Raw genomic sequence first — 72,089 nt, forward strand, 5'->3', positions numbered from 1 at the left:
TGATTCAAAGAAACCTATGTTGTGATTTTATTGTATTTCATCAATAAATGTAATATTTCGTTCAATGATTCCACTGTGTCTGTAGTATTCTCTCTACTAGTCCTTTTACAGTGATGCATTTACGTGTAGTAGCATAATGAAACATGTATCACATATTGTGTACTACAATATTTAATGATTGTATGAACAACTACACAGTGAAACTATCGGTAGCTTGTGTGTGGGCGATCTAAATGAATGTTCCTATGGTATTTCATGATAAATTAGTTATTTGACCCAATGATTCTGCAAGTGCAAGGTTTCTTTAAAGATATGAATGCACAATGTAATGTTTTCAACATTGGACAGCCTGTGTTACAAGTGATGACCGTTTTGAGTTTTGTGTCTAGAGTTTTGAAAAAGGACCACAAGGATCTGAAATTAGTGCCAAAGTGATTGTTAAAAACTGTAATGTTATAGCAGTAAACACCGAGGGGGATGGGTGAATTACATCCTCTATTTGACGGACACAGCAGGGAGTCCAGACTGAGACTACTGAGACACATTCATGTCTTTGTTTTAGTGAAGCCAGCATTTGCTGTTGTTATTTATTCCTGGCTGTGTTGTCATTGTTGGTATTTACCTCTCAGACATTATCTGTCTCATTAGGCCAGGGAAATGGCTGCTCTAGTCCCAGACAGAGAGTGTTTGTTTGTTTGTTTGTTTGTTTGTTTGTTTGTTTGTTTGTTTGTTTGTTTGTTTGTTTGTTTGTTTGTTTGTTTGTTTGTTTGTTTGTTTGTTTGTTTGTTTGTTTGTTTGTTTGTTTGTTTGTTTGTTTGTTTGTTTGTTTGTTTGTTTGTTTGTTTGTTTGTTTGTGTGTGTGTGTGTGTGTGTGTGTGTGTGTGTGTGTGTGTGTGTGTGTGTGTGTGTGTGTGTGTGTGTGTGTGTGTGTGTCTGATGGACTAAAAGATGTCTTTGTACTCTGTTTTTACTTTCCTTCTAAGAAACGGACTAAATAAACACACACCTCCCTCATATTATACAGTGATGGAAAGCCATTGTGTATGAAAAATATGGCAAGGTTTGTAGAAGGACCATTAAAAATAGGGGGAAACTTAGGTGCTGGTATTAAGCCGGTAGTAACCACTACAGAATGTCCGTCCAGAACAATGAGGGGTCAGAATGTAGAGGTAAGGGGGTTTAATTGACAAGAAGGAGTCACACACACACATACACACACACACAAACTTTTACAGATGCACAATCGAGAGCATCCTGTCGGGCTGTCTCACCACCTGGTACGGCAAATGCTCCGTCCACAACCATAAGGCTCTCCAGAGGGTAGTGAGGTCTGGACAACGCATCACCGGGGGCAAACTACCTGCCCTCCAGGACACCTACACCACTCGATGTCACAGGAAGGTCATAAAGATCATCAAGGACAACAACCACCCGAGCCACTGCCTGTTCACCCTGCTATCATTCAGAAGGAGAGGTCAGTACAGGTGCATCAAAGCAGGGACCGAGAGACTGAAAAACAGCTTCTATCTCAAGGCCATCAGACTGTTAAACAGCCACCACTAACATTGAGTGGCTGCTGCCAACATACTGACTCAACGCCAACCACTTTAATAATGGAAAAAATGATGTAAAAATGCATCACTAGCCACTTTAAACAATGCCACTTTACTCATACCCTACATTACTCATCTCATATGTATATACTGTACTCTATACCATCTACTGCATCTTGACTATGCCGTTCTGTACCATCACTCATTCATATATTTTTATGTACATATTCTTAATCCCTGTATATAAGGTAGTTGTTAGGTTAGATTACTTGTTGGTTATTACTGCTTTGTTGGAACTAGAAGCACAAGCATTTCGCTACACTCGCATTAACATCTGCTAACCATGTGTATGTGACAAATCAAATTTGATTTGATTTGACACACACACACCACTCTGACATCAATGAATAACTGTAGATAGTGGTTCTACAACGGTAGAAATAGACATATTATAATATGCAACAATATGTCAAATACCTCAACTCACTGGCTGGAGGCGGAACTTACAAAGAGCAATCATAACTGCCATAGATAAAAGACAGTACTGTGCAACCGTCTTCCTCGACCTGGCCAAGGCTTTCGACTCTGTCAATCATTGCATTCTTATCGGCAGACTCAATAGCATTGGTTTCTCAAATGTTACATAGGTTACTGTAGCCTACTGATGATGTTACATAGATTACTGTAGCCTACTGATGATGTTACATAGGTTACTGTAGTCTACTGATGATGTTACATAGATTACTGTAGCCTACTGACGACATTACATAAGTTACTGTAGCCTACTGATGATGTTACATAGGTTACTGTAGCCTACTGATGATGTTACATAGGTTACTGTAGCCTACTGACCACATTAGACGCGTAATTCAGAAATCAGGGAGAGATGTTAAATTACAGAAGAATGGATTCACTATGTCAATGTTAGTTAAGGATACTATAGTTATTAGGCACACCCACTGGCAAAGATTTCCAGCTGGCAGGCAGAAGCTGGAATACGTTTCTCAATCGCACTCCACACTGCCCTTTCCCACCTGGACAAAAAGTACACCTATGTGAGAATGCTGTTCATTGACTACAGCTCAGCGTTCATCACCATAGTGCCCACAAAGCTCATCACTAAGCTAAGGACCCTGGGACTAAACACCTCACTCTGCAACTGGATCCTGGATTTCCTGAATGGTCGCCCCCAGGTGGTAAGGGTAGGCAACAACATGTCTGCCACGCTGATCCTCAACCCTGGGGCCCCTCAGGGATGTATGCTTAGTCCCCTCCTGTACTCCCTGTTCACCCACGACTGCTTGGCCAAACACGACTCCAACACTATCATTAAGTTTACTGTTGACACAACAGCCTATAGGAGGTCACAACAGCCTATAGGAGGTCAGAGACGGCCTATAGGAGGTCAGAGACCTGGCAGTTTGGTGCCAGGACAATAACCTCTCCCTCAATGTGAGCAAGACAAAAGGAGCTAATTGTGGACTACAGGAAAATGCGGGCCCGAACAGGCCCCATTAACATCGATGGGGCTGTAGTAGAGCGGGTCGAGAGTTTCAAGTTCCTTGGTGTCTACATCACCAACAAACTATTATGGTCCAATCACACCAAGACAGTCGTGAAGAGGGCACGGCAACACCTTTTCCCCTTCAGGAGACTGAAAAGACTTGGCATGGGTCCCCAGATCCTCTTTCTACAGCTGCACCCTCGAGAGCATCCTGACCAGTTACATCACCGCCTGGTATGGAAACTGCTCGGCATCTGACCGTAAGGCGCTGCAGAGGGTAGTGCATATGGCCCAGCACATCACTGGGGCCAAGCTTCCTGCCATCCAGGACCTATATACTAGGCGGTGTCAGAGGAACGCCCAAAAAATAGTCAAAGACTCTAGTCATCCAAGTCATAGACTGTTTTTACTCTGCTTCTACTAGCTGTTTATTATCTATGCATAGTCACCTTACCCCTACCTACATGTATATAGCCTCGTTAATGTTATTTTATTGTGTAAATCTTTATATTTTTTACTTTAGTTTATTTGGTAAATAATTTCTTAACTCTTTCTTGAACCACATAGTTGGTTAAGGTCTTGTAAGTAAGCATTTCACAGTAAGGTCTACCTACACCTGTTGTATTCGTCGCATATGACCAATAATGTTTGATTTTATTGGACTTATTAACTACAAAAAGGTAAGACGTATTTTAATTCTAGTGCTACTCTGCACACACAAGCTTGGTATCTAGCTAGCGTTTGCTCTGGTCCAACATTAAACCAACTCGGAAGTTCAAAGACATTCAAAGTTCTTCCAAAGAAGCCGCACCTCCGTAGGTATAATTCTGTGGGTCTAATTCAGATGATACATGTCATAACAAGAGGCCCAGCGCATCAAGGCAAGCTTCCTCAATCCTCTCTCGCTCTCTCCTCACCCTCAAAATGTCACATCTCGCACCCTACACTGTGACTGGCAACACAGTGTGTGTGTTTGTCGTTCATTATGATTAAACCATGCCGTTACTGAAAAATACAATTTCATCGTAACGACTGTCCTATACAGATTAGATTGCTTACCCGCTCCACAACAAGAAGCTCTATCCAAACTGGTTGGTGAAGTAATTTAATGTCGAGCTGAATGTACAACAAAAAATATATATATATCAGAGGTTTAAAAATAAATAGAAAGGAACAATATGAACCGGTACTATATTTGGTAAGAACCAGTGAGGAACTTTATTTTACAGCCGCCACCAAACGTGTTGTACAGATTTTCAAACAATTGCAAAGGGCAGCAAGGGCAAGTAGTCACTGAGAGGGATGAAGTAAAGACTTGGGGTAATTCACCGAGGCAGGAGCAAGATGGGCAACCGGTCAAACAGAAGTCCTGTCTCTTTGTGCGTCTGGCCGCCCCTTCATAAAGGTGCTTGAGGTCACCAGACCAGGGTGTGTGGTGTCCCCCACAGAGATGTCAAGACGGTTCCCGACTGAGACGTCAGGAGGGTCCCCCACAGGGACGTCAGGAGGGTCCCCCACAGAGATGTCAGGAGGGTCCCCCACAGAGAATCAGGAGGGTCCCCCACAGAGAAGTCAGGAGGGTCCCACACAGAGACGTCAGGAGGGTCCCCCACAGAGAATCAGGAGGGTCCCCTACAGAGAAGTCAGGAGGGTCCCACACAGAGACGTCAGGAGGGTCCCCCACAGGGACGTCAGGAGGGTCCCCCACAGAGATGTCAGGAGGGTCCCCCACAGATTATCAAGAAATCCCCCACAGAGACGTCAGGAGGGTCTCCCACAGAGACGTCAGGAGGGTCCCACACAGAGACGTCAGGAGGGTCCCACACAGAGATGTCAGGAGGGTCCCCCACAGAGACGTCAGGAGGGTCCCCCACAGAGATGTCAGGAGGGTCTCCCACAGGGACATCAGGAGGGTCCCCCACAGAGACGTCAGGAGGGTCCTCCACAGAGATGTCAGGAGGGTCCCCCACAGAGATGTCAGGAGGGTCTCCCACAGGGACATCAGGAGGGTCCCCCACAGAGACGTCAGGAGGGTCCTCCACAGAGATGTCAGGAGGGTCCTCCACAGGGACATCAGGAGGGTCCCACACAGAGACGTCAGGAGGGTCCCACACAGAGACGTCAGGAGGGTCTCCCACAGAGACGTCAGGAGGGTCCCACACAGAGACGTCAGGAGGGTCTCCCACAGAGACGTCAGGAGGGTCCCACACAGAGACGTCAGGAGGGTCTCCCACAGAGAAGTCAGGAGGGTCCCACACCGAGACGTCAGGAGGGTCCCCCACAGAGAAGTCAGGAGGGTCCCCCACAGAGAAGTCAGGAGGGTCTCCTACAGAGACGTCAGGAGGGTCTCCCACAGAGACGTCAGGAGGGTCTCCCACAGAGACGTCAGGAGGGTCCCACGCAGAGACGTCAGGAGGGTCCCACACAGAGACGTCAGGAGGGTCCCACACAGAGACGTCAGGAGGGTTCCACACAGAGACGTCAGGAGGGTCCCACACAGAGACGTCAGGAGGGTTCCACACAGAGACGTCAGGAGGGTCCCACACAGAGACGTCAGGAGGGTCCTCCACAGGGACATCAGGAGTCCCCCAATTCTGGACCAAGCCACTGCATCAAAGACTGGAGGGGGCTCCCAGGGAGGAAGCAGCAGGCTGAACGTCACAGGTAGGAGGGAGACGTTTTTGAACTGCAGCAGGCTGGATGTCACAGGTCGGAGGGAGACATCTTTGGACAGCAGTAGGCTGGATGTAGAAGGTTGGACTAGGCAGATTACACCAGAAAGGGACCGGAGAGGTCTGAGTGGCAGGGCTGGACTTGTCGCCTTCAGCTGCAGGAAGGGCACCCGCATTATGGACCAACTGACATTCAGAGGTGTCGGCAGGAGTAGGAGTAGGGTGCTCTCTCAGGGAGAGCTCAGGCAGCTCCTCTGTCCATGGAGAAGGCTGTAGGTCTTCCTGCTCACAAATAAACAGGGAGGTGAGGATAGATCTTGGATACAGAATGGGGATCGGCAGAACCTCTGTCATTGGAGATGCCGATGGTACCACTGTGCACCAGTTGAGACTCCATGGCAGCAGCTGGTTGAAGCACAGCAGTTGGAGTGTATAGCTAAAGCTACATAGCAGGAGCGACTGTAGTAGGCGCCACTACTAACTTGAGCTCCATGGTCGGAGCAGGCTAGATCAGCACAACTGGGGCTGGAGCACAGTGGTGGGGTGCTCCCCCAGGGTGAGCTCTGGTAGCTCCTCTGGCTCTGGAGAAGGCTGTAGCACCGCTGGAAGGGGCATCACAGCAGGAGCCGGATCTGAGACCGGGGCTGTTGGTGAAGCTGATGTCGAAGGGCGCAACGACTCGAGCATCTTCTGACGTCTGGGGTTGCGGAGCTGGTCACGCTGGCACCACAGAACCTCATTCTGTCGCTTCTGATGTAGTATCTGTTGCATGATGATCTGTGAGATGATGTTGTTAATTGCTTGGCAGATTGGTTTCACAAGTCCCTGTTCTCCCCCTCTAAGACATATTTCAGATGTAAGAGGAGAGAACTGTTGAAGGACTGACTGAGATGCTCAGTGTCCAGGTAACTACTGGTGATGGTGGTCGGGTGGACTGTAGGAACCTTCCATCTTCATGACTGCTTCAATGAGCTCATCAATCTCGTCCTCTCTGGTTGTCACTGGCAATCCACGTTGATCCCGGTGATCCCTGGTCAAGGGTCGATGCTGATCCTGAGGATCTATGGTCGGGGTTTGACGCGGATCTTGCCGATCTCTGGTCATGGTTGGCCTGAGGTGGGGACCCGGTGAATTAGCAACCGATGAGAAGACTGAGGCTCTGTCCTCTATTCTGCTTCAATGAGCTCATTCAATTCATCATGCTGGCTGTGTAAACGCAGTGAGTCCTCTCAGGTTGTCACTGGTGGTCCACACTCAGGTAGATGCTGATCCCGGTGATCTCTGGTCAATGTTCTACATTGATCCTGAGGATCACTGGTCGAGGTTCGATGCTGATTTTGGAAATCTCTGGTTGAGGTTAGCCTGAGGTGGGAACCCGGTGAATTAGCAACCGATGAAAAGGCTGAGGCTCTTTCCTCTACTCTGCTGGTCAGCCTAGGTGGTGACTTGGATTGATGATGAGTTGTTGAAAGGGAAAAAGGACACTTTGACTGCAGTATGTCACGTCTCAAATGCTCAAGAGAACCCTCTAGCTGCTCTCCCTCGTAGCAGTGGTATGTGGACTCTTAGCCATTGCCGTAATTATCGATATATTGTGGCAGGTGAGCTGATCGGCACAGATGTACCTGTTAACTGGCATCCTTGGGCTGTAGCAATTACTGGATCTGGCTCCAAGGACCATTACATTTACATTTAAGTCATTTATTGACAACCAGTGGAACAGCCACTTGCATCTAAATCTTGTTGGGGGAAGAAGGGGGTGAGAAGGATTACTTACCCTGTTACCCTATCCTAGGTATTCCTTGAAGAGGTGGGGTTTCAGGTGTCTCCGGAAGGTGGTGATTGACTCCGCTGTCCTGGCGTCGTGAGGGAGTTTGTTCCACCATTGGGGGCCAGAGCAGCGAACAGTTTTGACTGGGCTGAGCGGGAACTGTACTTCCTCAGTGGTAGGGAGGCGAGCAGGCCAGAGGTGGATGAACGCAGTGCCCTTGTTTGGGTGTAGGGCCTGATCAGAGCCTGGAGGTACTGAGGTGCCGTTCCCCTCACAGCTCGAGCACCATGGTCTTGTAGCGGATGCGAGCTTCAACTGGAAGCCAGTGGAGAGAGCGGAGGAGCGGGGTGACGTGAGAGAACTTGGGAAGGTTGAACACCAGACGGGCTGCGGCGTTCTGGATGAGTTGTAGGGTTTAATGGCACAGGCAGGGAGCCCAGCCAACAGCGAGTTGCAGTAATCAAGACGGGAGATGACAAGTGCCTGGATTAGGACCTGCGCCGCTTCCTGTGTGAGGCAGGGTCGTACTCTGCGGATGTTGTAGAGCATGAACCTACAGGAACGGGACACCGCCTTGATGTTAGTTGAGAACGTCAGGGTGTTGTCCAGGATCACGCCAAGGTTCTTAGCGCTCTGGGAGGAGGACACAATGGAGTTGTCAACCGTGATGGCGAGATCATGGAACGGGCAGTCCTTCCCGGGAGGAAGAGGAGCTCCGTCTTGTTGAGGTTCAGCTTGAGGCGGTGATCCGTCATCCACACTGATATGTCTGCCAGACATGCAGAGATGCGATTCGCCACCTGGTCATCAGAAGGGGAAAGGAGAAGATTAATTGTGTGTCGTCTGCATAGCAATGATAGGAGAGACCATGTGAGGTTATGACAGAGCCAAGTGACTTGGTGTATAGCGAGAATAAGAGAGGGCCTAGAACAGAGCCCTGGGGGACACCAGTGGTGAGAGCGCGTGGTGAGGAGACAGATTCTCGCCACGCCACCTGGTAGGAGCGACCTGTCAGGTAGGACGCAATCCAAGCGTGGGCCGTGCCGGAGATGCCCAACTCGGAGAGGGTGGAGAGGAGGATCTGATGGTTCACAGTATCAAGGCAGCCGATAGGTCTAGAAGGATGAGAGCAGAGGAGAGAGAGTTAGCTTTAGCAGTGCGGAGCGCCTCCGTGATACAGAGAAGAGCAGTCTGTTGAATGACTAGTCTTGAAACCTGACTGATTTGGATCAAGAAGGTCATTCTGAGAGAGATAGCGGTAGAGCTGGCCAAGGACGGCACGCTCAAGAGTTTTGGAGAGAAAAGAGAGAAGGGATACTGGTCTGTAGTTGTTGACATCGGAGGGATCGAGTGTAGGTTTTTTCAGAAGGGGTGCAACTCTCACTTGAAGACGGGAGGGACGTAGCCAGTGGTCAGGGATGAGTTGATGAGCGACTAAGGGAGAAGGTCTCCGGAAATGGTCTGGAGAAGAGAGGAGGGGATAGGGTCAAGCGGGCAGGTTGTTGGGCGGCCGGCCGTCACAAGATGCGATTTCATCTGGAGAGAGGGGGAGAAAGAGGTCAGAGCATAGGGTAGGGCAGTGTGAGCAGAACCAGCGGTGTCGTTTGACTTAGCAAACGAGGATCGGATGTCATCGACCTTCTTTTCAAAATGGTTGACGAAGTCATCTGCAGAGAGGGAGGAGGGAGGAGGGGGGGGGGAGGATTCAGGAGGGAGGAGAAGGTGGTAAAGAGCTTCCTAGGGTTAGAGGCAGATGCTTGGAATTTAGAATGGTAGAAAGTGGCTTTAGCAGCAGAGACAGAGGAGGAAAATGTAGAGAGGAGGGAGTGAAAGGATGCCAGGTCCGCAGGGAGGCGAGTTTTCCTCCATTTCCGCTCGGCTGCCCGGAGCCCTGACCATGAAAAATATTGCTAGGTTTGTAGATTCGAAGGACCATTCAAATTAGGGGAAAACTTAGATGCTGGTATTAGGCCGGTAGTCAGTCCAGAAATATGAGGAGTCAGAATGTCCAGGTAAAGGGGTTTAATTGACAGGAAGAAATCACACACAACTGACACCACTCTGACATCAATGAATAACTGTAGATTGTGGTTCTACAATGGTAGAAAAAAAGGACATACATAATAATATTTAAAAGGGGTAGCTTGACTTAACTGAATGATAATGCAGCAAGCAAGCCAGTTAGGGAGAGGAAATCACACTTCACCACCACTAGTGACAGGGAAGGTAATTGCATGTAATTGCATAACTTGCATGTGCAAATATGATGAAGATGTCTGTCCAATGCAAATTCACAATTTTATTTAACTAGGCAAGTCAGTTAAGAACAAATTCTTATTTTCAATGATGGCCTAGGAACAGTGGGTGAACTGCCTTGTTCAGGGGCAGAACGACAGATTTTTTACCTTGTCCGCTTGGGGATTCGATCTTGCAACCTTTCGGTTACTAGTCCAACACTTTACCCTCTAGGCAACCTGCTACCCCTCAATTACACTGCTTCAGTGAATTAATGTTTTTTTTTTCCCCCGAATTTAGAGGGATCACTAACAGTCTGTCTTAGTGCTAAGGAAGTAGTTTGATTTGGCCTGTTTAACCAAGTCAGTGCACCTATTTCTCAATTGCCTAAATAGCTGCCAATCAGCTAACTAGACCGTTTCTAGCCTTGGCCCCAGGCTTGATTTCCTTTCAAAATGAGGCCTGAGTGTACAGGAGTGTACCATGGGTTAGTTTGGTTTTTGACTCTGAGTCTCTTGAAAGGGGCACGTTTAATGGTGAGTATCAGGGTTGATTATTTAGGCTCCAGGGCCCAATTTCCCAAAAGCATCATAAGGCTAAGTTCATCGTTAGAACCATATGATTCTAACAATGAACATAGCATTAAGATGCTTTCATCGTTAGAACCAAACTATTCTAACAATATACATAGCCTTGAGATGCTTTTGGGAACCGGGCCCACTAGTCTTGGTGGGTTAATGAGCTACATTACTTATTGGATAACACATCATGGCCGATGTGGCAGACACGGTAGTGACATCATGTTAGACCAGGTGGCAGGCAAGACTAATATTAGGCCGAATAAAATGAATCTTGTCTGTATGCTATTGGCAGGTTAATGTATTTTGTTTTCACTTCCCCATTTTATGACCCAAATTCATTTGTAATCTACATTTATGTGATAAATGTTGGCTCCTGTGAACTGTAACTAGCTAGCTAGCTTAGTGCTAACATTAATGGTTGACACATGTCAGATGTTGACACTTGCCTTCTATGCTCCAGAAACTGCTACTTCATCACCTTAGCATTCCACGAAATCTGCATTCTATCTGACACAAACTGGATCATGACAATTAACATCAGCTAATATATGTTGATTAGCTAGCTAGCTAATCATGAAAATTAATTTGTGTTCATAGAGCTCTGGTTGCTCTCCTCAGTGAAAGTTGCGCCCCAGTGTAAATGAGATAATTCCAGTTTTTTAAAAATACATTTGCAAACATTTCTAAAAACATATTTTTGCTTTGTCATTATTGGGTATTGTGTGTAGATTAATGAGGGGATTTTATTTATTTATTTCATTTTAGAATGATGTAATTTAACAAAATGTGGAAAAAGTCAAGGGGTCTGAATACTCTCCAAATGCACTGTACATCAGGCCTTTGAACACATTTGACATGCTGTAGGGTTTGCCATAAGGTTTTATAACATTGACAGTGCATACAAAATACCTACAGTGCCTTCAGAAAGCCTTCACCAACCCTTTACTTTTTACACATGTTGTTGTGTTACATCCTGAATTTAAAATGAATTCCATTTAGAGGTTGTGTCACTGATCTAAACACAATACCCCATAATGTCAAAGTGGAATTTTGTTTGTAGAAAATTTGAAACGCTTGCCATAACCCCTTTGTTTTGGCAAGCCTCAATAAGTTCAGGTGTAAGAATGTGCTTAACAAATCACATTATAAGTTGCATGGACTCATTATGTGTTCAATCATAGTGGTTAACATGATTTTTGACTGACTATCCCATCTCTGAACCCTACACATACAATTATTTGTAAGGTCCGTCAATCGAGTAGTGAATTTCAAGCACAGATTCACGGATTACAAAAAGAGAGCTAGAGATACATTTTCAATCTCTCTCTAGCTCAGGCCTTTATGGGGAGGCAGGATAGCCTAGTGGTTAGAGCGTTGGACTAGTAACTGAAAGGTTGCAAGTTCATATCCCTGAGTTGACAAGGTACAAATCTGTAAATCAAATTAGATGAAACAATCACAATGCTTAATTGTTCTATTTTGTTTCTTCATTGCTCCTTTGAGTTATCATTTGAGATGTGTGTAGACCTTTCAATCAAATCAAATCAATAAATCAATCAAATGTATTTATAAATCCCTTTTTACATCAGCAGAAGTCACAAAGTGCTTATACTGAAACCCAGCCTAAAACCACAAACAGCAAGCAATGCAGATGTAGAAGCATGGTAGCTAGGAAAAACTCCCCAGAAAGACAGGAACCTAGGAAGAAACTTAGAGAGGAACCAGGCTTTGAGGGGTGGCCAGTCCTCTTCTGGCTGTGCCGGCTGGAGTTGATAAGAGTACATGGCCATTAAGGCCATTGTTCTTCAAGATGTTCAAACGTTCATAGATGACCAGCAGGGTCAAATAATAACGACACTGGTTGTAGAGGGTGCAACAGGTCAGAACCTCAGGAGTAAATATCAGTTGGCTTTTCATATCCGAGCATTCAGAGGTCGATACAAGTTAAGATTGGTGATGCTTTTAGTCAGCTTTTTATCTCAGCTGGTTCTTTCTATTTGAAAGAAATGGTGCTCATACTGGTCATAGCCAGTCAGTTGACTGTAATTCCCACATACAGCCTCCAGTTGCCTTGATGGATGATCAGTCAACCTCACGTGACTTGGGAAATGGTAGTCAAGATTTTTATTTTTGGCAACTCATAGAAACAGTAGTTTGTGCTGTCTTATTATCTGTTTACACCAATAAGTCAATTTGGACCCGTGTTTGCTTAAATATGCAGCTCCCCTTATTGCTGGCTCAGTAACATGCATTTTTTAAATGTAACTTTAGTATCAGGAAATATTCTAAAAGTGTGGAATGCAGCTTTTGTGCTACCGCTGCTTAAGGGTGGGGATACTAGTGATCTTGATCATTATCAACCCATTTCCAGACTTCCTTGTCTTGCGAAAATACTAGAACCATTGGTCAACAAACAGCAACATTATTTTCTATCTATGAATGGTATTCTTAATGCTAAACAAACCAAATTCAGACCTAAACATAGCACCACTACAGCTACCATGCTTGTTGTAAATGTCTTAGAGGACAGAAAGAATTGTGCTGCCATGTTTGTAAACTTGTCAAAAGCTTTTTGTTAGTGTAGACCATGTTCTTCTGTTGAATATGTTGTCCTCCATAGAGTTGGGTACTGATGCTTGCCGATGGTTCATAGTTATCTCATTGACAAAACTCAGGCCATCAGGGTAGATGGCGTCAAATCTGAGTTCCTTGAGTTACATAAAGGGCTGCCAAGGTTGATACTCGGCCCACTACTGTTTACAATCTATATAAATAACATTGGTAATGCTGTAAAAAAAAATACATATATATTAATTTGTATGCTGATGATACCGTGTTGTACTCAATTGCTCCATCAGTTGGCAAAGCCTTTTCACATCTGGCTTGATGACAAACTGTGATTTAAAAAACATGTCACTGAGCTGGTGAAGAATTTGAAGTTGATTTATTTTACAGAAACAAATCATGTCTGACTTTTGTTAATAGGAAGGAAATTGTCCAGGCCACTTTTATGTCTATTTTAGATTTTGGGGATATTATCTATATGCATGCAGCAGAATCTACACTTAAACCACTATATGTTGTTTTCCATTTTGCCCTTAGGTTTATTACTGGTGATGGTTACAGAACTCACCATTGTGTCTTGTATCATAAAGTGAGTTGGGCCTCTTTGTATGTAAGGAGAGAATGGCATTTTCTTGTGGTCATTTACAAAGCACTCATGCAGAAACTTCCTATGTATCTATCATCATTTATTCTATTTAGATTTACAAATGACCAAACCCATGGATCATTTAGCTATTTGATATTACATTTTAGGAACCCTTTAGGTATCAAAAAAATATACACTGCAGTTCAGTAAACTTAAATTAGGTAACACAACGTGCCATTGGAACACAGGAGTGATGGTTGCTAATAATGAGTCTCTGTACGCCTACGTAGATATTCCATTAAAAAAATCAGCCATTTCCAGCTACAATAGTCATTTACAAAATTAACAATGTCTACACAGTATTTCTGATCAATATGATGCTATTTTTAATGGACAAAATATGTGCTTTCTTTCAAAAACAAGGACATTTCTAAGTGACCCCAAACTTTTGACCGGTAATGTATTAAAAAATGATTTGATAAAATATTGATTTGGCCTCTACTACTATAGCCCATAGAAACGCTTTGAATAACACATTCATAAATGGCATGAGACAGTAAAAAAAAATCATCATAAGGAATATGGTCTTCAAGTGTATGTCCTATATATATGATATATAAGAAAGCTCAGGAAATGTTGTTTTTGTAAAAAAAACTGGCACAAAACTACCTCCATACTTTCATTCATTTGTATGGGTTACCTTCAGATGAGTTCTGTTACACTTGTGGGGGTCGTAGAGCAAAACAGAGAACAGCATCATGTTCATGAGAGTCTCATCTTTCCATAGAGTTGTTCCATTAGTTTGCCAAACCTTTCGGATGCTCCAGACATTGTTGTCAGAGGACCGATTTCCATGTTGTCAGCGGTCTGATAAACAGCAGCTCGGCCTACTTCCACCGCAGATGCGGAAGGTTGACATAGGCGGATGAGGATGCAGCCCATGCAAACAAAGAGATATCTATAGCTTAAATTGACGGATTCTGTCTGGGAAGTAACTGTTCAGCAGTCTTATGGTTTGGGTAGAAGTTGTTCAGGAGTCTTTTGGTCCCAGACTTGGCGCTCCGGTACTGCTTGCCATGCGGTAGCAGAGAGAACAATCTGACTTGGGTGGCTGGAGTCTTTGACCATTTTTACGGGCCTTCCCCTGACACCTCCTGGTATAGAGGTCCTAGATGTCAGGGAGCTCGTCCTCAGTGATGTACTGGGCCGTACGCACTACCCTCTGTAGTGCCTTACAGTCGGATGTCAAGCAGTTGCCATACCAGTCAAGATGCTCTCAATAATGCAGCTGTATAACTTTTTGAGGTTTTTAGGGCACATGCCAAATCTTTTCAGCCTCCTGAGGGGGAAGAGGTGTTGTCGTGCCCTTTTCACGACTGTGTTGGTATGTTTGGACCATGATAGGTCCCAGTTTATTCTCCAGAAGGTCGGGATTTGGGCCTGGTTTGGGATGAGCAGTAGGTCCTTTGCCACCGACTCATTGAAGTAGAAATCCTCATCCAAATCGAGGTTAGTGATCGCTGTTCTGAAGTCCAGAAGCTTTTTTCGGTCAAAAAACACACACAAAATAGCACAATTGATCAAGAGTCCGTAAAATGGCTGCTATTCCCTCCAGCACCATTCTAGCTATTATATCTGGGTGTAGCAGCAGATGCTGATGTTCAGGTACTTTTCACTTTTTCCTCCTCTGCTCTCTACATCCTCCATGCATCACTTTCTCTCTAGTTTCATTATTTCCTCTCCTTCTCTTCTTCCTTTCTCTTTCTTTCCTCCCCCACCCCATCCCAGCTGCTTGAGCACATATGCTCTTGTCATTCATGTCTGTCATGTAGCTTTAACATGAGGCAACTATATGCATACATAAGGACCAAGGAGTCTGCATGAATTTGAGTGTCTGAGAGAGAGAGAGTGAGAGAGAGAGCCCATATAAGGGGGAGCTAGAGGCAGCATATTTCACAAAGCTCTACATAAACATGAAGGGTGTGTGTGTGTGTGGGTGGGGGGGGGGGGGGGTGTATGTCAATCTATCTTTGTGAGGGTCAGAGGGGAAGGCCCATGTCTAATCCTCTGGGATGGGATGTAGAAGATGACATTTTGAGACTGGAGATGTGTTCACTGATGCATATACAGTATATGACTGAGCTGAAAGAAGCCATGGAGCTGTGTATGTGTTCACTGGTGCATATATCACACAGGTTTCAATTCTGAAAGAGACATGTCTCGGGGATCCCTGTCAAATATTTAGAAAGAGTGAGTAAAAAAAGCCTGATAGCTGTGACTGGCAACAACTGTTTTAAGTAATGAATAGACTAAAGCAGTATAACATAAATAAAAGTATGAAAAAATTTAAACATAGCCATTTTTGTATAAAACAGTCATTACAAAATATACATTCATCAAATAATTTGCCATATTACAAATACATGCTTTTCTCAATTTGACAAACGGACGTAACATATCGACCAACCAACCTGTCGTTGCTCTTTGTTTTGAAGGTTCGATTATAATCACATCTCTATAAGATTCAGGTTTACAGTAATCAACAGATGGCGCTGTTTTTCAGAAATCATAACTCTCAACACGTAGATCCTTTCACCCGGAAATACGTACAAGCCGGAAGTTGGATAAATTACAGTTTGAAATCGTGGCGCTTGGCGTAAAATCCAGAGAAAAAATATATGAAAAACTCGATTCTCTGGGAGAGGGTTAGGTAATGAGAAACATGATAATATTGCCATTGTTGGGTTTTTCGTATGATCCGTTTTGTTAAGGTTAGCGCTGTATATAGATTAAGAGAAAAGCTTGATTACTAGTTAGGACAATTAATGGTTTAGCCGGTTGCTACAAAGTCAAGACCTTCAAAATGAGAGTAATTATCTAGCAACGCTAAAGTTAGCTCGGTTTGTTGATAAGTTAGCTAGCTGCATGTATCTGTTTGTCACTTTTAAAGTTGGTGCTAGTGTTTATCTCTGTTTTACTTACCAACGAATATGTTTGTTCTTCCTTCCTTCCCAGTTTGCCACTGTGTACAAGACAATATCAACGACACGATAGTTGCCATCAAGAAGGTAATAGCATGTCTCTAAAGTCTGAGGAATGTTTCAAAGTAATTGCCAGGAGCACCTGTTTTTCCTTTAAGGTTTTTGTGTAGGCCTAACACATGCCCATGTGGGTAAAACCTGGGAAGTATAACCACAGAACATTGAGCCAGATGTTTCACTGGATGTTTGCACCTGAAGCATCCGGTTGGCGATTCCACTCACCATGGTTATGAGAGGAAGCCCAGTGGCGGCAGTGGGAGGAGATGGATTTTGGCCGACATTTGGCAAATTTTCTCATTGATGAAACATTTGATCACAGTACAGTTTTCTGTTCCCAAAACTATATTATGTTATGAACATAGTGGACTAAGTTTTGTAGACTATTCTTTGCCAAAGTCCCTGTATTCCCAGGACTGCCTAACCTCACAAAGTTCCAACATCAAGTTTTCTGACGATGCGACACTAGTAGGCCTGATTACAAACAACGACAAGAAGACCTACATAGAGGGGGTAGGCACTCTGGCGGTGTGGTGCCAGGAAAAACCACCTTTCCCTAAACGTCAGCAAAACAAAGGAGCTGATTTTGGACTTCAGGAGGAACCAGGCTGGGCACACCCTCATCAACAGAGCCGCTGTAGAGACGGCAGAAGAATGTGCAAGAGCGGCCTGGCCCTGCAGGCCCTCCGTGTTCTACAGGAGCACCATCAAGAGCATACTGTCGGGCTGCATCACAGCCTGGTACGGCAACTCCACCACCGCTGACTGCAAGGCTCTACAGAGGGTGGCACGATCAGCTGAACCCATCAATGGGTGCACACAGCCTGCCCTCTAGGACACCTACAACACCAGGTGTTGCAGGAAGGCCAAGAAGATCATCAGAGACCTCAGCCCCCCGAGACACAGTATGTTCTCCCCACGTCTATCACTCAGACTCAGGTAGTATAGGAGCATCATGGCAAAAACTGTGAGACTGGCTAATAACTTCTACTCCCAGATCATCACACTGCTGAATAGCCACCATTGGGCAGCCTGCCCCCCCAGTTGTAAATATGTATATATTTGTATTATTGTTTTATACACTTCTCTTATGGACCTGCACTGTTAGAGCTCAGAGTTTAAGAATTTCACTGTACCCTGCAATTATATCTGCGACCCTGTGCATATGACTAATAAACTCATCTATCTAAAAATGTCATTGTTGAGAAGGAGTGTCTGTGGATCCCAGTACAGGAGCTTCAGAATGGTTTAGGTTAAAACTATGTATGGGAGTGGTTTCCCAGACACAGATTAAAACTAGTCCTGGACTAAAAAGCAAGCTGTGGAGAATCTCCATTGAAAAGGCTTAATCTTTTGTCTGGGAAACCACCCCATGAAATTTGATTCTGTATATTTGTCTCAAGTTTGTAGAGAGGTTAAACTGCTGTAGGAATTAAGTCACCCAAACATTATCGGGGTAAGAATCTAACTAAACTAACTAGTAATATTCATGCGTTCCTGGTTGAGCTTTGCATCAGTTTCATCATCTGTTGCATTAATGATAATTTAGAGCTCATTTGGATATTATTCCCAACCAAAGCATCCTTTATGAACTATACTAATTATCTTGATCACCATCACCTTTACTGTCAAATTATGTCATGTTCTCAAAGAAAGCACAATATCATATGTCCCTACACTTACATCAATGTGTGTCTATTTCTCAGCTCCTTGATGTATTTGGGCATAAATTCAACATTAGCTTGGTGTTTGACTTTATGGACACAGACCTGGAGGTAAAACTGAGCTGTAGGTTTTGGCCATATGGGCCAGTTTCCCGGACCCAGATTCAATCTAGTCCTGGACTAAAAAAAGCTTGCTCAGTGGAAAAACTCCACCAAATGGCTTTTTACTACAAGACTAGGATTAATCTCTGTCCAGGAAACTGGCCCCAGTAAATGCTGATGTTCACGGCTTTAGTCTAAAAGTGACCTTGGGCACTAGAGGCCACTAGAGGGATACTCCATCCAGTGCTTGGGATTCATGGGTTAATTCAAAGTACGAAGGTTCTATTAGATATGCAAGAGGGTCCCTTTATAGACTAGTACTCAGTTCATTCTGTTAGCTCTCTGTGATGTCCTCCTTGAGGCACAGATATGGGTTCAGTCATACCGAACATCAAAGACTGGCTGGTGCCCAGAGAGAACCAGAGAGAGGGAGCAGCCTGAGAGCTATGGTATTAGTTTGCTCTCTTAGGGGTTCTGTAGGGCCAGCTCTGGTCCTGGGGGATCTGTCTGTGTCTCTGCCTCTCTCTGCCCCTCTCGCTCTCTCTGCCCATCCCTATTTCTCTATCCTTGTCTCTCTCTCCCATTTGCTCTGGATTTATGAGTCTGTGTCTGCCAGATGGCTCCAGATGAGTGCCCAGTTTCACTGCCAATACATCAAACTCAGTTAGAGAGTAGGAAAACAGACCCCCTTAGAGCCTTAATTAAGGAGTGGTAGCTGCTCTTAAATAATCAATACCACCCTCTCCGTAGCTCTCAGGATGATATAATGGCAATTATCAAATCATAGACAGACAGATAAATAGCTCAGACACAGAAGACTGAAATACGAGGATTTGATAGCTTGTGTCTACATAGAGAAGTTGAGCTGAAATTCTCTTGTGCTTTCCTGAGAGGCGATTTGTTGTATGTGGACCTTCAGCCTTGGAGTTAAGAAACTGTAGACTATTGAGAGACTGGCTGACACCCCTGGTCTAACTCTCTCCTGTGTTCTAAGTGGTGATTAAAGATACCATTCTGGTGCTGACTCCAGCCAACATCAAAGGCTTCATAGTGATTACTACTGGGCCTGGAGTACATGCACCACACACTGTCATACAATACACACCTTCTCATAGGTGCTTGTATCAGGTAAAGTTAGGCGTGATAGACTCGTCTCCACTTCAGAAATTATATTTGTAATTGTATTTTATGTAAATTAACAAATGTATGTTTGTTATAAATCAATTACAATTGAAGTCGGAAGTTTACATACACTTAGGTTGGATTCATTAACCTGTTTTTAAACCACTCCACAAATGTCTTGTTAAAAAACTATAGTTTTGACGAGTCGGTTAGGACACCTACTTTGTGCATGTCACAAGTCATTTTTCCAACAATTGTTTACAGACAGATTATGTCACTTATAATTCACTGTATCACAATTCTAGTGGGTCAGAAGTTTACAAACGCTAAGTTGACTGTGCCTTTAAACAGCTTGGGAAATTCCAGAAAATCTCACTGGATGTTGGCCAGATGGGACGCTACATACCCTAGAGAGGTTAAACAGCTTGGAAAATTCCAGAAAATGAGGTCATGGCTTTAGAAGCTTCTGATAGGCTAATTGACATAATTTGAGTCAATTGGAGGTGTACCTGTGGATGTATTTCAAGGCCTACCTTCAAACTCAGTGCCTCTTTGCTTGACATCATGGGAAAATCAAAAGAAATCAGCCAAGACCCCAGAAAAAATATTGTATACTTCCACAAGTCTGGTTCATCCTTGGGAGCAATTTCCAAATGCCTGAAGGTACCACGTTCATCTGTACAAACAATAGTACGCAAGTATAAACACCATGGGACCACGCAGCTGTCATACCGCTCAGGAAGGAGACACGTTCTGTCTCCTAGAGATTAACGTACTTAGGTTTGGAAAGTGCAAATCAATCCCAGATCAACCGCAAAGGACCTTGTGAAGATGCTGGAGGAAACAGGTACAAGAGTATTTAGATCCACAGTAAAACTAGCCCTTTATCGACATGACCTGAAAGGCCGCTCAGCAAGGAAGAAGCCACTGCTCCAAACCTGCCATAAAAAGGCCAGACTACGGTTTGCAACTGCACATGGGGACAAAGATCATACTTTTTGGAGAAATGTCCTCTGGTCTGATGAAACAAAAATAGAACTCTAGCCATAATGACCATTGTTTTGTTTGGATTGAAAAGGGGGATGCTTGCAAGCCGAAGAACACCATCCCAACCGTGAAGAACACCATCCCAACCGTGAAGCATCATGTTGTGGGGGTGCTTTGCTGCAGGATGGACTGGTGCACTTCACAAAATAGATGACATCATGAGGAGGAAAATGATGTGAATGTATTGAGACATCTCAAGCCAAAGTCAGGAAGTTAAAGCTTGGTTGCAAATTGGCCTTCTAAATGAACACTGACCCCAAGAATACTTCCAAAGTTGTGGCAAAATGGCTTAAGGACAAGAAAGTGAAGGTGTTGGAGTGGACATCACAAAGCCCTGACCTCAATCCCATAGAAAATGTGTGGGCAGAACTGAAAAAGCATGTCCGAGCAAGGAGGCCTACAAACCTGACTCGGTTACACCAGCTCTGTCAGGAGTAATGGGCCAACATTCACCCAACTTATTGTGGGAAGCTTGTGGAAGGCTACCCTAAACGTTTTGCCCAAGTTAAAAAAATGTAAAGGCAATGCTACCAAATACTAATTGAGTGTATGTAAACTTCTGACCCACTGGGAATGTGATGAAAGAAATAAAAGCTGAAATAAATAACTCTCTATACTATTATTCTGACATTTCACATTCTTAAAATAAAGTGGGGATCCTAACTGACCTAAGACAGGGAATTTCTACTAGGATTAAATGTCAGGAATTGTGAAAAACTGAGTTTATATGTTTTTGGCTAAGGCGTATGTAAACTTCCGACTTCAACTGTATATTTCTCCATAGTAAACACTGTGTACGATCTGAAGCCCAATAACCTGCTGCTGGATGAGAATGGGCTGTTGAAGCTGTCTGATTTTTGTTTGTAGGGCTGCCGAGAGCTATAGTCAGTCTACACTCACCAGGTAGTCACCTGTAGGTGTCACTCTCAAACTCCATTTCAAAGTATTTTATTGTCCATTTATTTATTTAAATAGCATTTCATGTGTCACTCGCTGTGTTTGATACAATGTTTGCTCTCTCTCTCAGGTGGCGTCGTTCTCCAGAGTTGTTGTTCGGTGCCAGGATGTATGGGCGTCGACATGTGGGCCGTGGGCTGCGTCCTTGCGGAGCTTCTGCAGGTACACACACACCATAAGCTCAGTCCAATTTAAACATTGAGGCGAGACAAAACAAGTTTGCCTGTAGAATGGCACTGAAACTAGGCAGCTCAATTGAACTTTGTTCTGAAATGGTCTTGTCTCTGTGATTTTAAAAGAAATCTAGACTGAGCATTAAGGTTCAGACTACCATATTGCCAGACTCACACCTTTCTGTATACATAATTCTGCATCCCAAATGGCAAGCTATTCCCTGTATAGTGTACTACTTTTGACCAGGACACAAGGACTCTGTTCAAAAGTTGTACAAATGTAGGGAATGTGGTTGCCATTTGAGACTCATGTTCCCTGCTACTCTGTGGTATAACACCCTCTGTCTCTCTCTTGTTACCGTTCCTAGCAGGAAACTCCTGGCCTGTGAGTGTCTGTCTTTTCTGTGTCTGCATGTGTGGTTCATTTAAGACTAAGCAACGCCTTGAAAATATCTGGGTCCTAAATAATACATTGTGGATTTAAACAATGCCTTCATGTCTCTAACTCTGTGATACACAGTCCAACACACAAACGGGGTCCCTGGGTCCTGTGTGGGAGGGTGATCTGGCATACAGACATACAGCAGCCTGTCCCCCCTGCTGTTCAGTTCTGTGTCAGAACTACCTCCGGCTATAGGAACCCCTGAGCCCCCCCTCGGCCTCCCTTCTCTTTGGCTTTTCTCTGGAAGAGTTCTAAATATTCCTTATTTAGTGCACTAATTTTGACCAGCGCTTAAAGCAGTGCCCTAAAGGAGGCATTTAGGATGAAGTCAGTCTGTTTATTCACCCCCCCCCCTCCCGTCTCCTCTCAACAGCCTCTGAGGGTGAGGTACTTTACGAACAGCCCCAGCTGCCCCAGCACAACTCCTCATCTGAGCCTCTCAAAGAGAATCAAGAGGAAACGAGGGGGTCTGGAGACAAGGAATGAACAACACAGACACACACGCACATCTCAGCATTGGAATCAATAGCACAGACATTATTATTCCATCATACACCAGAGATAGAAGGTTAAATACCTCCTTGACATGTTTGTGTTTGACCATGATATTAATACCTCCTTGACATGTTTGTGTTTGACCATGATATTAATACCTCTTTGATATGTTTGTGTTTGACCATGATATTAATACCTCCTTGACATGTTTGTGTTTGACCATGATATTAATACCTCTTTGACATGTTTGTGTTTGACCATGATATTAATACCTCTTTGATATGTTTGTGTTTGACCATGATATTAATACCTCTTTGATATGTTTGTGTTTGACCATGATATTAATACCTCTTTGACATGTTTGTGTTTGACCATGATATTAATACCTCTTTGATATGTTTGTGTTTGACCATGATATTAATACCTCTTTGACATGTTTGTGTTTGACCATGATATTAATACCTCTTTGACATGTTTGTGTTTGACCATGATATTAATACCTCTTTGATATGTTTGTGTTTGACCATGATATTAATACCTCTTTGATATGTTTGTGTTTGACCATGATATTAATACCTCTTTGATATGTTTGTGTTTGACCATGATATTAATACCTCTTTGATATGTTTGTGTTTGACCATGATATTAATACCTCTTTGACATGTTTGTGTTTGACCATGATATTAATACCTCTTTGATATGTTTGTGTTTGACCATGATATTAATACCTCTTTGATATGTTTGTGTTTGACCATGATATTAATACCTCTTTGACATGTTTGTGTTTGACCATGATATTAATACCTCTTTGACATGTTTGTGTTTGACCATGATATTAATACCTCTTTGATATGTTTGTGTTTGACCATGATATTAATACCTCTTTGATATGTTTGTGTTTGACCATGATATTAATACCTCTTTGATATGTTTGTGTTTGACCATGATATTAATACCTCTTTGACATGTTTGTGTTTGACCATGATATTAATACCTCTTTGACATGTTTGTGTTTGACCATGATATTAATACCTCTTTGATATGTTTGTGTTTGACCATGATATTAATACCTCTTTGACATGTTTGTGTTTGACCATGATATTAATACCTCTTTGATATGTTTGTGTTTGACCATGATATTAATACCTCTTTGACATGTTTGTGTTTGACCATGATATTAATACCTCTTTGACATGTTTGTGTTTGACCATGATATTAATACCTCTTTGATATGTTTGTGTTTGACCATGATATTAATACCTCTTTGATATGTTTGTGTTTGACCATGATATTAATACCTCTTTGATATGTTTGTGTTTGACCATGATATTAATACCTCTTTGACATGTTTGTGTTTGACCATGATATTAATACCTCTTTGACATGTTTGTGTTTGACCATGATATTAATACCTCTTTGACATGTTTGTGTTTGACCATGATATTAATACCTCTTTGACATGTTTGTGTTTGACCATGATATTAATACCTCTTTGACATGTTTGTGTTTGACCATGATATTAATACCTCTTTGATATGTTTGTGTTTGACCATGATATTAATACCTCTTTGATATGTTTGTGTTTGACCATGATATTAATACCTCTTTGATATGTTTGTGTTTGACCATGATATTAATACCTCTTTGATATGTTTGTGTTTGACCATGATATTAATACCTCTTTGACATGTTTGTGTTTGACCATGATATTAATATATTAATACCTCTTTGACATGTTTGTGTTTGACCATGATATTAATACCTCTTTGACATGTTTGTGTTTGACCATGATATTAATACCTCTTTGATTTGTTTTGACCATGATATTAATACCTCTTTGATATTTTTGACCATGATATTAATGTTTGTGTTTGACCTCTTTGATATGTTTGTGTTTGACCATGATATTAATACCTCTTTGATATGTTTGTGTTTGACCATGATATTAATACCTCTTTGATATGTTTGTGTTTGACCATGATATTAATACCTCTTTGATATGTTTGTGTTTGACCATGATATTAATACCTCTTTGACATGTTTGTGTTTGACCATGATATTAATACCTCTTTGACATGTTTGTGTTTGACCATGATATTAATACCTCTTTGATATGTTTGTGTTTGACCATGATATTAATACCTCTTTGATATGTTTGTGTTTGACCATGATATTAATACCTCTTTGATATGTTTGTGTTTGACCATGATATTAATACCTCTTTGACATGTTTGTGTTTGACCATGATATTAATACCTCTTTGACATGTTTGTGTTTGACCATGATATTAATACCTCTTTGATATGTTTGTGTTTGACCATGATATTAATCTTTGACATGTTTGTGTTTGACCATGATCTTTGACATGTTTGTGTTTGACCTCTTTGACATGTTTGTGTTTGACCATGATATTAATACCTCTTTGACATGTTTGTGTTTGACCATGATATTAATACCTCTTTGACCATGATATTAATACCTCTTTGTGTTTGTGTTTGACCATGATATTAATACCTCTTTGATATGTTTGTGTTTGACCATGATATTAATACCTCTTTGATATGTTTGTGTTTGACCATGATATTAATACCTCTTTGATATGTTTGTGTTTGACCATGATATTAATACCTCTTTGATATGTTTGTGTTTGACCATGATATTAATACCTCTTTGATATGTTTGTGTTTGACCATGATATTAATACCTCTTTGATATGTTTGTGTTTGACCATGATATTAATATGTTTGTGTTTGACCATGATATTAATACTTTGATATGTTTGTGTTTGACCATGATATTAATACCTCTTTGACATGTTTGTGTTTGACCATGATATTAATACCTCTTTGATATGTTTGTGTTTGACCATGATATTAATACCTCTTTGATATGTTTGTGTTTGACCATGATATTAATACCTCTTTGATATGTTTGTGTTTGACCATGATATTAATACCTCTTTGATATGTTTGTGTTTGACCATGATATTAATACCTCTTTGATATGTTTGTGTTTGACCATGATATTAATACCTCTTTGATATGTTTGTGTTTGACCATGATATTAATACCTCTTTGACATGTTTGTGTTTGACCATGATATTAATACCTCTTTGACATGTTTGTGTTTGACCATGATATTAATACCTCTTTGATATGTTTGTGTTTGACCATGATATTAATACCTCTTTGATATGTTTGTGTTTGACCATGATATTAATACCTCTTTGATATGTTTGTGTTTGACCATGATATTAATACCTCTTTGATATGTTTGTGTTTGACCATGATATTAATACCTCTTTGACATGTTTGTGTTTGACCATGATATTAATACCTCTTTGATATGTTTGTGTTTGACCATGATATTAATACCTCTTTGACATGTTTGTGTTTGACCATGATATTAATACCTCTTTGATATACCTGATATTAATACCTCTGACATGTTTGTGTTTGACCATGATATTAATACATGTTTGTGTTTGACCATGATATTAATACCTCTTTGATATGTTTGTGTTTGACCATGATATTAATACCTCTTTGATATGTTTGTGTTTGACCATGATATTAATACCTCTTTGATATGTTTGTGTTTGACCATGATATTAATACCTCTTTGATATGTTTGTGTTTGACCATGATATTAATACCTCTTTGACATGTTTGTGTTTGACCATGATATTAATACCTCTTTGACATGTTTGTGTTTGACCATGATATTAATACCTCTTTGATATGTTTGTGTTTGACCATGATATTAATATGTTTGTGTTTGACCATGATATTAATACCTCTTTGATATGTTTGTGTTTGACCATGATATTAATACCTCTTTGATATGTTTGTGTTTGACCATGATATTAATACCTCTTTGATATGTTTGTGTTTGACCATGATATTAATACCTCTTTGATATGTTTGTGTTTGACCATGATATTAATACCTCTTTGATATGTTTGTGTTTGACCATGATATTAATACCTCTTTGATATGTTTGTGTTTGACCATGATATTAATACCTCTTTGACATGTTTGTGTTTGACCATGATATTAATACCTCTTTGATATGTTTGTGTTTGACCATGATATTAATACCTCTTTGATATGTTTGTGTTTGACCATGATATTAATACCTCTTTGATATGTTTGTGTTTGACCATGATATTAATACCTCTTTGATATGTTTGTGTTTGACCATGATATTAATACCTCTTTGATATGTTTGTGTTTGACCATGATATTAATACCTCTTTGATATGTTTGTGTTTGACCATGATATTAATACCTCTTTGATATGTTTGTGTTTGACCATGATATTAATACCTCTTTGATATGTTTGTGTTTGACCATGATATTAATACCTCTTTGATATGTTTGTGTGTTTGTGTTTGACCATGATATTAATACCTCTTTGATATGTTTGTGTTTGACCATGATATTAATACCTCTTTGATATGTTTGTGTTTGACCATGATATTAATACCTCTTTGATATGTTTGTGTTTGACCATGATATTAATACCTCTTTGATATGTTTGTGTTTGACCATGATATTAATACCTCTTTGATATGTTTGTGTTTGACCATGATATTAATACCTTTTGATATGTTTGTGTTTGACCATGATATTAATACCTCTTTGATATGTTTGTGTTTGACCATGATATTAATACCTCTTTGAATGTTTGTGTTTGACCATGATATTTACCTCTTTGACATGTTTGTGTTTGACCATGATATTAATACCTCTTTGACATGTTTGTGTTTGACCATGATATTAATACCTCTTTGATATGTTTGTGTTTGACCATGATATTAATACCTCTTTGATATGTTTGTGTTTGACCATGATATTAATACCTCTTTGTTTGTGTTTGACCATGATATTAATACCTCTTTGACATTTTGTGTTTGACCATGATATTAATACCTCTTTGATATGTTTGTGTTTGACCATGATATTAATACCTCTTTGATATGTTTGTGTTTGACCATGATATTAATACCTCTTTGATATGTTTGTGTTTGACCATGATATTAATACCTCTTTGATATGTTTGTGTTTGACCATGATATTAATACCTCTTTGACATGTTTGTGTTTGACCATGATATTAATACCTCTTTGATATGTTTGTGTTTGACCATGATATTAATACCTCTTTGATATGTTTGTGTTTGACCATGATGTTTTTGTGTTTGACCATGATATTAATACCTCTTTGATATGTTTGTGTTTGACCATGATATTAATACCTCTTTGATATGTTTGTGTTTGACCATGATATTAATACCTCTTTGACATGTTTGTGTTTGACCATGATATTAATACCTCTTTGATATGTTTGTGTTTGACCATGATATTAATACCTCTTTGATATGTTTGTGTTTGACCATGATATTAATACCTCTTTGATATGTTTGTGTTTGACCATGATATTAATACCTCTTTGATATGTTTGTGTTTGACCATGATATTAATACCTCTTTGACATGTTTGTGTTTGACCATGATATTAATACCTCTTTGATATGTTTGTGTTTGACCATGATATTAATACCTCTTTGATATGTTTGTGTTTGACCATGATATTAATACCTCTTTGATATGTTTGTGTTTGACCATGATATTAATACCTCTTTGATATGTTTGTGTTTGACCATGATATTAATACCTCTTTGATATGTTTGTGTTTGACCATGATATTAATACCTCTTTGATATGTTTGTGTTTGACCATGATATTAATACCTCTTTGATATGTTTGTGTTTGACCATGATATTAATACCTCTTTGATATGTTTGTGTGTTTGACCATGATATTAATACCTCTTTGATATGTTTGTGTTTGACCATGATATTAATACCTCTTTGATATGTTTGTGTTTGACCATGATATTAATACCTCTTTGATATGTTTGTGTTTGACCATGATATTAATACCTCTTTGATATGTTTGTGTTTGACCATGATATTAATACCTCTTTGATATGTTTGTGTTTGACCATGATATTAATACCTCTTTGATATGTTTGTGTTTGACCATGATATTAATACCTCTTTGATATGTTTGTGTTTGACCATGATATTAATACCTCTTTGATATGTTTGTGTTTGACCATGATATTAATACCTCTTTGATATGTTTGTGTTTGACCATGATATTAATACCTCTTTGATATGTTTGTGTTTGACCATGATATTAATACCTGTTTGTGTTTGACCATGATTTGACATGTTTGTGTTTGACCATGATATTAATACCTCTTTGATATGTTTGTGTTTGACCATGATATTAATACCTCTTTGATATGTTTGTGTTTGACCATGATATTAATACCTCTTTGATATGTTTGTGTTTGACCATGATATTAATACCTCTTTGACATGTTTGTGTTTGACCATGATATTAATACCTCTTTGATATGTTTGTGTTTGACCATGATATTAATACCTCTTTGATATGTTTGTGTTTGACCATGATATTAATACCTCTTTGATATGTTTGTGTTTGACCATGATATTAATACCTCTTTGATATGTTTGTGTTTGACCATGATATTAATACCATGATATTAATACTTTGATATGTTTGTGTTTGACCATGATATGTTTGTGTTTGACCATGATATTAATACCTCTTTGATATGTTTGTGTTTGACCATGATATTAATACCTCTTTGATATGTTTGTGTTTGACCATGATATTAATACCTCTTTGATATGTTTGTGTTTGACCATGATATTAATACCTCTTTGACATGTTTGTGTTTGACCATGATATTAATACCTCTTTGATATGTTTGTGTTTGACCATGATATTAATACCTCTTTGATATGTTTGTGTTTGACCATGATATTAATACCTCTTTGATATGTTTGTGTTTGACCATGATATTAATACCTCTTTGATATGTTTGTGTTTGACCATGATATTAATACCTTTTGATATGTTTGTGTTTGACCATGATATTAATACCTCTTTGATATGTTTGTGTTTGACCATGATATTAATACCTCTTTGATATGTTTGTGTTTGACCATGATATTAATACCTCTTTGATATGTTTGTGTTTGACCATGATATTAATACCTCTTTGATATGTTTGTGTTTGACCATGATATTAATACCTCTTTGATGTTTGTGTTTGACATGTTTGATGTTTGACCATGATATTTTGAATACCTCTTTGATATGTTTGTGTTTGACCATGATATTAATACCTCTTTGATATGTTTGTGTTTGACCATGATATTAATACCTCTTTGATATGTTTGTGTTTGACCATGATATTAATACCTCTTTGATATGTTTGTGTTTGACCATGATATTAATACCTCTTTGATATGTTTGTGTTTGACCATGATATTAATACCTCTTTGATATGTTTGTGTTTGACCATGATATTAATACCTCTTTGATATGTTTGTGTTTGACCATGATATTAATACCTCTTTGATATGTTTGTGTTTGACCATGATATTAATACCTCTTTGACATGTTTGTGTTTGACCATGATATTAATACCTCTTTGATATGTTTGTGTTTGACCATGATATTAATACCTCTTTGATATGTTTGTGTTTGACCATGATATTAATACCTCTTTGATATGTTTGTGTTTGACCATGATATTAATACCTCTTTGATATGTTTGTGTTTGACCATGATATTAATACCTCTTTGATATGTTTGTGTTTGACCATGATATTAATACCTCTTTGATATGTTTGTGTTTGACCATGATATTAATACCTCTTTGATATGTTTGTGTTTGACCATGATATTAATACCTCTTTGATATGTTTGTGTTTGACCATGATATTAATACCTCTTTGATATGTTTGTGTTTGACCATGATATTAATACCTCTTTGATATGTTTGTGTTTGACCATGATATTAATACCTCTTTGATATGTTTGTGTTTGACCATGATATTAATACCTCTTTGATATGTTTGTGTTTGACCATGATATTAATACCTCTTTGATATGTTTGTGTTTGACCATGATATTAATACCTCTTTGATATGTTTGTGTTTGACCATGATATTAATACCTCTTTGATATGTTTGTGTTTGACCATGATATTAATACCTCTTTGATATGTTTGTGTTTGACCATGATATTAATACCTCTTTGATATGTTTGTGTTTGACCATGATATTAATACCATGATTTAATACCTCTTTGATATGTTTGTGTTTGACCATGATATTAATACCTCTTTGATATGTTTGTGTTTGACCATGATATTAATACCTCTTTGATATGTTTGTGTTTGACCATGATATTAATACCTCTTTGATATGTTTGTGTTTGACCATGATATTAATTAATACCTCTTTGACATGTTTGTGTTTGACCATGATATTAATACCTCTTTGATATGTTTGTGTTTGACCATGATATTAATACCTCTTTGATATGTTTGTGTTTGACCATGATATTAATACCTCTTTGATATGTTTGTGTTTGACCATGATATTAATACCTCTTTGATATGTTTGTGTTTGACCATGATATTAATACCTCTTTGATATGTTTGTGTTTGACCATGATATTAATACCTCTTTGATATGTTTGTGTTTGACCATGATATTAATACCTCTTTGATATGTTTGTGTTTGACCATGATATTAATACCTCTTTGATATGTTTGTGTTTGACCATGATATTAATACCTCTTTGATATGTTTGTGTTTGACCATGATATTAATACCTCTTTGATATGTTTGTGTTTGACCATGATATTAATACCTCTTTGATATGTTTGTGTTTGACCATGATATTAATACCTCTTTGTTTGTGTTTGACCATGATATTAATTTTTGTGTTTGACCATGATATTAATACCTCTTTGACATGTTTGTGTTTGACCATGATATTAATACCTCTTTGATATGTTTGTGTTTGACCATGATATTAATACCTCTTTGATATGTTTGTGTTTGACCATGATATTAATACCTCTTTGATATGTTTGTGTTTGACCATGATATTAATACCTCTTTGATATGTTTGTGTTTGACCATGATATTAATACCTCTTTGATATGTTTGTGTTTGACCATGATATTAATACCTCTTTGATATGTTTGTGTTTGACCATGATATTAATACCTCTTTGATATGTTTGTGTTTGACCATGATATTAATACCTCTTTGATATGTTTGTGTTTGACCATGATATTAATACCTCTTTGATATGTTTGTGTTTGACCATGATATTAATACCTCTTTGATATGTTTGTGTTTGACCATGATATTAATACCTCTTTTGTGATATGTTTGTGTTTGACCATGATATTAATACCTCTTTGATATGTTTGTGTTTGACCATGATATTACCTCTTTGACCCATGATATTAATACCTCTTTGATATGTTTGTGTTTGACCATGATATTAATACCTCTTTGACATGTTTGTGTTTGACCATGATAATACCTCTTTGATATGTTTGTGTTTGACCATGATATTAATACCTCTTTGATATGTTTGTGTTTGACCATGATATTAATACCTCTTTGATATGTTTGTGTTTGATATTAATACCATGTTTGTGTTTGATATATTAATACCTCTTTGATATGTTTGTGTTTGACCATGATATTAATACCTCTTTGACATGTTTGTGTTTGACCATGATATTAATACCTCTTTGATATGTTTGTGTTTGACCATGATATTAATACCTCTTTGATATGTTTGTGTTTGACCATGATATTAATACCTCTTTGATATGTTTGTGTTTGACCATGATATTAATACCTCTTTGATATGTTTGTGTTTGACCATGATATTAATACCTCTTTGATATGTTTGTGTTTGACCATGATATTAATACCTCTTTGATATGTTTGTGTTTGACCATGATATTAATACCTCTTTGATATGTTTGTGTTTGACCATGATATTAATACCTCTTTGATATGTTTGTGTTTGACCATGATATTAATACCTACCCTTTGATATGTTTGTGTTTGACCATGATATTAATACCTCTTTGATATGTTTGTGTTTGACCATGATATTAATACCTCTTTGATATGTTTGTGTTTGACCATGATATTAATACCTCTTTGATATGTTTGTGTTTGACCATGATATTAATACCTCTTTGATATGTTTGTGTTTGACCATGATATTAATACCTCTTTGATATGTTTGTGTTTGACCATGATATTAATACCTCTTTGACATGTTTGTGTTTGACCATGATATTTTGTGTTTGATGATATTAATACCTCTTTGATATGTTTGTGTTTGACCATGATATTAATACCTCTTTGATATGTTTGTGTTTGACCATGATATTAATACCTCTTTGATATGTTTGTGTTTGACCATGATATTAATACCTCTTTGATATGTTTGTGTTTGACCATGATATTAATACCTCTTTGATATGTTTGTGTTTGACCATGATATTAATACCTCTTTGATATGTTTGTGTTTGACCATGATGATTAATACCTCTTTGATATGTTTGTGTTTGACCATGATATTAATAATATGTTTGTGTTTGACCATGATATTAATACCTCTTTGATATGTTTGTGTTTGACCATGATATGAATACCTCTTTGACATGTTTGTGTTTGACCATGATATTAATACCTCTTTGATATGTTTGTGTTTGACCATGATATTAATACCTCTTTGATATGTTTGTGTTTGACCATGATATTAATACCTCTTTGATATGTTTGTGTTTGACCATGATATTAATACCTCTTTGATATGTTTGTGTTTGACCATGATATTAATACCTCTTTGATATGTTTGTGTTTGACCATGATATTAATACCTCTTTGATATGTTTGTGTTTGACCATGATATTAATACCTCTTTGATATGTTTGTGTTTGACCATGATATTAATACCTCTTTGATATGTTTGTTTGACCATGACCATGTTTGTATAATTAATCTTTGATATGTTTGTGTTTGACCATGATATTAATACCTCTTTGATATGTTTGTGTTTGACCATGATATTAATACCTCTTTGATATGTTTGTGTTTGACCATGATATTAATACCTCTTTGACATGTTTGTGTTTGACCATGATATTAATACCTCTTTGATGTTTGTGTTTGACCATGATATTAATACCTCTTTGATATGTTTGTGTTTGACCATGATATTAATACCTCTTTGATATGTTTGTGTTTGACCATGATATTAATACCTCTTTGATATGTTTGTGTTTGACCATGATATTAATACCTCTTTGATATGTTTGTGTTTGACCATGATATTAATACCTCTTTGATATGTTTGTGTTTGACCATGATATTAATACCTCTTTGATATGTTTGTGTTTGACCATGATATTAATACCTCTTTGATATGTTTGTGTTTGACCATGATATTAATACCTCTTTGATATGTTTGTGTTTGACCATGATATTAATACCTCTTTGATATGTTTGTGTTTGACCATGATATTAATACCTCTTTGATATGTTTGTGTTTGACCATGATATTAATACCTCTTTGATATGTTTGTGTTTGACCATGATATGATTTTGTGTTTGACCATGATATTAATACCTCTTTGATATGTTTGTGTTTGACCATGATATTAATACCTCTTTGATATGTTTGTGTTTGACCATGATATTAATACCTCTTTGATATGTTTGTGTTTGACCATGATATTAATACCTCTTTGATATGTTTGTGTTTGACCATGATATTAATACCTCTTTGATATGTTTGTGTTTGACCATGATATTAATACCTCTTTGACATGTTTGTGTTTGACCATGATATTAATACCTCTTTGACATGTTTGTGTTTGACCATGATATTAATACCTCTTTTGATATGTTTGTGTTTGACCATGATATTAATACCTCTTTGATATGTTTGTGTTTGACCATGATATTAATACCTCTTTGATATGTTTGTGTTTGACCATGATATTAATACCTATTAATACTTTTGATATGTTTGTGTTTGACCATGATATTAATACCTCTTTGATATGTTTGTGTTTGACCATGATATTAATACCTCTTTGATATGTTTGTGTTTGACCATGATATTAATACCTCTTTGATATGTTTGTGTTTGACCATGATATTAATACCTCTTTGACATGTTTGTGTTTGACCATGATATTAATACCTCTTTGATATGTTTGTGTTTGACCATGATATTAATACCTCTTTGATATGTTTGTGTTTGACCATGATATTAATACCTCTTTGATATGTTTGTGTTTGACCATGATATTAATACCTCTTTGATATGTTTGTGTTTGACCATGATATTAATACCTCTTTGATATGTTTGTGTTTGACCATGATATTAATACCTCTTTGACATGTTTGTGTTTGACCATGATATTAATACCTCTTTGACATGTTTGTGTTTGACCATGATATTAATACCTCTTTGATATGTTTGTGTTTGACCATGATATTAATACCTCTTTGATATGTTTGTGTTTGACCATGATATTAATACCTCTTTGACATGTTTGTGTTTGACCATGATATTAATACCTCTTTGATATGTTTGTGTTTGACCATGATATTAATACCTCTTTGATATGTTTGTGTTTGACCATGATATTAATACCTCTTTGATATGTTTGTGTTTGACCATGATATTAATACCTCTTTGATATGTTTGTGTTTGACCATGATATTAATACCTCTTTGATATGTTTGTGTTTGACCATGATATTAATACCTCTTTGATATGTTTGTGTTTGACCATGATATTAATACCTCTTTGATATGTTTGTGTTTGACCATGATATTAATACCTCTTTGATATGTTTGTGTTTGACCATGATATGAATACCTCTTTGATATGTTTGTGTTTGACCATGATATTAATACCTCTTTGATATGTTTGTGTTTGACCATGATATTAATACCTCTTTGATATGTTTGTGTTTGACCATGATATGAATACCTCTTTGATATGTTTATGTTTGACCATGATATTAATACCTCTTTGATATGTTTATGTTTGACCATGATATTAATACCTCTTTGACATGTTTATGTTTGACCATGATATGCATACCTCTTTGATATGTTTATGTTTGACCATGATATTAATACCTCTTTGATATGTTTGTGTTTGACCATGATATTAATACCTCTTTGATATGTTTGTGTTTGACCATGATATTAATACCTCTTTGATATGTTTGTGTTTGACCATGATATTAATACCTCTTTGATATGTTTGTGTTTGACCATGATATTAATACCTCTTTGATATGTTTGTGTTTGACCATGATATTAATACCTCTTTGATATGTTTGTGTTTGACCATGATATGAATACCTCTTTGATATGTTTGTGTTTGACCATGATATTAATACCTCCCATGATATTAATACCTCTTTGATATGTTTGTGTTTGACCATGATATTAATACCTCTTTGATATGTTTGTGTTTGACCATGATATTAATACCTCTTTGATATGTTTGTGTTTGACCATGATATTAATACCTCTTTGATATGTTTGTGTTTGACCATGATATTAATACCTCTTTGATATGTTTGTGTTTGACCATGATATTAATACCTCTTTGATATGTTTGTGTTTGACCATGATATTAATACCTCTTTGATATGTTTGTGTTTGACCATGATATTAATACCTCTTTGACATGTTTGTGTTTGACCATGATATTAATACCTCTTTGATATGTTTGTGTTTGACCATGATATTAATACCTCTTTGATATGTTTGTGTTTGACCATGATATTAATACCTCTTTGATATGTTTGTGTTTGACCATGATATTAATACCTCTTTGATATGTTTGTGTTTGACCATGATATTAATACCTCTTTGATATGTTTGTGTTTGACCATGATATTAATACCTCTTTGATATGTTTGTGTTTGACCATGATATTAATACCTCTTTGATATGTTTGTGTTTGACCATGATATTAATACCTCTTTGACATGTTTGTGTTTGACCATGATATTAATACCTCTTTGATATGTTTGTGTTTGACCATGATATTAATACCTCTTTGATATGTTTGTTTTTGACCATGATATTAATACCTCTTTGATATGTTTGTGTTTGACCATGATATTAATACCTCTTTGATATGTTTGTGTTTGACCATGATATTAATACCTCTTTGATATGTTTGTGTTTGACCATGATATTAATACCTCTTTGATATGTTTGTGTTTGACCATGATATTAATACCTCTTTGATATGTTTGTGTTTGACCATGATATTAATACCTCTTTGATATGTTTGTGTTTGACCATGATATTAATACCTCTTTGATATGTTTGTGTTTGACCATGATATTAATACCTCTTTGACATGTTTGTGTTTGACCATGATATTAATACCTCTTTGATATGTTTGTGTTTGACCATGATATTAATACCTCTTTGATATGATATGTTTGACCATGATATTAATTTTTGATATGTTTGTGTTTGACCATGATATTAATACCTCTTTGATATGTTTGTGTTTGACCATGATATTAATACCTCTTTGACATGTTTGTTTGACCATGATATTAATACCTCTTTGATATGTTTGTGTTTGACCATGATATTAATACCTCTTTGATATGTTTGTGTTTGACCATGATATTAATACCTCTTTGATATGTTTGTGTTTGACCATGATATTAATACCTCTTTGATATGTTTGTGTTTGACCATGATATTAATACCTCTTTGATATGTTTGTGTTTGACCATGATATTAATACCTCTTTGATATGTTTGTGTTTGACCATGATATTAATACCTCTTTGACATGTTTATGTTTGACCATGATATGACCTCTTTGATATGTTTGTGTTTGACCATGATATTAATACTTATGTTTGTGTTTGACCATGTTTATACCATGATATTAATACCTCTTTGATATGTTTGTGTTTGACCATGATATTAATACCTCTTTGATATGTTTGTGTTTGACCATGATATTAATACCTCTTTGATATGTTTGTGTTTGACCATGATATTAATACCTCTTTGATATGTTTGTGTTTGACCATGATATTAATACCTCTTTGATATGTTTGTGTTTGACCATGATATTAATACCTCTATATGTTTGTGTTTGACCATGATATTAATACCTCTTTGATATGTTTGTGTTTGACCATGATATGAATACCTCTTTGATATGTTTGTGTTTGACCATGATATTAATACCTCTTTGATATGTTTGTGTTTGACCATGATATGAATACCTCTTTTGACATGTTTGTGTTTGACCATGATATTAATACCTCTTTGATATGTTTGTGTTTGACCATGATATTAATAATATGTTTGTGTTTGACCATGATATTAATACCTCTTTGATATGTTTGTGTTTGACCATGATATTAATACCTCTTTGATATGTTTGTGTTTGACCATGATATTAATACCTCTTTGATATGTTTGTGTTTGACCATGATATTAATACCTCTTTGATATGTTTGTGTTTGACCATGATATTAATACCTCTTTGATATGTTTGTGTTTGACCATGATATTAATACCTCTTTGACATGTTTGTGTTTGACCATGATATTAATACCTCTTTGATATGTTTGTGTTTGACCATGATATTAATACCTCTTTGATATGTTTGTGTTTGACCATGATATTAATACCTCTTTGATATGTTTGTGTTTGACCATGATATTAATACCTCTTTGATATGTTTGTGTTTGACCATGATATTAATACCTCTTTGATATGTTTGTGTTTGACCATGATATTAATACCTCTTTGATATGTTTGTGTTTGACCATGATATTAATACCTCTTTGATATGTTTGTGTTTGACCATGATATTAATACCTCTTTGATATGTTTGTGTTTGACCATGATATTAATACCTCTTTGACATGTTTGTGTTTGACCATGATATTAATACCTCTTTGACATGTTTGTGTTTGACCATGATATTAATACCTCTTTGATATGTTTGTGTTTGACCATGATATTAATACCTCTTTGATATGTTTGTGTTTGACCATGATATTAATACCTCTTTGATATGTTTGTGTTTGACCATGATATTAATACCTCTTTGATATGTTTGTGTTTGACCATGATATTAATACCTCTTTGATATGTTTGTGTTTGACCATGATATTAATACCTCTTTGACATGTTTGTGTTTGACCATGATATTAATACCTCTTTGATATGTTTGTGTTTGACCATGATATTAATACCTCTTTGATATGTTTGTGTTTGACCATGATATTAATACCTCTTTGACATGTTTGTGTTTGACCATGATATTAATACCTCTTTGATATGTTTGTGTTTGACCATGATATTAATACCTCTTTGATATGTTTGTGTTTGACCATGATATTAATACCTCTTTGATATGTTTGTGTTTGACCATGATATTAATACCTCTTTGACATGTTTGTGTTTGACCATGATATTAATACCTCTTTGATATGTTTGTGTTTGACCATGATATTAATACCTCTTTGACATGTTTGTGTTTGACCATGATATTAATACCTCTTTGACATGTTTGTGTTTGACCATGATATTAATACCTCTTTGATATGTTTGTGTTTGACCATGATATTAACCTATATGTTTGTGTTTGACCATGATATTAATACCTCTTTGATATGTTTGTGTTTGACCATGATATTAATACCTCTTTGATATGTTTGTGTTTGACCATGATATTAATACCTCTTTGATATGTTTGTGTTTGACCATGATATTAATACCTCTTTGACATGTTTGTGTTTGACCATGATATTAATACCTCTTTGATATGTTTGTGTTTGACCATGATATTAATACCTCTTTGATATGTTTGTGTTTGACCATGATATTAATACCTCTTTGATATGTTTGTGTTTGACCATGATATTAATACCTCTTTGATATGTTTGTGTTTGACCATGATATTAATACCTCTTTGATATGTTTGTGTTTGACCATGATATTAATACCTCTTTGATATGTTTGTGTTTGACCATGATATTAATACCTCTTTGATATGTTTGTGTTTGACCATGATATTAATACCTCTTTGATATGTTTGTGTTTGACCATGATATTAATACCTCTTTGATATGTTTGTGTTTGACCATGATATTAATACCTCTTTGACATGTTTGTGTTTGACCATGATATTAATACCTCTTTGATATGTTTGTGTTTGACCATGATATGAATACCTCTTTGACATGTTTGTGTTTGACCATGATATTAATACCTCTTTGATATGTTTGTGTTTGACCATGATATTAATACCTCTTTGACATGTTTGTGTTTGACCATGATATTAATACCTCTTTGATATGTTTGTGTTTGACCATGATATTAATACCTCTTTGACATGTTTGTGTTTGACCATGATATTAATACCTCTTTGATATGTTTGTGTTTGACCATGATATTAATACCTCTTTGATATGTTTGTGTTTGACCATGATATTAATACCTCTTTGATATGTTTGTGTTTGACCATGATATTAATACCATATGTTTGTGTTTGACCATGATATTAATACCTCTTTGATATGTTTGTGTTTGACCATGATATTAATACCTCTTTGACATGTTTGTGTTTGACCATGATATGAATACCTCTTTGATATGTTTGTGTTTGACCATGATATTAATACCTCTTTGATATGTTTGTGTTTGACCATGATATTAATACCTCTTTGATATGTTTGTGTTTGACCATGATATTAATACCTCTTTGATATGTTTGTGTTTGACCATGATATTAATACCTCTTTGATATGTTTGTGTTTGACCATGATATTAATACCTCTTTGACATGTTTGTGTTTGACCATGATATTAATACCTCTTTGACATGTTTGTGTTTGACCATGATATTAATACCTCTTTGATATGTTTGTGTTTGACCATGATATGAATACCTCTTTGACATGTTTGTGTTTGACCATGATATGAATACCTCTTTGACATGTTTGTGTTTGACCATGATATGAATACCTCTTTGACATGTTTGTGTTTGACCATGATATTAATACCTTTGTTTGTGTTTGACCATGATTTGATGTTTGTGTTTGACCATGATATTAATACCTCTTTGACATGTTTGTGTTTGACCATGATATTAATACCTCTTTGATATGTTTGTGTTTGACCATGATATTAATACCTCTTTGACATGTTTGTGTTTGTGTTTGACCATGATATTAATACCTCTTTGATATGTTTGTGTTTGACCATGATATTAATACCTCTTTGACATGTTTGTGTTTGACCATGATATTAATACCTCTTTGACATGTTTGTGTTTGACCATGATATTAATACCTCTTTGACATGTTTGTGTTTGACCATGATATTAATACCTCTTTGATATGTTTGTGTTTGACCATGATATTAATACCTCTTTGACATGTTTGTGTTTGACCATGATATGAATACCTCTTTGACATGTTTGTGTTTGACCATGAAATGAATACCTCTTTGATATGTTTGTGTTTGACCATGATATTAATACCTCTTTGACATGTTTGTGTTTGACCATGATATGAATACCTCTTTGACATGTTTGTGTTTGACCATGATATGAATACCTCTTTGATATGTTTGTGTTTGACCATGATATTAATACCTCTTTGACATGTTTGTGTTTGACCATGATATTAATAACAACATGGTAAATATTATTCTGCTTGCTTATTTAAACTGATGATTTGGCTCGTACAAAGGATTCAATGACTGGTTTCCAGTTTTGGATTTGGCCAGCAAGGGCCTCCTGTACCTAGAATGCATACATATGTTTGTACTGTGACCCTGTTATCAGAAGTAACCTCGTCAATTAAACATAAATATTCTCACACACTGTCAGAGAAGCATTGTCTACTTGTATAGAACTGGAATCCCATTATAGTCAGAGACCAGTAATTAAAAGGATGTAGGCGGTACAAAATAGCGCAATAGCAACCCAGGACTAACACACACACACAGGTGTAGGGATGGTGGCGGTACATTTAACTGCAACAAAAACCAAGTGTTACGGTGAGGTTCGACGTGTGGTTTGGGAACTATTTAGGTCGACTGGGTTGTATATTATAATAATAAAGAAGAAATTGATACTCTGATAGGGATATAGAGGGCATTTGCTTCAATGGAGAAACATGACCAGTCTTGCTGTTAAACGTCCAGTGTGGTTCATTGGACTAGGTAGTTAGAAGTTGCCCCTAAACAGTGGTCCATGGTCAGTTTTTTTTAAAAATCCTCCTAATGGTTAAAGTTTAGTGTTGAATAATGTTATTCTAGACCTGTGGTTAGTGGGAACTTCTAACTCCAGAGTGGCTCGTGTGGTCCAGTGGAAGACCTTCGGTGTGGTCTAACAGTGGTTCTGGATAGAGCTCTGTAAGAGCCTGATAGAGCACGACTATTTGGGTGACGAAAGAAGAAAACAGCAAGACTGTATTTTTGACATGATTCATTTCATACATTTAGATGTAGTGTAATATTGTCATGATTCATTTCATACAAAAACACAGTACATCTAAATGTATGTATTTATTTTTGATCTGATGTAGGATAAGTCATTCTGTCTGAGATTGTGGTTGTTCATTTGGTTGACACTTCTGAATGAATGCAACACCTCAACTCTTAGCTGACTCCCCTTAGCATAAAGTATCTAATCAATTATCCCCCCCAAAATATGAATGCAATTAATTAAGTGGAGAAATCTTACTAAAAAATACCTACTCCCACTCTGGTTTAAGGTGCCAATACATATACCTCCCACCCACTACATGAGCAGAGATTAAACCTCACATGTCTGAAGAATAAAAATGTCTGTGCCAGTCTGTTTGCACAGATTTGGATAGTGGGAAAGGTCATTTTGCATGGCTTGCTGCCCCAGGTGGGTGGGGATTTTACTTCAGGACCAATTATTTAACCTTTATTTAACTAGGCAAATCAGTTAAGAACAAAATCTTATTTACAATGACTGCCAACAACGGCCAAACCCGGACAACGCTGGGCCAATTGTACACCGCCCAATGGGACTCCCAATCACGGCTGGTTGTGATACAGCCTGGATTTGAGCATGGTTGTCTGTAGTGATGCCTCAAGCACTGAGATGCAGTGCCGTAGACCGCTGTGCCCCTCGGGAGCCCAAGAATGAACAACTCCCACCCACCTGGGGCACTGGGCCATGCGAAACTAACTTGCTTAGTGTGTATGGGAAAGAGACATGCTGCCTCCAGGGCAGACAGTGGCTCTCCACTCAATTCCTGCTCCGCTCTGACACCATTGTTCCACCAGCAGCGCTGTATGTCAGCAGTCTAAAGTGGCCTGTTCCTCTCCTCTGTCCACACTAATCTGACACAACCTGGCAAGTGAGAGCAGATCTTATGACAGATTTCGTTAGTCTCTCACCAGACTCAGGGACTACCTTTAGCTGTCGCCTGTCAGAGCAGGTCAAAAGCTGGTGTCCGCTACACCTGTACTGTAGTGAGACCTTTGGTTTCACCCATCCAATGTTGTTGGATCAGTTAGCTCAATGAAAAGGAAGGAAGGATACATTTTTTAAAGTATTGGAGCTGGACTCGGTCCAGACAGACAGAGAACCATTTGGGTCATGGCCAAGGCTCAGGGTTGAGGTGAGGGCAAGCTGAATGATTCAAGTCTATAGAACTGCCCCACAATACAACACAGCACCGGAACAGTAGAGCAGGGACAATGGCTGTGTATGGCGGCCAAGCCTGGAGAAATGACTGGGTTATGTGTGTGTGTGTGTGTGTGTGTGTGGATGACGGTGGTGTCAGAAGCTGTAACACAGGAGGCCAGTACACACTGATCGCAGAATCACTCCAAGAATAGTTATGAGAGCCATTGTTTTTAGTATTTTATTAAGAACCCCATAAGCTGTTGCAAAACCAGCAGCTACACTTCCTGGGGTCCACACAAACATGAAACATTACATAATACAGAACATTAATAGACAAGAATGGCAAACACAGCCTACATATCAATACATACACACAAAATATCTAGGTCAAATAGGGGAGAGACGTGGTGCCGTGAGGTGTTGCTTCATCTGTTTTTTTTTTAAACCAGGTTTGCTGTTCATTTGAGCAATATGAGATGTAATAGAGTTCCATGCAGTAATGGCTCTATATAATAATGTACGCTTTTGTGACTTTGTTATGTTTTGGGGACTGTGAAAGACCCCTGGTGGCATGGCTGGTGGGGTAAGTGTGTGTCAGAGCTGTGTCTGTTGACTATGCAAGCAATTTGAAATGTTCAACACATTACATCACTTTTTCTTTTGATAAGAAACAGTCAGTCTCTCCTCAACTCTTAGCCAAGAGAGACAGAAATACACTGCTAAAATAAATAAAGGGAACACTTAAACAACACAATGTAACTGCAAGTCAATCACACTTCTGTGAAATCAAACTGTCCACTTAGGAAGGAAGTCTGATTGACCTATACATTTCACATGCTGTTGTGCAAATGGAATAGACAACAGGTGGAAATTATAGGCAATTAGCAAGACACCCCCAATAAAGGAGTGGTTCTGCAGGTGGTGACCACAGACCACTTCTCAGTTCCTATGTTTCCTGGCTGATGTGTTGGTCACTTTTGAATGCTGTCGGTGCCTTCACTCTAGTGGTAGCATGAGACGGAGTCTACAACACACACTAGTGGCTCAGGTAGTGCAGCTCATCCAGGATGGCACATCAATGCGAGCTGTGGCAAGAAGGTTTGCTGTGTCTGTCAGCGTAGTGTCCAGAGTATGGAGGCGCTACCAGGAGACAGGCCAGACACTCTAATGTACTTGTCCTCTTGCTCAGTTGTGCACCAGAGCCTCCCACTCCTCTTTCTATTCTGGTTAGAGCCAGTTTGCGCTGTTCTGTGAATGGAATAGCCTTCATTTCTCAGAACAAGAATAGACTGACGAGTTTCAGAAGACAGTTCTTTGTTTTTGGCCATTTTAAGCCTGTAATCGAACTCACATGCTGATGCTCCAGATACTCAACTAGTCTAAAGAAAGACCGTTTTATTGCTTCTTTAATTAGCTCAACAGTTTTCAGCTGTGCTAACATAATTGCAAAAGGGTTTTCTAATGATCAATAATGGGCCTCTGTACGCCTATGTAGATATTCCATTTTAAAAAATCTGCTGTTTCCAGCTACAATAGTCATTGACAACATTAACAATGTCTACACTGTATTTCTGACCAATTTGATGTTATTTTAATTGACAAAAAAAATGATTTTCTTTCAAAAACAAGGACATTTCTAAGTCGCCCCAAACTTTTGAATGTTAGCATATATGGTTAAATTATCAGCATACATGGACACACAGGTTTTGTTTAATGCCAGTGGCAGGTAATTGGTAAAAATATAAAAGAAACTAGAGAGCTGCCCTGCGGTACACCACACCCTACATGTTTGACATTAGAGAAGCTTCCATTAAAGAAAACCCTCTGAGATCTATTAGATAGCTCTGAATCCACAATATAGCAGAGGTTGAAAAGCCATAAAACATATGTTTTCTAAACAACAGGCTATGGTGAATAATATATTTGTAAAAAAAAAATTAACAAGGCAAATCAGTTTTAAAAAAAATCTTATTTACAATGACAGCCTACCAAAAGGAAAAAGGCCTCCTGCAGGGACAAGGGCAGGGATTTAAAATGTATATATACAGTATCAGTCAAAAGTTTGGACACACCTACCCATTCACGTTTTTTTAATATTTTTTACTAAACTCTACATTGTACAATAATAGTGAAGACATCAAAATATATTTGTTATTCTTCAAAGTAGCCACCCCTTGCCTTAATGACAGCTTTGCACACTCTTGGCATTCTTTCAACCAGCTTCACGAGGAATTATTTTCCAACAGTATTGAAGGAACTGCCATAAATTGGGTTGAGGTCAGGTAATTGTAGAGGCCAGGTCATAGCCCTTACACAGCCTGGAGGTGTGTTTTGGGTCACTGTCCTGTTATAAAACAAATGATAGTCCTTCTAAGCACAAACCAGATGGGATGGTGTATCACTTCAGAATGCTGTGGTAGCCATGCTGGTTAAGTGTGCCTTGAATTCTAAATAATTAACTGACTATCACCAGCAAAGCACCGTCACACCACCTCCTCCATGCTTCACAGTGGGAACCACACATGCGGAGATCATCTGTTCACCTACTCTGCGTCTCACAAAGACACGGCAGTTTGAACCAAAAATCTCAAATTTGGACTCATCAGACCAAAAGACAGATTTCCACCAGTCTAATTTCAATTGCTCGTGTTTCTTGGCCCAGGCAATTCTCGAAATTCCACAAAATAACTTTGAACAAGGCACACCTGTTAATTGAAATGCATTCCAGGTGACTACCTCATGAAGCTGGTTGAGATAATGCCAAGAGTGTGCAAAGCTGCCATCAAGGCAAAGGGTGAAAATACAGCAGAAAATATGGAGCGTTGCGCCATGATTGGCTCAGTGTTCTGTCACTCATGGGGACACTACGTCACCGCCAAGTCTAAGGGTAGAGCTAGAAAATTCTAGCCCCTTGGGTGCTGCCATAGAGTTTACATTAGAAGTGCCCATCCAAGAAGACTAAAGGTCATTGGCCACAGATAAAATGACGTCAAATCATGTTATATGTACAGTAGCTTTGATTGGACTGATCACGTCAACATCATACGTTCAATATCTTAGCTAAATCAAATAAAATGTTATTGGTCACATACACACGGTTAGCAGATGTTACTGCAAGTGTAGCGAAATGCTTGTGCTTCTAGTTCCGACAGTGAAGCAATATCTAACAATTAATCTAATAATGCCAGAACAACTACCGAATACACCCATCTAAGTAAAGGGATGGAATAAGAATATATACATATAAATATATGGGTGAGCAATGACAAAGTGGCATAGGCAAGATGCAATAGATGGTATAAAATACAGTATATACATATGATATGAGCAATGCAAGATATGCAAACATTATTAAAGTGGCATTGTTAAGTGACTAGTGATCCATTTATTAAAGTGGCCAATGATTTCAAGTCTGTATGTAGGCAGCAGCCTCTCTGTGTTAGTGATGGCTGTTTAACAGTCATCACAGATAGAAGCTGTTTTTCAGTCTCTCGGTCCCAGCTGTGATGCACCTGTACAGATCTCGCCTTCTGGATGGTAGCGGGGGGAACAGGCAGTGGCTTGGATGGTTGTTGTCCTTGATCTTTTTGGCCTTCCTGTGACATTGGGTACTGTAGGTGTCCTGGAGAGAAGGTAGTTTGCCCCCAGTGATGCGTTGTGCAGACCGTACCACCCTCTGGAGAGCCTTGTGGTTGTGGGCCATACAGCCTGACAGAATGCTCTCAATTGTGGCATATGTAAAAGTTGGTGAGGGTTTTAGGTGACAAGCCAAATTTCTTCAGCCTCCTGAGGTTTAAGAGGCACTTTTGCACCTTCTTCACCACACTATCTGTGTGGTTGGACCATTTCAGTTTGTCCATGATGTGTACGCCGAAGAACTCAAAACTTTCCACCTTCTCAACTGCTGTCCCGTCGATGTGGATAGGGGGTGCACCCTCTGCTGTTTCCTGAAGTCCACGATCATCTATTGTTGACGTTGAGTGAGAGGTTGTTTTGCTGACACCACACTCTTGAGTGCTCTCACCTCCTCCCTGTAGGCTGTTTTGTCATTGTTGGTAATCAAGCCTACTACTGTTGTGTCGTCTGCAAACTTGAAGATTAAGTTGGAGGCGTGTTTGGCCATGCAGTCATGGGTGAACAGGGAGTACAGGAGAGAGCTGAGCACACACCCTTGTGGGGCCCCAATGTTGAGGATCAGCGAAGTGAAGATGTTGTTTCCTACCTTCACCTGGGGGCGGCCCTTCAGGAAGTCCAGGACCCATTTGCACAGGGCACGGTTGAGACCCAGGGCCTCTAGCTTAATGATGAGCTTGGGTGGTACTATGGTGTTGAATGCTGAGCTATAGTCAATGAACAGCATTCTGACATAGGTATTCCTCTTGTCAACATGGGATAGGGCAGTGTGCAGTGTTATGGTGATTATATCATCTGTGGACCTATTGGGGCGGTAAGCAAATTCAAGTGGGTCTAGGGTGACAGGTAAGGTGGAGGTGATATGATCCTTGACTTGCCCTTCAAAGCACTTCATGATGACAGAAGTGAGTGCTACGGAGCGATAGTAATTTGGTTAATTTACCTTTGCTTTCTTGGGTACAGGAACAATGGTGGCCATCTTGAAGCATTTGAGGACAGCAGACTGAGATAGGAAGAGATTGAATATGTCTGTAAACACACCAGCCAGCTGGTCTGGACATGCTCTCAGGACGCGGCTAGGGATGCCATCTGGGCCGGCAGTCTTGCGAGGGTTAACACGTGTAAATGTCTTACTCACATCGGCCACGGAGAAGGAGAGCCCACAGTCCTTGGTTGCGGGCCGCGTTGGTGGCACTGTATTATCCTCAAAGCGGGCAAAGAATGTGTTTAGTTTGTCTGGAAGCAAGACGTCGGTGTCCGTGACGTGATTGGTTTTCTTTTTGTAGTCCGTGATTGTCTGTAGACCCTGCCACATACGTCTTGGTCTGAGCTATTGAATTGCGACTACACTTTGTCTCTATGACATTTCACTTGTTTGATTGCCTTGTGGAAGGAATAACTACACTGGTTGTATTCAGCCATAATCCCAGTCACCTTTCCATGGTTAAATGCGGTGTTTCGTGCTTTTAGTATCCACAGTTACTGGTTTGGGTAGGTTTAATAGTCACAGTGGGTACAACATCTCCTATGCACTTCCTTATAAACTCACTCACCGAATCAGCGTATACGTCGATATTATTCTCTGAGGCTACCCGGAATTTGTCCCAGTCCGCGTGATCAAAACAATTTTGAAGCGTGGATTCCGATTGGTCAGACCAGCGTTGAATAGTTCTTAACGCGGGTACATCCTGTTTGAGTTTCTGCCTCTGGGAAGGGAGGAGCAAAATAGTGTTGTGGTCAGATTTGCCAAAAGGAGGGTGGGGGAGGGCCTTGTATGCATCGCGGAAGTTAGCGTTTCAGTGATCCAGAGTTTTGCCAGCGCAAGTACTACAGTCAATATGCTGATAGAATTTAGGTAGCCTTGTTCTCAAATTTGCTTTGTTAAAATCCCTAGCTACAATAAAGGCAGCCTCTAGATATATGGTTTCCAGTTTGCGTAATGTCCAGTGAAGTTCCTTGAGGGCCGTCGTGGTATCGCCTTGAGGGGGGATATACACAGCTCTGACAATAACCAAGGTGAATTCTCTTGGGATTTATTACGGTCTGCATTTGATTGTGAGGAATTCTAGGTCAGGTGAACAGAAGAACTTGAGTTCCTGTAAGTTGTTACAATTACACCATGAGTCATTAAACATGGAAGGATATTGATCCCATCCCGTCAGTAGAGGATGCCTGGTTATTTTTTATAAATGCCTTCCTAACCATCTTAAATAAGCATGCCCCATTCAAGAAATTTAGAACCAGGAACAGATATAGCCCTTGGTTCTCCCCAGACCTGACTGCCCTTAACCAACACAAAAACATCCTATGGCGTTCTGCATTAGCATCGAACGTGATATGCAGCTTTTCAGGGAAGCTCGAAACCATCACAAGCCATTATACACAGGCAGTTAGAAAAGCCAAGGCTAGCTTTTTCAAGCAGAAATTTGCTTCCTGTAATACTGATTCAATAAAGTTCTGGGACACTGTAAAGTCCATGGAGAATAAGAACAGCTCCTCCCAGCTGCCCACTGCACTGAAGATAGGAAACACTGTCACCACTGATAAATCCACTATAATTGAGAATTTCAATAAGCATTTTTCTCCGGCTGGCCATGCGTTCCACCTGGCTACCTCTACCCCAGTCAACAGCACTGCACCCCCCACAGCAACTCACCCAAGCCTTCCCCATTTCTCCTTCTCCCAAATCCAGTCAGCTGATGTTCTGGAAGAGCTGCAAAATCTGGACCCCTACAAATCAGCCGGGCTAGACAATCTGGACCCTTTCTTTCTAAAATGATCTGTCGAAATTGTTGGCACCCCTATTACTAGCCAGTTCAACCTCTCGTTCGTGTCGTCTGAGATTCCCAAAGATTGGAAAGCAGCTGCGGTCATCCCCCTCTTCAAAGGGGGGGACACTATTGACCCAAACTGCTACAGACCTATTTCTATCCTATCCTGCTTTTCTAAGATCTTCGAATGCCAAGTCAACAAACAGATTACCGACCATTTCAAATCTCACCATACCCTCTCTGCTATGTAAACTGGTTTCAAAGCTGGTCATGGGTGCACCTCAGCCACGCTCAAGGTCCTAAACAATATCTTAACCACCATCGATAAGAAACATTACTGTGCAGCCGTATTTAGTGACCTGGCCAAGGCTTTCGACTCTGTCAATCACCACATCCTCATCGGCAGACTCTATAGCCTTGGTTTCTCAAATGATTGCCTCGCCTGGTTCACCAACTACTTCTCTGATAGAGTTCAATGTGTCAAATCGGAGGGCCTGTTGTCCGGGCCTCTGGCAGTCTATGGGGGTGCCACAAGGTTCAATTCTTGGACCGACTCTCTTCTCTGTATACATCAATGATGTCGCTCTTGCTGCTGGTGAGTCTCTGATCCACCTCTACACAGACGACACCATTCTGTATACTTCTGGCCCTTCTTTGGACACTGTGTTAACAACCCTCCAGATGAGCTTCAATGCCATACAACTCTCCTTCCGTGGCCTCCAATTTCTCTTAAATACAAGTAAAACTAAATGCATCTTCTTCAACCGATCGCTACCTGCCCGCCTGTCCAATATCACTACTCTGGACGGTTCTGACTTAGAATATGTGGACAACTACAAATACCTCGGTGTCTGGTTAGACTGTAAACGCTCCTTCCAGACTCGCATCAAACATCTCCAATCCAAAGTTAAATCTATAATTGGGTTCCTATTTCGCAACAAAGCATCCTTCACTCATGCTGCCAAACATATCCTTGTAAAACTGACCATCCTACCGATCCTCGACTTTGGCGATGTCATTTACAAAATAGCCTCCAATACCCTACTCAATAAATTGGATGCAGTCTATCACAGTGCCATCCGTTTTGTCACCAAAGCCCCATATACTGCCCACCACTGCGACCTGTACGCTCTCGTTGGCTGGCCCTCTCTTCATACTCGTCGTCAAACCCACTGGCTCCAGGTCATCTACAAGAACCTGCTAGGTAAAGTCCCACCTTATCTCAGCTTGCTGGTCACCATAGCAGCACCCACCTGTAGCACATGCTCCAGCATGTATATCTCTCTGGTCGCCCCCAAAACCAATTCTTCCTTTGGCCACCTCTCCTTCCAGTTCTCTGCTGCAAATGACTGGAACGAACTACAAAAATCTCTGAAACTGGAAACACTTATCTCCCTCACTAGCTTTAAGCACCAGCTGTCAGAGCAGCTCACAGATTACTGCACCTGTACATAGCCCATCTACAATTTAGCCCAAACAACTACCTCTCCCCCTACTGTATTTATTTATTTATTTTTCTCCTTTGCACCCCATTATTTCTATCTCTACCTTGCACATTCTTCCACTGCAAATCTACCATTCCAGTGTTTTACTTGCTATATTGTATTTACTTTGCCACCATGGCCTTTTCTTTGCCTTTACCTCCCTTCTCACCTCATTTGCTCACATTGTATATAGACTTATTTTTCTACTGTATTATTGACTGTATGTTTGTTTTACTCCATGTGTAACTCTGTGTTGTTGAATGTGTCAAACTGCGTTGCTTTATCTTGGCCAGTTCGCAATTGTAAATGAGAACTTGTTCTCAACTTGCCTACCTGGTTAAATAAAGGTGAAATAAAATAAATAAAAAAGGGATTAAATTAGGTTGAATGAACTGTTTCACTGCCAGAAAGGCTCAGCTGATAGCCAGGTGTAGCAGTGGTAAGATGTTAGGACAGCTTTATGTAGGCCCTAACAGTTTTTGGGCACTGTCTGTCACTGTTACAGTGCAATTCATGTATTGTTTAGTGTTGTGTAGTGTCTTTGCTGGGATGCATCCCACTTTTTTTTATTTGCCCACCAAGATATACATGCTGAAATCACCACTGGCTGCCTTATATGACTTTCACTTCAATATCACATGATATTGGTTCTCGGCATCACATTATATCAAAATAAATACATACCCAGGCTCTCAGATTCCCAGATGACTTCCAACATAAAGACTAAGAAAACGTTGTCTGTGTGAGTGTGCTCAGACATGCCATTCTGTATCCATGTGAAGGTCCTGTACCACACACACACACACACACACAAATACATGTGACGCACACGCATGCACAAACACACACACACACCGACTGAAAACCATCCCCTCTCTAAACATTCCTCCCTCTATCTTGTTTGCGTTTCTCTGTGGAAAAGAAAGAAAGAAGAGTCTGAGAAGAGGAAGTCAGTGTCATCACCCAGGTTACCTAAAAGACAAAAGGAACTGAGAACTTTATGAAAAGCAAACACCCAACTCTTTCTCTACAATGACCCTTTAAACACACACACACACACACACACAGTTTGTTCAACATACAGTGCCTTCAGAAAGTATTTTCCACATTTTGTTGTGTTACAGAATTTAAAATTTAGAATTTTGGAGTCACTGGCCTACACACCTTAATGTCAAAGTAAAATTATGTTTTTCTACATTTGACAAATTAATAAAAAATGTAAAGCTGAAATACCTAGAGTCAATAAGTATTCAACCCCTTTGTTACTGCAAGCCTAATAAGTTCAGGAGTACAAATGTGCTTAACAAGTCACTTAATAAGTTGCATGGACTCACTCTATGTGCAATAATAGTGTTTAACATGATTTTTTAATGACTACCTCATCTTTGTACCCCACACATACAAATTGTCTGTAAGGTCCCTCAGCCAAGCTGTGAATTTCAAACACAGATTCAACCACAAAGACCAGGAAGGTTTTCCAATGCCTCGCACACAGTTGGACTTTTGGTAGATGGGTAAAAATAAAAAACAATTGAAAATGGACTGTCCCTTTGAGCATGGTGAAGTTACTAAATACACTTTGAATGGTGTATCAATGCACCCAGTCACTACAAAGATACAGGCATCCTTCCTAACTCAGTTGCCAGATAGGAAGGAAACTGCTCTGAGATTTCACCATGAGGCCAATGGTGACTTTAAAACAATTACAGAGTTTAACAGCTGTGATAGTGGAAAACTGAAAATGGATCAACAACATTGTAGTTACTTCACAATAATAACCTAATTGACAATGTGAAAAGAAGGAAGCCTGTACAGAAGAAAAAATATTCAAAAAAAATGCATCCTGTTTGCAAGAAGGCACCAAAGAAAGACTGAAAATAAATGTGGCAAAGCAATTCATTTTGGTCCTGAATACAAAGTGTTATGTTTGGGGCAAATCTAATACAACACACTACTGAGTACCACTCCATATTTTCAAGCATAGTGGTGGCTGCATCATGTTATGGGTATGCTTGTAATCGTTAATGATTGGGGAATTTTTCAGGATAGAAAATAAACGGAATGGAGTTAAGCACAAGCAAAATCCTATAGGAAGACCTGGTTCAGTCTGCCTTCCACCAGACACTGGGAGATGAATTCACCTTTCTGTAGGACAACAACCTAAAACACAAGGCCAAATCTATGCTGGAGTTGCTTACCAAGAAGACAGTGAATGTTCCTGAGTGGCCAAGTTACAGTTTTGACTTAAATCCCGTGCTTATTTTAAGTCGGATTCTGTGCACCTCTCAGATTTGACTTTGTTTGTTCCGGCACCTATTTGCCTCTCGTGGCATAATTAATGACTTATTTCACTGTTCGCACTGTAGACATTCTAGTAAAAGCGATCAGCATTAAATCAAGTTGCCTCCTCGTTATTTATCCCGCCCCCCAGTGCATCCACCGACGAAGTGGTCGGAGCAGGTGCAATTTGCAGTTCAAGAAGAAGCAAACGTATAACCCCTGTGGTCGGAGCAGGTGCAATTGACTGCAGTTCAAGAATTGAAGGTTTGGAAAACAAGGTACATTTTTTTTATAACCCAAAACAAGTGGCTTGTCATGGCAGAATTCAAAGTTGGGCTGCACAATATGCAAAAAGCCTTAGAAGGAAGCTAAACATCAGTCTCATGCCCGCTCCTGGCTTTGAGCAAGAAGTTGACTCACAAGAGTTAAATGGCCTTGACATGGGGGGGGGTTGTATAATTTGATTTGGTGTACAGCAATCTTTAAGTCATACCACAGATTCTCAATTGGATTGAGGTCTGGGTTATGACTAGGCCATTCCAAGACATTTAAATGTTTCCCCTTAAACCACTCACGTGTTGCTTTGGCAGTATGCTTTGGGTCATTGTCCTGCTGGAAGGTGAGCCTCTGTCCTGGGCTCAAATCTCTGGATGACTGAAACAGGCTTCCCTCAAGAATTTCAATGTATTTAGAGCCATCCATCATTACTTAAATTCTGACCAGTTTCCCAGTCCCTGCCAATGAAAAACATCCCCACAGCATGATGCTGCCACCACCATGCTTCACTGTGGGGATCGTGTTCTCGGGTTGATGAGAGGTGTTAGGTTTGCACCAGGCATAGCGTTTTCCTTGATTCCCAAAATGCTACATTTTAGTCTCATCTGACCAGAGTACCTTCTTCCATATGTTTGGGGAGTCTCCCACATGCCTGTTGGCAAACACCAAACGGTTTGCTTATTTTTTTCTTTAAGCAATGGCTTTTTTTCTTGCCACTCTTCCGTAAAGCCTAGCTCTGTGGAATGTACGGCTTAAAGTGGTCCTATGGGCAGATACTCTAATCTCCGCTGTGGAACTTTGCAGCTTCTTCAGGGTTATCTTTTGTATCTTTGTTGCCTCTCTGATTAAAGCCATCCTTGGCTGATCTGTGAGTTTTGGTGGGCGGCCCTCTCTTGGCAGGTTTGTTGTGTTCCCATGTTCTTTCTTTTTTTATATAATGGATTTAATGGTGGTCCGTGGGATGTTCAAAGTTATAACCCAACCCTGATCTGTACTTCTCCAGAACTTTGTCTCTGATCATTTTGGAGTGCTCCTTGGTCTTCATGGTGCCGCTTGCTTGGTGGTGCCCCTTGCTTAGTGGTGTTGCAGACTCTGGGGCCTTTCAGTACAGGTGTATATATACTGAGATCATGTGATATATCATGTGACACTTAGATTGCACACAGTTGGACTTTATTTAACTAATTATGTGACTTCTGAAGGTAATTGGTTGCACCAGATCTTATTTAGGGGCTTCATAGCAAAGGGGGTGAATACATATGCACGCACCACTTTCCGTTTAGAATCCAAAAAAATGTGATCATATTACTCCAGTGCTAGCCTCCCCACACTGGCTTCCTGTTAAGGCAAGGGCTGATTCCAAGGTTTTACTGCTAACCTACAAAGCATTACATGGGCTTGCTCCTACCTATCTTTCCGATTTGGTCCTGCGGTACATACCTACAAGTACGCTACGGTCACAAGACGCAGGCCTCCTAATTGTCCCTACAATTTCTAAGCAAACAGCTGGAGGCAGGGCTTTCTCCTATAGAGCTCAATTTTTATGGAATGGTCAGCCTACCCATGTGAGAGACACAGACTCGGTCTCAACCTTTAAGTCTTTACTGAAGACTCATCTCTTCAGTAGGTCATATGATTGAGTGTAGCCTGGCCCAGGAGTGTGAAGGTGAACAGAAAGGCTCTGGAGCAACGAACCGCCCTTGCTGTCTCTGCCTGGCCAGTTCCCCTCTCTCCACTGGGATTCTCTGCCTCTAACCCTATTACAGGGGCTGAGTCACTGGCTTACTGGTGCTCTTCCATGCCGTCCCTAGGAGGGGTGCGTCACTTGAGTGAGTTGAGTCACTGACATGATCTTCCTGTCTGGGTTGGCGCCCCCCCTTGGGTTGTGCCGTGGCGGAGATCTTTGTGGTCTATACTCGGCCTTGTCTCAGGATGGTAAGTTGGTGGTTGAAAAGGGGGGCTGTGCTTTGGCAAAGTGGGTGGGGTTATATCCTGCGTGTTTGGCCCTGTCCGGGGGTATCATCGGTAGGGGCCACAGTGTCTCCTGACCCCTCCTGTCTCAGCCTCCAGTATTTATGCTGCAGTAGATTATGTGTCGGGGGGCTAGGGTCAGTCTGTTATATCTAGAGTACTTCTTCTGTCTTATCCAGTTTCCTGTGTGAACTTAAGTATGCTATCTCTAATTCTCTCTTTCACTCTCTCGGAGGACCAGAGGCCTAGGACCATGCCTCAGGACTACCTGGCATGATGTCTCCTTGCTGTCCCAAGTCCACCTGGCCGTGCTGCTGCTCCAGTTTCAACTGTTCTGCCTGCGGCTATGGTACCCTGACCTGTTCACCGGACGTGCTACCTGTCCCAGACCTGCTGTTTTCAACTCTCTAGAGACAGCAGGAGCGGTAGAGATACTCTTAATGATCGGCTATGAAAAGCCAACTGACATTTTCTCCTGAGGTGCTGACTTGCTGCACCCTCGACAACTACTGTGATAATTATTATTTGACCATGCTGGTCATTTATGAACATTTCAACATCTTGCCCATGTTCTGGTATAATCTCCACCTGGCACAGCCAGAAGAGGACTGGCCACCCCTCATAGCCTGGTTCCTCTCTAGGTTTCTTCCTAGGTTTTGGCCTTTCTAGGGAGTTTTTCCTAGCCACCGTGCTTCTACACCTGCATTGTTTGCTGTTTGGGGTTTTAGGCTGGGTTTCTGTACAGCACTTTGAGATATCAGCTGATGTAAGAAGGGCTATATAAATACATTTGATTTAAATTAGAGGTTGTAATGCAACAAAATAGGAAAAACGCCAAGGGGGATGAATACTTTTGCAAGGCACTGTATTTGAAAATATATGGCAAGACCTGAAAATGGTTGTCTAGCAATGATCAACAACCGGTTTGACAGAGCTTGAAGAATTTGGAAAACAATAATGGGCAAATGTTGTACAATACAGGTGTGGAAAAGCTCTTAGAGACTTCACCAGAAAGACTCCCAACTGTAATCACTCTACAAAGTATTGACTCAGGGGTGTGAATACTTATGCAAATGAGATATTTATGTATTTAATTTTCAATACATTTGGAAACATTTCTACAAATATGTTTTCACTTTGTCATTATGAGATATTGTGTGTAGATGGACAAGAGAAAAAATATTGAATATATTTTGAATTCAGGTTGTAACAACAAAATGTGGATTGGATCAAGTGGTATGAATACCTTCTGACTGCACGGTATATCCCCTCATTGAATAGCGTACAACTATCATGAATAGAAACTATGTGAACCCAACAACGTGACGAAAACGGATGTGAGATAGAAATAAAATAAGAAAATACAATAATCTAAATTAAATGTGCCATAGTTATTCAGTATATTTTTTTGTCGTGCTTATTAACTGTTTATAATGCTTCATATATTGATGTATTACACAGTAGCTCTACTATGGCATTTTACTCGCTTTGAGTCAAGCCGCATTTGCATTTTGTCTGTGCGATGAGCACCTGCATGTAACAAGTAACGCCATCACGGTAAAAACAGTGGGAGGAGAGAGGGCGCTAGAAAGAGAGAGAGATAGAGACGGGGTAGTACACGTACTGCAGGCGCTTTGAGTAGAATTTTATGCGAGAACGTCCGTCTGTAACGAACTGGAAAAGTGGGCTGAATTCTGAAAGGGAATTTTTGACAACCATAACAAGATGTGTAGACCTACTCCGTGCTGTATAGGGCAGGTGAGTAATAACTAATTGTGGTTATAACTGATATTATACTCGGGACGTTTATGGAAAAAATACCACCAGCGAACGTTATTGCTTTTTCTAACAAATTGAACTCCATAATGTATAGTAGCTTACGCTACATTTGATGTAAAATGTCGGAATTTAGTTAGCTAATTTTGTTTTTTTCTTGATTTCGTATTCAAGGTTTCAATTCATTTTTGTATTTTACGAAATGTGTGTGGCTTCCAACTGTTTGGCTAAACGCTAGCTGGCTAGTTACTGTAGCTAGCTATTCTTGCGGATGACCATCGAAGATAATCTAGCCTGCCACAGTTTCTCCCAAAAATGAGTAGTAGCGCGCGATGCAGCTACAAAGATGTTATGATTTGAATCGGACGCGAGCGAGTCTCTAACATTTGTGTAAACTGGCAACATTGTTGCTTGTGTTGTAGATGTCACTTCTACTGTAAACAATGTGTCATCGCACTGTTTAACTAACATGCGGTGACGGCGTGCGTGACACTAATTTGCCTTCAGTTCCTACATTTGCCGATCTGGTTACCTCTGCCAACATCCTTGCGGTTGTGCCCGGCTTGATCCAATTCATTTTTTGAAACTATCTCACAGTTTTCCAGTGACGTAATGCTGTGTTGTTCTAAAGGTTTTGGGCAAGTCGCTGTATTTCTTCTTTTCCAGTGAAATGATTTTGAGTTCGCATGACGAGCAGACATCTTAATCCAATAAACCGCACTTATTCGCTTAGTCTATTTGGGAATGATATGGTCAAGCCATTAGGTGATGAGAAGAGCTTCTCTGGCTGAAAAGACTATTATTATATATATTATATATATATATATATATATATATATATAGACTATATTATTATTATTATATATTAAAAGACCATGGGGCTAATTTAGGTAGAAATTACCATTGCAGCAGAAGTCAAAGCAACCAACCAAAGTCCATTAACACATCTAGTTTAATATAACTTCATATTGGTATGTGAGAAAACTGGTTCTTATTTAACACAGTGATACAGAGATCTTCAATGTCCCATTGAATAGGCCTTGTCTTTGGCATTGTTCCATAACTGCCTGCTAGTCTAACTAACCACACTGAATAGTTTCTCCTCCAGAGGAATTTAATTACAGGGACACGTCCCTCATCCAATGTATTCATGGGCCATCCCTTCAGTCCACTCAATGAAGAACGGAATCAAAGGAAATACGGGCTGGTGTGTGTGTGCATGTGTGCACATGCATGCGGTGTGTGTGGCTGATGTTAGCAAGAAATGAAGCACAAACACTTTAGTCAACATTGTCTTGCTACACAGGCCATGCGATAATCCTGTCTGTCACAGATCCCCATTAGCGTTGTCCCCATCAACATGTGTATGAGTGTGAGTGTATTTGTGTTTGTTTTGACTGTGTGTCTATGCCTGTGTGTCCATCTTATTTGTATGTGTGATCGGCGGGTGGTCTGTTCATTTCCTCTTTGGCTGAATGTGGGGGGCTGGCTGTTTGGATTAGATTAGTGACGGAGATAAACTGGCCAGAGCTGTGCAGAAGAGGGCCAGAAACAGTGGTGTAGATGGACAGGGAGGGAAGTAGTCCAGAGAGAATCAGGACCGGAGAGGTGACTCCGATAGACGTAGTTGTAACTCTGAGCTACGCTGGAAACAGAACAGGAGGGTGGCAAACACAGCAATGAGAGGTCAGGACACACTGTTGTCACACACCGACTCAGCATACACCTGCAGTAGTCTGGCGGACACACATGTGCACACACCTGCATCTGATTAAAATAAACATCCAGTCATCTGTCACTTCAGGCTTGCCACATGGCTCCACTCTACATCCAGACACTGGTCCCAGGTCAGCTGGATATTTCAGCCTGTAATAGTTGAGGTTAGCGCTGGGGCAGGGAGATCTGACACTGGAACAGTTTCAGAACGTTTCCCACTGAACCAACAAACATGGCTACGTAAACAAAGCCATTGTGTGTGTTTTTCAGTCTCTCCTCGCTCATAGACTATAGCTTCACATTTAGGAAACAACAGATGTAGTGATTATGGTGGTCTTCCTTTAAAACCCCTCTGGCTGTGAACACTGTCAGGCTTCCACAGGAGGAGGGAGACTTGAGCTAAACCCCTGATTAAAACCAGGATATTATGGCCTTTGATTGGCTTGGCTTCTTAGTAGATTACTATTTTACAACTTGATGTTAGATCAGTGTTTCCCAAACTTGGTCCTCGTGACCCCAAGGGGTGTTCGTCCTGTTTTTTGCTTGATGATGAGTTGATTAGTTGAATCAGTTGTGTAGTGCTAGGGCAAAAAACATAACGTGCACCCCTTGGGGAGTTTGGGAAACCCTGTGTTAGATGGTTGCTCATCCTGAAAGTAGTCTATGGGTCAAGAGAAACTGTAGGCCATGGTTAATTTTTCTTTAAACACCAACTACGAACTTCAGCTAACCTTAACCACCACAATTTAACCATCAATGAAACTGATGGGGACATGTGAGCATGTAAAAAAAAAAAAGTCTGAATCACTTGAAATCAATTCAAATCCTCTCCATATTTGATGTTACTTAAAGGTGATTTGGCCATAGAAAGCATGCTTACATTCCCCCATCACTTCCATTGATTATTAGCTTGTGGTGGCTATTTACTTATTATTGCTGGAGCCAAATCACAGAGAGAGAATCTGGCCACACATTTGAATTCAAGGGCAAAGAAGATAAAATAGCATGTAAAAAACATAGTGCTATCTATTTTAGATTCTGAACTCAATTTAAAATCACACATTAGGAATGTAGCCAAAATAGATTTTTACCACCTGAGGTACATTGCCAAGGTGGGCCGTTTCTCTCTTAGGCTGTGTTAAAGGAATTCTAAATTCCTCTGTATTGTTTCCCAATCAGAATTAATTACTCTGTCAATGCATTCTATGGGATTGTAAGACCCAATATTTTTACAAGAAATGGACAGAGCCCCGGTCTTAAAAGTCAGGTAACAGCGTTTAATTCAAGAGAGTACTACTACATACACATTTTTCCACAGGTTATAAACTGAAAATGACGTCAGCGTTTTCTAAATCTCTTCATGACACTGGTAGAGAGGCCCTATAGTTCTCTAGCCTTCCCTCCTCGCCTGAAGCCAAGGTCAGTCAGTATAAATCAGCATTCTAGACAGTCTGGAGATAGTTCATTCATTTGTACAAAGGAACAGACCGTCATTGTTACTAAACTCCTGACTATATTATATACAATTGGGAATGGAAGCAAGAGAGAATTCATATATGTACAGTACATAATAACATTTGGACTAGTCAGTCCTGATTGAAATGTATACATAATTAGTCATCATTGATAAAAATTCCCTTAACAGGCTGATACAGAGACTCATGCATGCTATTATTACAAGCAGGCTTGACTACTGTAATGCTCTCCTGTCTGGTCTTCCCAAGAAAGCCATTGGTCAACTGCAAAACATACAGAATGCTGCAGCGTGGGTACTGACCAAGACCAGACGGAGGGCACACATTACGCTGGTTTTAAGGCAGCCTTTAGTTACTATGCCCTAGCCTCTGGAATAGCCTGCCAGAGAACCTGAGGGGGGCTGAAACTGTGGACATATTGAAAGAGATCTTAAAACACACCTTTTTAATTGAGCTTTTCCTTAGGGTGCTTTTTGGTTGTTGTTCTTTAGTTTTTTTAATCCTCTTATGTTTGTTGTTGTAACGGCGTTTGTCGAAAGAGAGTCGGACCGAAATGCAGCGTGGTGGTTACTCATGTCTTTAATGAAACAAATGACGATACATGAAATAACGTAATAAATACAAAAACAACAAACGTAACGTGAAAACCTAATACGGCCTGTCTGGTGAAACTACACAGAGACAGGAACAATCACCCACGAAATACACAGTGAAACCCAGGCTACCTAAATACGGTTCCCTATCAGAGACAACAAGAATCACCTGACTCTGATTGAGAACCGCCTCAGGCAGCCAAGCCTAAACTAGACACACCCCTAATCAACCACAATCCCAATGCCTACAAAAACCCCAATACGACAACACAATAAACCCATGTCACACCCTAGCCTGAACAAATATATAACGAAAACACAAAATACAATGACCAAGGCGTGACAGTTGTGTAGTAAATATTTCATTGTTTTATTCATTTTTTCCTGTGAAGCACATTTTGTTCCATCCCATGTCTGAAATGTGCTGTATAAATAAAGCTTGATTTGATTTGATCAAGTTGTAAAATAGTGAACCACTCCTTTAACCGTCCTTATACCAGGTGCAACCATTAGAGGATTTGAATTCAGTTTGAAACTGAAATGTTTTACTGGCTACGATGAGGGTCACAAACAGAGCCCGGGGTTGTGGTTGGGAGTTTGGCTAGGGCTGTAGCTAGGCTAGCAGGCCTAGTGTAGTGTGTATGTTTATGTGTACACTCTTAGAAAAAAGGTGCTATCTAGAATCTGAAAGCGTTCTTCGGCTGTCCCCATAGGATAACCTTTTGAAGAACCCTTTTGGAATCCTTTTTTCTAAGAGTGTCGTCTAGATGTTGAGCATCTCTGTGTTGGTTGAGGTTCCATGTGTAGAGACGGTAGTATGATGAAACCCTGTGAAATGTCTGTCTGCTTGATGGTAATGGGTTCAGCCTAGCGACATCGAAAGACAGGGAGAGAGTGTAATCCACTGCTTCAGTCAGCAAACGAAAGGGGAAGGGGTATACCTAGTCAGTTGTACAACTGAATGCATGTGTTTGATAATTGATATCCAATATTGGATGAAAAAAATCTGCTACACATTTAAGTTTCCCATGTAACTACAGGTATTCCATTGTCTATAACACAATTATAAGCTAAATGCTTTATTTGTGTGTTTTTATTGGAGGCAAAGGTAAACATGGCTGTGTATAACAGAAGTGGCTATGTTCCATTACTGAGAGTACGATAATATATTGTATTGATCAGATAGCACTGTGTTATGGCTGCACTACATTCTTCCTCTGTGTACTACTGTCTGTCTGTATCACTGACTCTCTGGGTCTCTTTTTTATCTTTTTGTTCCATTTCCTCTGTTTGGGTCATGGATGCCTCTTGGGTTGCTCAACATTCCCCTGTTCTCTTTCTGTTTCTCTTCCTCTCGCTCCCTCTCTTTATTTAGCGTAGCCAATGCCAGGGGCTGTATTTACCCGATTAAGGTGTTGTTACTCAAATCAATCAAATCAAATGTTATTGGTCACATGCTTTGTAAACAACAGGTGTAGACTAACAGTGAAATGCTTACAATGCAGAGAGAAAGAAAATAAAGAAATAACATTTAATAATAAAAGTAATAATAAATATACAATTAATGAATAACGATAACTTGTCTATATACATGGGGTACCAGTATCGAGTGCAAGGGTACGAGGTAATTGGTAGATATGTACACTACCGTTCAAAAGTTTCGGGTCACTTAGAAATGTCCTTGTTTTTGAAGTATAAGCACATTTTTTGTCCATTAAAATAACATCAAATTGATCAGAAATACAGTGTAGACATTGTTAATGTTGTAAATACCTACAGTAGCTGGAAACGGCAGATCTTTAATGGAATATCTACATAAGCGTACAGAGGCCCATTATCAGCAACCATCACTCCTGTGTTCCAATGGCACGTTGTGTTAGCTAATCCAAGTTTATCATTTTAAAAGGCTAATTGATCATTAGAAAACCCTTTTGCAATTATGTTAGCCCAGCTGAAAACTGTTGGCTAAATATTACCCGCAAAACACCAGTCTCAACTCAACAGTGCAGAGGCGACTCTGGGATGCTGGCCTTCTAGGCATAGTTCCTCTGTCCAGTGTCTGTGTTCTTTTGCCCATCTTTATCTTTTATTTTTATTGGCCAGTCTGAGATAGGGCTTTTTCTTTGCAACTCTGCCTAGAAGGCCAGCATCCCAGAGTCGCCTCTTCACTGTTGATGTTGACTGCTGTTTTGCGGGTACTATTTAATGAAGCTGCCAGTTGAGGACTTGTGATGTGTCTGTTTCTCAAACTAGACACTAATGTACTTGTCCTCTTGCTCAGTTGTGCATCGGGGCCTCCCACTCCTTTTTCTATTCTGGTTAAAGACAGTTTGCGCTGTTCTGTGAAGGGAGTAGTGCACAGCGTTGTACGAGATCTTCAGTTTCTTGGCAATTTCTCGCATGAAATAGCCTTCATTTCTCAGAACAAGAATAGACTGACAAGTTTCAGAAGAAAGTTCTTTGTTTCTGGCCATTATGAGCCTGTAATCAAACCCACAAATGCTGACGCTCCAGATACTCAACTAGCCTACAGAAGACCTGTTTTATTGCTTCTTTAATCAGAACAACAATTTTCAGCTGTGCTAAAGTAATTGCAAAAGGGTTTTCAAATGATCAATTAGCCTTTTAAAATCATAAACTTGGATTAGGTAACACAACGTGCCATTGGAACACAGGAGTGATGGTTGCTGATAATGGGCCTCTGTAGATATTCCATTAAAAATCAGCCTTTCCAGCTACAATAGTCATTTACAATATTAACAATGTCTACACTGTATTTATGATCAATTTGATGTTATTTGAATGGACAAAAAATGTGTTTTTCTTTCAAAAACTTGGACATTTCTAAGTGACCCCGAACGTTTGAACGGTAGTGTACATATAACTAGGAATAAAGTGACTAGGCAACAAGATAGATAATGAACAGTAGCAGCAGCGTATGTGATGAATCAAAAAAGTTAGTGCAAAAAAAGGTTAATGCAGATAGTCCTAGTAGCTATTTGGTTAACAATGTATCTAACTATTTAACAGTCTTATGGCTTGGGAGTAGAAGCTGTACAAGGGCCTCTTGGTTCCGGACTTGGTGCATTGGTAAGGCTTGCTGTGCGGTCGCAGAGAGAACAGTCTTTGACAATTTTTAGGACCTTCCTTCCTCTCAAGTTTGTGTAGGAAACAGTGCAGTGATACATTTTTGCAGTGTGCATGCAACTGCCTAGCTATACAGACAACACAAAAGAGTTGCTGTCAATCAGGGAGAATGGGCACTAGGCTATCTCTACACTTTACCAACCCTAGCTTTGGCTCCTAACTCTGTAGGCCAATATGTGTGTTAGTGTGTGTGTGCCTCAGTCTTCTGTCTTTGTCTTCCTGGGTTTATATATGTTGCCGTACCTTCTGTTTCTCTCTGTGAACACAGAGCGTGTGTAACTTGAGAGGGAGGGAGAGGGTGTGTCTGGGGAATGGGTTCATTTCATCTCTCCGTCTTGTTGGCTGCAGAAGGGTACAGCAACATCCCTGAGTCAGCAGCATCACAATGACTCGTGTGTGTGTGTGTGTGTGTGTGTGTGTGTGTGTGTGTGTGTGTGTGTGTGTGTGTGTGTGTGTGTGTGTGTGTGTGTGTGTGTGTGTGTGTGTGTGTGTGTGTGTGTGGCTCCAACTGTCTGTTGCCTGCGTTCTGCCTATGTTGTTGTTCTCCGTCTGGGTTTGATCTATTTATGCAGTGTGTGTGTGTGTGTGTGTGTGGCCCAGGGTTTAAGGGATTTAGCTTTTAGTGGTTACCATTCTTATCCTCAAAGACACAACCCATTTTAACACTGATCATAGGACTGTTCTTATCTCCAATAGAGCCCCACAGTGGAGGTGTCATAATACCCATAAAACCTAGTAGTCAAACAGGGAAATGGTTCCAATCGTTTTTCCACCATTCATTTTTCCCATAGGTAATTTGAGATGCACTTAAAATAAGGGCTGTGTTTCTTGTAGGCTTAACTTGGTGTGATGTTTTGATAACCATGTAAATCTCTCCCAGACAAGGTGACTTTTATCAATGTATTTGGCTCAATTTACTCTCAGATTCGAAAATGCTAATTAGCATGAAAATATACGTCATGCAAGAGTACAAATCCCTGCAAACTCCTGCACATCATATCTAGATAGACGACACCTTTGCTAACAGGTATTGTGTCAATTTAAAACTTGCACAAGACAGTTCACAAAAATTTAAATTTAAAGAAAGTTAGCTAATTTATTCATTACTAAATTTAGCTAATGTTAGATAGTTAATCCAGAGATTCTTACCTTTGCCTCAATTTGTAAGTCAAGTCCACATTAGCAGCTAATTAGCATTCATTTTTTGTCAGGGGAAATACAGGCAAATATATTGATAAAAGTCACCTTGTCCTAGAGAGATTTACATGGTTCTCAAAATGTCACGCAGGGTAAACTTACATGACACACAGCCCTTATCTGAAGTGTTTCTAAAATGCCTTATGGGAAAAATTAATGGTGGAAAAACGATTGGAACTATAACCTTGTTTGACCGCTAGGTTTTACGAGTATTATGACTCATACTGTGATACTCTATAGTGGTAGCCTATCTCATAGTATTAGAGATATCCCCTGACCTGGGACCAGCTGTGGGCTTCACCAACTCCTGTCAACCTGCTGATCCATTCCTTTTCAATCCCTCAGTTTTTGACTAGCTAGCCCATTGTTTTCAATAAGTGGTTTGACTCTCTCAGTGTCTTTCTGGATGGGGATTTGTGTTCATTTCCTGATGGGAATCTGAAGCCAAACATCCTGTTATACTGTAGTTCTGAGACTGAGTGGCCCACTAGTGGTACACAGCGGAGCGTGAAAGATGGTGTGTTTGTGTCTGTGTGAGCACAACGGGTCTGTAGTTTTACCAAGTCTTTTAGACTGAGGAGGGGTTTTCCCCTTTCACCCTTAACCCCTGGGACAGCTGATGGACACGAGAGAGAACGAGATGAGGAGGAGAGAGAATAGAGAAAGAAAGGGGGAGGTCAAATAAAGGGAACAGGATGAGAGGGTGGTAGAGAGGGGGAGGAAGTGAGAGAGGGATAAGCATAACAGAAAGAACTAGAGGGAAAGAGTTCTCGATGCCCCCAGGGTCCAACGAAGGTTGAGTCACAGTGGGGGTTGGTGTGCTGTGAGTGGAAGGAAGGGGCAGGGAGGGTGGTTTTGTGCTTTTTATAATAGTAATAATAATAGTAGTAGATAATAGCAGAGAGCTGGTGGCCTTGCCATGTAATCCTAACCCTTTGTGGGAGTGGTGTGTGTGGTTGTGTGGGGGGTTGGAGGAGGGGTTGATGGCTACACATTTGGGGGTTAGTAGTTTGGCAGGCACGGTGTTAATATTGTTTGAAAGGGATCAGGGCAGACCACCTGTCGACAGTGGAGAGAGGGGAGGGTCAGAGTTGGTTGTCATGGCATCTCCATTGTCTCTGTGTGCATCGGAATGCCTCAGCACGGTAGCTAGCTATTCAGTTAGCCCCAGTTAGCTCCTCTTGCCCCCTTAGTGTGTGTCCACTGTGTTAGTGTTAGAGCGTTTACACACACTGGGTCTATTAGATTAGCTGAACGGCTAAATACACGCTCACTAAAGACAGCCAACACCCACACAACCATTTTCCTAATCCACTACTTGAGTGTTGCCTAATTCATTCCTATCAAAGAGAGGAACTAATCCCATTTAGGCCTGTGAAGTTTAGTAGAGGATATAGGCCTACTGCCCAGTCCCAAATCAACTCCCTACCTCTACCCCATACCCTGCACAGTACACACTCACCCCAGCCCATCCTCCCTGACACTTTTCCTACTCGCCCTACACTCCTGCATCTGAAAGGGAAAGGCAAAGGGAAAGTGGGATACCTAGTCAGCTGTACAACTGAATGCCTTCAACTGAAATGTGTCTTATGCATTTAACCCAACCGCTCTGAATCAGAGAGGTGCGGGGGGCTGCCTTAGATTGGTGGGTGTGCGAAATGTAGAATACAATTTAGGCTTACTAAAATAATGGCCTGTGTCTGTCAAACTATCAGCCTGTTCATTTGTAGTTTTTCCGCAGATTCTCCAATGCATTTTAAACCCACGCTGTTGACACTGATGCCTCCGAAGCCATCATTCTCCACACAGATGGACAGTTCTTCCAGAGAATCTGTCTTACTGCTCTCATAAGCAGAGGCATTGTCATCTATTTCTGAACTGGATAATTATACACCATACTTTAACCATCTAGTAGAACCCCACCCTTGCCATTCCATATCCATAAGATTCCCAGTGGCCCTAAATCATACAGAACACACAGCTGTGGTGAGGTTAGGGGGGTCTGAGTTGGCTTCAGTAAGGGGAACAAAAACAGGCTGCTGTCTCCTGCTCTCCTTCCCTCTCTGTGCATATACATCCTTTGGCCCCTCCCTTGCCTGTCCTCTCCTGTCCTGTCTCTCTATTATGATACAGTCTTAAAGTGGAACTGACAGTGTTTTAACTAGGTTACAGATCTGAACAAACAGACAATCATAATATCAGTAATAAATATTTAATCCCCATTTTATGCCACAAAACCAATTTTATTCGAGTTTTTAAAAATAGGTTCTATTTGGCAAAAAATATCTATGACATTGTTGGCAGAATAGATAAAGCAGTTCAATGCACAAATCATATAATTCACCAATAGATTTCTTGGTAGTCCAACAAATAGGTTGTAAATCAGGTTGTAAATTACAGCTGACCTGGACCCGGTTTCCCGATAGCGGTGGAATTTAGGCTTACGAGTGTTTTAACAATGCATCGTAAAATAACGTCTAAAGATGCCACACCCATTTCCTAAAACACCACATACTGCACTCGTCATACAGTGAGACTTTTAACTGTGTCATTACAGGAGCTGTCCCGTGCTGAAAAGGATTCCACAATATAGGCTAAAGAACCCGCTGTAGCTCTTAAATGATTTATGGCTACTCAAGGTCATCTTTAAAAATATATATATGTTTTACACAATAGTTTTCCTATCAAGAGAAGAAATGTTCTCTAGCCTATAATGTATTTAAATATTTGTATTATGTTTTATCATAATATTATGTATATTCTGCATTTCTTCAGTTTGTGTAAACTGTGAGCAAGATTGAATAAAGCCAAAGTCAAAATCGCTCATTCCCTCGTTCGCTATAGAAAATATCAACGTGATCTAAAAGAAGGATATGATGACAAAAAAGTTTTTGGAATCACTCAACAAATCATTGTAGCCTAATGGCAGGCAGGAATTGGGCTTCAAGTAGGCCTACAGATATTCTACAATTAAATAATGAAACAATAAAAATAATGAAACATGAAGTAGCAAGTTAAGCAACGTTGCCATAGACTTAATGTGTTGACCTTTAGGTTATTGCGTAGGTTACAGTGAAATGTGTGAGCTTTTAGATAATAGTAGCCAATAGGCCTAATGTACAGTTGAAGTCTGAAGATTACATACACTTAGGTTGGAGTCATTAAAACTCGTTTTTCAACCACTCCACAAATTTCTTGTTAACAAACTATAGTTCTGGCAAGTCGGTTAGGACATCTACTTTCTGCATGACACAGGTCATTTTTCCAAAAATTGTTTACAGATATATTATTTCACTTATAATTCACTGTATCACAATTCCAGTGGGTCAGAAGTTTAGATACACTAAGTTGACTGTGCCTTTAAATAGCTTGGAAAATTCAAGAAAGTTATATCATGGCTTTAGAAGCTTATGATAGGCTAATTGATATCATTTGACTCGGTTGTGCTCAGTGTACCGACGGATGTATTTCAAGGCCTACTTTCAGACTCAGTGCCTCTTTGCTTGACATCTTGGGAAAATCAAAAGAAATCAGCCAAGAAATCAGCCAAATAATTGTAGACCTCCACAAGTCTGGTTCATCCTTGGGAGCAATTTCCAAACGCCTGAAGGTGCCATGTTCATCTGTACAAACAATAGTACGCAAGTATAAACACCATGGGACCATGCAGCCATCATACCGCTCAGGAAGGAGACGCGTTCTGTCTCCTAGAGATGAGCGTACTTTTGTGCGAATAGTGCAAATCAATCCCAGATCAACTGCAAAGGACCTTGTGAAAATGCTGGAGGAAACAGGTACAAAAGTATCTATATCCACAGTAAAACGAGTCCAATATATACATAACCTGAAAGGCCACTCAGCAAGGAAGAACCACTGCTCCAAAACCGCCATAAAAAAAGCCAGACTACGGTTTGCAACTGCACATGGGGACAAAGATCGTACTTTTTGGAGAAATGTCCTCTGGTCTGATGAAACAAAATTAGAACTGTTTGGCCATAATGACAATCGTTATGTTTGGAGGAAAAAGGGGGAGGCTTGCAAGCCGAAGAACACCATCCCAACCGTGAAGCATGAGGGTGACAGCATCATGTTGTGGGGGTGTTTTACTGCAGGATGGACTGGTGCACTTCACAAAATAGATGGCATCATGAGGGAGGAAAATTATGTGGATATATTGAAGCAACTCTCAAGACATCAGTCAGGAAGTTAAAGCTCGGTCGCAAATGGGTCTTCCAAATGGACATTGACCCCAAGCATCCTTCCAAAGTTGTGGCAAAATGGCTTAAGGACAAGAAAGTCAAGGTGTTGGAGTGGACATCACAAAGCCCTGACCTCAATCCCATAGAACATTTGTGGGCAGAACTGAAAAATCATGTGCGAGCAAGGTGGCCTTACAAACCTGACTCAGTTACACCAGCTCTGTCAGGAGGAATGGGCCAAAATTCACCCAACTTATTGTGGGAAGCTTGTGGAAGGCTACCTGAAATGTTTGACCCAAGTTAAACAATTTGAAGGCAATGCTTTGAGTGTATGTAAACTTCTGACCCACTGGGAATGTGATGAAATATATAAATGCTGAAATAAATCATTCTCTTTACTATTATTCTGACATTTCACATTCTTAAAATAAAGTGGTGATCCTAACTGGCCTAAAACATTTCTACTAGGATTAAATGTCAGGAATTGTGAAAAACTGAGTTTAAATGTATTTGGCTAAGGTGTATGTAAACTTCCGACTTCAACTGTATATGAATATCGAAGGGGCTCAGATGCAGCCTCATGGCTTAATAGTAGGTAGGTCTATCGATTGCACATAAATGAAAGTGGTGTAAATATTTAGCCTAATATTCTAGCTATTATATAGTTTGGTTATCTCGGTATTCTTTTTTTAATGTATCCTTGCTTCGCTTGTTTAACATTACAAACTTTTTAGGCTATTTATATACACCTTTGAAGTTTTCAGCGGTCACAGAGAGACAGATACACATCTTCATTCTATGTTTAGCAGAGATTTTCTGCGTGTAAAGTGACGCGGGAGGGCGACGCACTTAGCTGTTCTACGAGTGGTCTGAAGCAGGTATTAGATTACAAGCGATTTCAGATGCTACGTTAGTAAAGGTTTTAGGAAACGGCTCGGAAATGTTAAGATCCTCTTACGAAGGTTCTAACGATGAACTTAGCCTTAAGATGCTTTTGGGAAAGTAGGCCTTTTGGAAACCAGGCCTTTGTACATTGTTTGCGGTCTCCAGCCATTCGGAATGCACAGTTTCAGTTTCAATTACTTTTTTGGACAACAACTGACAAATGTAGCAAACTAAGGCTGGGAATTTCAATACAATCAAACTAGCAAGGGCGATGATCACAAGTCAGTCATAACGTGGATAATAGACTAGCATATCTATTTATGTAGCTATTTATTTAGCAAGTTAAAAACGCATAGCCTAACGTTAGCTAGCGCTGGGAGGATGTCATGTCATTGGACGAGTGAGTGAGTGGCCAACTTTTTCTCCCCATATCATTTTTGGGTGGCTACAGCTAGAGATGCAGGTGTCATTTGGTTACTGTTATTCAGAGTTAGCATATCTCTTAGTAGTCAATCTAAATAAAACATTTTAGTATTTTTTCTTCTTCTCCCCAATATAGTGCTATCCAATTACGATATTGTCTCATCGCTGCAACTCCCCAACGGGCTCAGGAGTGGTCGAAGGTCGAGTTATGCGTCCTCCAAAACATGACCTGCCAAACCGCGCTTCTTAACACCCGCCCACTTAACCCGGAAGTCAGCTCGGTTCAACTGACTCCCGTGAGATTTACATATTTGAAGGAATCCATTCAGGTGTATTTTGTGGCTTTGGCGAATGCGTTCTAATTACCTAAAGTCTGTTGCTACTGCCTGTAAACACACAGTCCAGCTCAAAGTGAATGATGGCAGGCCCATGTGGAAATGGCTTATTTGTAGGCCTACTGTATCTCTGATTGGCTATGGCGCACCGGTCTGTGTAGAGTCCCGTCCTGGACAAGACTGAGATGGTTTTATTTGGTTTTATGTACTTCACTCTATTAAGTTTTCAAATTTAAAACCGCTTACCCACTCTATATTGCTATAGAATTTTCACAAATGCCTTACTCTATATCATTCCCAAACATTGTATGAAAATGGTGCTTGCTTGTCAGAAATGTTTTTTAAAAATTCTTCCTGGGGGTTTATATGAACAGATTTTAATAAGATTTAATGTTGCTAAAACACTGTTCAGTTCCATCATAGTCCGCAGATGCTAAGACGCAATAGTCCGGCATCCCATCGTAAAATAGCTACCCGGATTTGAGATCAATATCAGCGGGAGACCAGAGCCCGAACGCGCACCTCCCCCAAATTCCCATCCAACACGGTTCTGGTACTCATCCAATATTCATTTGAATGTGTTGACAGTTGGAGAAATTGCTTGAGCTGCACTGAGAATTCAAAAACTATGAAAGCCAATATTTAAGAACACAGCTGTGTGTACACGTACATGTTTTGGGCCATGATAAACACTTCAGATAGACAGGATTAAGGCCTACAGAGTTTGTGACATAGTATGTTATATGGCAGTAAAGCCTACCATCTGAGATGAGGTCTAAACTGTGTTCTAGG

The 72,089-nt window shown here is 39.6% G+C and overlaps 1 protein-coding gene and 2 long non-coding RNA genes across 6 annotated transcripts in view; 2 read left to right on the top strand and 1 right to left on the bottom strand.

Moving 5' to 3' along the window:
- Nucleotides 1-16,046: 16,046 nt before the first annotated feature.
- Nucleotides 16,047-17,703, top strand: LOC118372334 (uncharacterized). Its single transcript, XR_004823195.1, has 2 exons — nt 16,047-16,177; nt 16,483-17,703. It is a non-coding gene; the product is annotated as an uncharacterized LOC118372334 (long non-coding RNA).
- Nucleotides 17,704-33,032: 15,329 nt separating this feature from the next.
- LOC127911697 (uncharacterized) lies at nt 33,033-41,129 on the bottom strand. Of its 4 annotated transcripts, XR_008078923.1 has the most exons (9): nt 41,007-41,129; nt 40,741-40,930; nt 40,262-40,489; nt 39,622-39,697; nt 37,622-37,735; nt 36,149-36,528; nt 35,751-35,826; nt 34,801-35,484; nt 33,033-33,092 (listed from the first exon to the last, which is right to left on the bottom strand). It is a non-coding gene; the product is annotated as an uncharacterized LOC127911697 (long non-coding RNA). The 4 variants fall into 4 exon arrangements; XR_008078926.1 differs by lacking the exon at nt 36,149-36,528 and having other exon boundaries at nt 35,751-35,864; nt 40,262-40,413; nt 40,703-40,930; XR_008078925.1 differs by lacking the exons at nt 36,149-36,528; nt 40,741-40,930 and having other exon boundaries at nt 35,751-35,864.
- A 15,960-nt stretch (nt 41,130-57,089) lies between these two features.
- Nucleotides 57,090-72,089, top strand: part of LOC118357869 (serine incorporator 5-like) — a 74,537-nt gene continuing 59,537 nt past the window's right edge. Inside the window, exon 1 of the mRNA XM_052478938.1 lies at nt 57,090-57,309. Within this exon, the coding sequence (XP_052334898.1) occupies nt 57,277-57,309 (33 nt within the window). The 5' untranslated portion in view covers nt 57,090-57,276. The remainder of the gene's footprint in view (nt 57,310-72,089) is intronic.

This window comes from Oncorhynchus keta, chromosome 25, assembly GCF_023373465.1.
Source record: "Oncorhynchus keta strain PuntledgeMale-10-30-2019 chromosome 25, Oket_V2, whole genome shotgun sequence".
NCBI lineage: Eukaryota > Metazoa > Chordata > Actinopteri > Salmoniformes > Salmonidae > Oncorhynchus > Oncorhynchus keta.